This window comes from Enoplosus armatus, chromosome 12, assembly GCF_043641665.1.
Source record: "Enoplosus armatus isolate fEnoArm2 chromosome 12, fEnoArm2.hap1, whole genome shotgun sequence".
Taxonomy (NCBI): domain Eukaryota; kingdom Metazoa; phylum Chordata; class Actinopteri; order Centrarchiformes; family Enoplosidae; genus Enoplosus; species Enoplosus armatus.
Genome location: NC_092191.1, coordinates 5,258,938 through 5,312,160, shown reverse-complemented (window position 1 = coordinate 5,312,160; position 53,223 = coordinate 5,258,938). Strand labels below are relative to the sequence as shown.

General features: G+C 41.6%; 4 protein-coding genes across 6 annotated transcripts; 3 read left to right on the top strand and 1 right to left on the bottom strand.

Moving 5' to 3' along the window:
• Positions 1–2,339: 2,339 nt before the first annotated feature.
• Positions 2,340–5,710, top strand: cnrip1b (cannabinoid receptor interacting protein 1b). Its single transcript, XM_070916429.1, has 3 exons — positions 2,340–2,518; positions 3,921–4,065; positions 5,546–5,710. Exons 1-3 carry the CDS (start codon positions 2,340–2,342, stop codon positions 5,708–5,710), a joined length of 489 nt encoding a protein of 162 aa, XP_070772530.1.
• A 3,054-nt stretch (positions 5,711–8,764) lies between these two features.
• On the top strand, positions 8,765–33,850 carry ppp3r1a (protein phosphatase 3, regulatory subunit B, alpha a). Of its 2 annotated transcripts, XM_070916215.1 has the most exons (6): positions 8,765–8,948; positions 18,769–18,808; positions 29,009–29,185; positions 30,530–30,589; positions 31,259–31,443; positions 33,508–33,850. In XM_070916215.1, exons 1-6 carry the CDS (start codon positions 8,946–8,948, stop codon positions 33,553–33,555), a joined length of 513 nt encoding a protein of 170 aa, XP_070772316.1. In that variant the 5' UTR covers positions 8,765–8,945; the 3' UTR covers positions 33,556–33,850. The 2 variants fall into 2 exon arrangements, with proteins under 2 accessions (XP_070772316.1, XP_070772315.1); XM_070916214.1 differs by lacking the exons at positions 8,765–8,948; positions 18,769–18,808 and adding an exon at positions 28,218–28,281.
• A 2,080-nt stretch (positions 33,851–35,930) lies between these two features.
• Positions 35,931–42,160, bottom strand: pno1 (partner of NOB1 homolog). 2 transcript variants are annotated; one of them, XM_070915699.1, is made up of 8 exons: positions 42,143–42,160; positions 38,998–39,135; positions 38,129–38,275; positions 37,921–38,004; positions 37,338–37,398; positions 37,077–37,194; positions 36,405–36,475; positions 35,931–36,264 (listed from the first exon to the last, which is right to left on the bottom strand). In XM_070915699.1, exons 1-8 carry the CDS (start codon positions 42,158–42,160, stop codon positions 36,197–36,199), a joined length of 705 nt encoding a protein of 234 aa, XP_070771800.1. In that variant the 3' UTR covers positions 35,931–36,196. The 2 variants fall into 2 exon arrangements, with proteins under 2 accessions (XP_070771800.1, XP_070771799.1); XM_070915698.1 differs by lacking the exon at positions 42,143–42,160 and having other exon boundaries at positions 38,998–39,269.
• Positions 39,606–44,286, top strand: dnaaf10 (dynein axonemal assembly factor 10). The gene is made up of 8 exons (XM_070915697.1): positions 39,606–39,791; positions 40,589–40,689; positions 40,931–41,061; positions 41,152–41,253; positions 41,584–41,699; positions 42,341–42,475; positions 43,259–43,356; positions 43,481–44,286. Exons 1-8 carry the CDS (start codon positions 39,606–39,608, stop codon positions 43,686–43,688), a joined length of 1,077 nt encoding a protein of 358 aa, XP_070771798.1. The 3' UTR covers positions 43,689–44,286.
• The last annotated feature ends 8,937 nt before the right edge of the window (positions 44,287–53,223 follow it).

Genomic DNA, 53,223 nt, shown 5'->3' with positions numbered 1-53,223 from the left:
CATAACATGTAGGATTGTAAGGCTAGTCTATCCAGGTAACACGGTTAATTATTGTATTTTATCAGTTATTATGATTGTATATGATTCTTACAAATTATGCTTTAAATAATAATAATGATAATGGGCTATAGTTTAGAGCATATTTGTATATGAAATAAATGGCTCCTTGCACATTTGTGTACAATCTGCAATGCTGCATCCATTTGCAGCCTATTGTATGTCATTCTTAAACTATATTATAACGTTTGCTAATATAAACAAGGCAACAGTGCCACCAAGTGATGACATTAGAGAACAGCAACACATATTGGATTAAGATTTAAAACAATAAGAAATAAAGAAACTTAGAAAAGAGAGAGAAATAACAGAAGAAAATAGATAGGATACATACATTAACTGATGAATTTAAATAGGCGGGTTGGTAAATCTAGATAAATATGTGATAAGTATTATACATTTCAACTCCACTGACAGCTTTTTTGTTTAAGGAGGGTGAGATAGTGGCTATAACATGTTCAATTTACTTAAAAAAAAAATACAGCAAACAAAGTTTTTTGTTAGTACATTTAAATTTGTGAAAGTGAAGCGTTTCCATTACAAACTGGGTCTAGTTTGGCCTCTACTAAAAGAGGACAAACGCGACTTCCGGTAATTCCAGATTGGTTTTATTTACATGTTGTGTGTTAGCTTGCTTGCTAACGTTAAGCCACGGCTACGCATACTTTCAGGAGTCACAGTAAATTCCTCTAAATTGTAGGGCTGCCTGCTTTTAAACCCACGTCTGGTTTTCTGTTTCAACGCGTGTTAAATACAACACATGTGCCGTGTGGATGTGCAGCCGTTGTTTAAAGGCACTTTGACAGATCTGGGTTGAGTAAGTAGCTAGCTTAAAGTAATGTAACACGTTACTTTTGCTGCCGAAGGTAACTGATTACATTTTAAGGAATTTGCCCAACAGAACCAATCAAACTGGTTGACAATGGCACACCATAAACAGTAACTTTAATATTTGAATGTCAAAATAATACATTTTACAAGCTACAGACACGTTTGACGCATTTGAAAGAGGAACATACTCACTTTGCTACATGAATGTTAGCACGCTAACATTAAGCAACAAGCGTTAGCTAGCTAATTTAAGCTAACGTTAATGGCTTGGCTAATTTAGCAACTCAGACAAACCAGACAATAGCCTTTTTAAACATTTATTTTTTTTATGACTATTAACGCTAGCTAACTTTACCTCAATATTAATAGCACTAGTCTCCACTTCTGACCTTATATCAACTCAACACAGAGTTGGTTAGTTTCGTAAAGTACCAGTTGCATCTCCTTCACATTAGTTAGCTAGCTAGCTAGCTCAGGAGAAAAGTCTATTAAACAAGAGTTACCCAGGCTAAATGTATGTTTTATGTTCTCTGTAAACCACATCAGCTAACGTGACAATTCTAGTTTTTTTTATGATAGTCTTCCTTTAATCTATTTATTTCGAGTTTTTTTGTTATTTTTGAAATTGTCCATCGGCTAATTTATAAATCCACCATCAGTCAGTTACTAGCCAACCACACAGCCTACGTTTGCTTTATTTTATGCCATCACTCACCAACAAAAAACTCAAATACTAAAAGAACCACTAAATAAAGAGATAACTGGTGATGGTTCTTTGAAGAACATCCTTTTAAAGAACCATTGTTTTTCTGTGAGTAGAGATGTATCTCACCTTTGGTGGACCCTGAATTGAATCCTGCATGTTTACACATAATCATCTGTAACATTTCAACATTTTTGCTTTATTTTTACCCTGTTGTCTGCTGTTTGTTGTAATTATGAGTTGTGCCTTTTTATTATGATAGTGATCGTTTTTCATGTTCAGTCAGCCTGTTTCCTATTCCTATCCCAGCTGGTGCTTGATGCATATCCCAGTCCTTCAAGGATCAATTAAAGTAATCCACAGAGCCTTAATTGGCAGTGTTTCAGCACCGCGGACAGCGACAGCCATGTTTTACAAAGGACTGAAATTAAACGAGAGAGCCGACACTTAATTAGGAATTAGAAAGGGGAATAAATAGGAGGAGAGGGAGGGAGAGTTGGAAAGAGGTTGGTGTGAGGAAGTGAGAGATTTTCAGAGAGAGAGAGAGAGAGAGCATTGGTTGGGATTAGGCCTGTGCTGCAGGTTGGATGGGATTACGCAGCGCGGCGCAGTCCCCAGTGCTGTGCACTCTGTTATGGACTTCTCCGCACGTCATTTCTCCGTCTGCCTGAAGTGATCGACGCCTGCGACCTACAACCCACACCCCGCAATCCCACTGATCCTGCTGATATTCTAGCTATATGGAAACATGGCCGACGTCCCTCAACTCGTCAAAATTGGGATTTCCTTGAAGATGCTTCCCAACAACACCGCGGTGTACTTCAAATCCGACGGCGCCAGGTTCGGACAGACCAGGACCATCAAGCTGCTGACCGGGTCCAAGTACAAAATTGAGGTGGTCATTAAACCAGGAGCGGTCGAGGCCACGTAGGTAGCTCGTCGATTTTTGTTTCAGGCGTGGATTATCGTGACCTGGTCATAACCCGAGCTGCTGTGTTAAACTGCCACAAAGATCACTTAATTCACTAGTGAGCGCCACACGCACGTTGTCAATGAGGGGGACGTTGCTGGAAGATGGAGATTTTACATATGGGAAGGCTAAAGGATGTATGGAGCTTTCCAAATAATGGAGATTGTGTTGTCTGGATGTGGCATCGCTGATAGACAACCGCTAGGCTACTTATGTCCCCCTTTTTTATATTTCTCTCGCTAGAGTGTGGGACTATAGCGACGTTATTGTACTGGTAGCCTATTTTTAATTGGAAAATTTTAATCTTCCCTTTTATCCTGGAGTTTCTTTTGCTGTTTCGGTAAAATGTCTTTCCTGTACAAAGTGAAATACACTGTACAATGGAGTCTTTGTCTGCTTAAAGACTCAAAAACTAAATTCGTCCGTCTTCTTTCTTGACGGTTAATTAAAGGATGGTGGTCATTCATGGCTTGCTCTGATAGTGGAGACCTAATGAGGTTTTCTGAGGAGAAGGCAAATGCAGATTTCAATGTTGCATTCAAGGACAGTAGGATATATATTGCCGTTACGAGCCTACTGCCCATGAAGTGGAAGAAAAGAGATTTCCAAGCTGCAGACAAAACACAACATTACTCACAAATGCCTCTTACACATTTTTTCTTATTTGCTTCGCACTAAAATATCGTTGCACTGCTTTGTGTGTTATTATTTCTGACAAAAAGTCCTGTACTTGAGCGCTCAACAAGTCCTATTTCCAAGTGTAGCGCTGGGAAGCAGGATTTTTCGAGGAGCACATGAAGGCAGCATAAACCCGCCGCATGTCAAATCCACCACAGATTAGGACTCAACGTTTGGGCTTTGTGTCACCGCCCTCTTGTGATTTGCCTACAGTTCATGATTATGTAATGAATGTTGTTGTAGTTCCATGTCCAAATATGGATTAGTGTTGGATGTGTAAACATGAGGCTGTGAAAAATGCCTGAACAAGCACTCCGGTATAAAAATAGGTCACGCACGGGATGATGCATAGGAGATGTTGTATTGAATTTGGGGCATGCTCATGAAACACAGCTGTAGACCTATTTCACTGAATCCTGGCTGGAACAAAAATGCATGCAAATGTGAGTATGACTCTCACAGTTTATTTATAGCACGATGCATGTTTTTTTTTAGCACTTTATTGGCCTCTATCCCAGATAAAACTATTGGGTTTATAATCTATTGATTAATGTTTTTAAATTGGAGGTGTAATTTTTAATGCATCCAATCCATTCTGCGCTCTCACGTTCACATGACTCACATATGAACCTTTACTTTCAAGAATGTTTATTGATGAATGCGTTGTGTACCTGTCTGCAGGTCGATGAGTGTGGGTGGGGTGACCTTTCCCCTGGAGCAGCAGTCTAAAGATCCGCAGTCGGTGGTCTACACTGGCCAATACGACACAGAGGGTGTGGCACACACCAAGAGTGGAGAAAGGCAGCCAGTTCAAATCAACATACAGGTATGGATATACTGCACACAGGGCAGGACAGTAACTTTAATGTGGAAGCAGAGGCAGGAGAAGTCCAAAATTCAAGTTATTTTATAACCAGGCGTGTTCAGGAGAGTCTGTTTGGATACCTGTCTGTTTGGTAGAGAAGACAAACTGCAGGCAACAACGAAGACCTTGTTTGTTGATGCAGGAGGTTGTAAAGTTAAGTGTGTGGACTCCCTTTGCCACAGAGCTCCATTGTTGTCCAAAAACTATTAAAAACACATCAATGAGCAACACCGTTGCACTGGGTGACTTGGCTGAAAGTAATCCCAAACAAATACACAATTTACTCTTGTTTCAGTAGCTTTTGCTAAACGTGTCCAGCTGTTGATGGAAATGTTTTAACCTTCAGTGGGAATAAATTGGTGGGGTCATCAGAGGGTTTTGAGAGACGGCCTTTTCATGGGATTTGTTGACAATAACAAAAATATAGAATATCTCCAGTCTTATCCTTAAATCACAGAGTGATCACTTTAATCTCCAAGTGCATCCCAGATGAGTGTATGTTGCTATGGTTACGGTTCTGCTGAAGTAGATGCCAGTCCCAAGAGTTTCCATGGTTACAGTTGTTTCTTCAGTGTATTCTGATAGATAGCTACAGGCGTTTCCTGGGTTACAGTTTAGCTAGAGTAACCATGGGTGATGATAGCTACAGGGGTGTATTCATGAATGGAGTAGGTGATGGATTTCTCAGGTGTCGAAGCATGTAATTAATGTGATATAATTAAGGCTGCAACTAAGGATTATTTTCATTATCGATAAATCTACTGATTGTTTTCTCGATTAATTGATTGGTCTATAAAATCACATTTCCCTAGAGCCCATGGTGATGTCTTCAAATGTCTTGTTTTATTTGACCAACTGTCCAAAACCCTAGATATTTACAATCATAGCAACAGAATTTTGTTCGGCTTAAAAATTCTAGTTAAAGGATTAATCGATTATCAAAATTGTTACTTACACCTATGCAGCACAAACACACGCCACTGTCAAACCCCAAAACATGAGACGTCCATTGTCTTTTGGTTCAAACATCAACCACAAAATAAATTTTTGGCTTCTTTTTTTAATCTTATAAGTAGAAAGAGAGTCTAATAAGTTCAAACACAATGTTCTCCAAATATAATTTCATCTGGGTTGACATGACTCTGTCTGTGTGTATCTTACCCATCTGTCCAGTTCACACCCCGGGGGCCACTGGGATGATATGGTGTGTGTTTGCATGTTTGTGTGTGTATATATCCATCTGTCCAGTCAGTATGCTTCCTCTTCATTTCACCTTCACATGATTTTACACATGATGTTATAGTGTGAGTCTATGTGAGTGTGTGTGTGTGTGTGTGTGTGTGTGTGTGTGTTCTCATTATCACTTCATCAAATCAGGCCACTCAAAGATGCTGAAAACGGTGTGTGTACGTACTCGTCTGTACACGTGTTTCTCCTTCAGTTCACAGAGGCGGGAATGTTTGAAACGGTGTGGCAGGTGAAGTACTACAACTACAACAAGAGGGACCACTGCCAGTGGGGAAACAGCTTCAACAGCATCGAGTACGAATGCAAACCCAACGACACGCGCACACTCATGTGGGTCAACAAGGAGATGTTTGTCTGAGTGTGTACGTTTGTAATCGTCAGTACATCATGATGAAATTAAGACATTTTTCCTTTTTGCTGTCTCTATTGTCCATCCACTCCACTTTGTTTTCTGGCTTTATTGTAATCTGTCTCTCTTTCCATCATCTACCGATATCAGAAAATCTAAAGGGGTTTGTGCTGTAAAGAAATGCATCAGATTTACGGCCAGATCGGATCCCATGGCAGAACATAAAATGCAGTGATGTTGCCAGTGTTTTTTTTTGTATGTACAGTACTGTATGTGTGTGAGTGCGTGTGTGCTTAGTGACTGTGTATGTGTGTGTGTTTTACAAACGGTGCTTGTACAGATGTGTTTGTGTACTTTAAAGCTATGTCTACATGTGAAGAGTTTCATTCTAAAATGACAGTCCAACATTTCAGCAAATTAATGTCATGTCAATTGTTACCAAAACCAAAATGTTATTACCTTGTAGAACCTCGTAGGTCAGGGCCAGCGTCCTTGCGTTAGTGACATGTTGATTTCATCGGCCCCAAGCAGAATCTTTCCCATCTGTCCTCGTATGGGAACATGCCATGACATCTGCAGCTTCTCATGTCAAAAATGTGCAGTATATTTATTATTTAAGTGTGTAACAGAGCAGGGCAATGTGGACAAAGAAAATCTCTCACACAGAAAATGATTTGAATTGGTTTTTAAGTATCAGCTGCTTTTAAGAAGCCCAGTAACTTGTACAAGGACAACAAAACTCTGCTTCCTTCAGCCTATTTTTTCAGCCTATTGTGAGAGACTTTCGGCTTAAAGGCAGTCCTCACAAAATCAAACCACATCCGTATCACTGGGGAGATACCACTTCTTATCTGGACAGTCCTGTTGGTGTTGTTGCTGCCACCCCCCAGAACCATTTTAAGTCTCTCTTGACTGATTCAAGACTTGCTGTGCTGCCACCCAGTCATTACTCTAGACAGCTAGCTAGCTAGCTAGCTAGCTAGGCAGATGGAGTAGGGCATGGTTTGTCTGAAAGAGTTACAAGATAATGCAGTTGCCCACTTCATAACAAAAAACATTGATTCTGTAATTTAACTGTAACTTTTATGACATTTAATTAATCAAATTATGCACTTCATCCAGGTAACTTGATGCAATCTTTCACAGGCTCTTGAAAGTGTACAGGTCAGCGCCTCTGTCAGTCTCTATGAGCTACTGTTACCCAGACAGAGATAGAGAGAATATGTCCGTCTTCTCAAAAGCACGTTTCTGCCCACATCCTTTTACAATGACCCTGCAGCGCACCTCTTCTGCGTCAGCACCTCTAAACCATGAAATTACCCAAAGTCTTATTGTCACGCTGAAGTGAACTTGTGCCACTGCCTACACCTGGATTGATTAAAAAAGGGCCCATAATGTTTTGGATTGAACTCTCAGTGTAGTTGTGTGTATGTGTGTTATTTTGTGGTACCATTTTGTGTACAGTACAATGCAATATTGGAAGTAGGAATTTTGTATTTGGGTGAAGTTGTGCCCCTTTACAGCGTGTTTGTCTTCTCTACCTCTTCTGAAGGACTTAGCCATGAATATTTGTGTTTATTAAAGAGAAATATTTGGAATATTCAGAACGTAAACTGTTAATGACACATCTTAAAATATGTTTTCTATTTCTTGTGGTAAATTGTAATATTAAAAAAGAAATAGTATTTTTGTACAGTGAACCATTTGAAATATTTTCTCTATTATTGCGTGTATTTTGGTAGAAATATTGAATTGACCTATGCAAGAAGTCAGAGCAACAAAATAACAGTGAAATAGTGCAATGTAGTGAAATGTACATATCATTCTGACCTTTTTGTGAAAGTGTTGTTTGTTTATAATGTTATTAATAGTAAAATGGAAAATCTTTTTTTGTGGCATATGTATTTATTTAACTAATATATTCTAAACCTATTGTAAACTATTAACTATATTAGCTTTATTGTATTGACAACTCAAGCAACTACCACTGTAAATGACTATTACAAAGTAAGCTACATAAGTGACTCATGTCAAGTTCCTGGACTGCTGGTGCATCACAAACACTGCAGAAATATGTGACGTGGTAAAAGGGAAAAGTCTCAAAAACCATAATGTTACAACTAGACATTCACCACACTGACAAAACACTAAACAGGACATTTTCTGAACAACACTCTGACCTTCTGTTGACAAAAATTAGCATTTGAGTTGACAGTCCTAACAGAAATGGGACATGATGGTATTATCTGGTCAACTCCTGCAGAAAGCATGATAAAGTTTTATATCCTGCAAAATCTGATACAAAGAAAAAGTGAAGGACTCTTTGATGCAAGTGTCAACCAGCCTGCAAAGATATTAAAATCATAGAAAAAGGGTTTCTATACTATTTCTATATAATTGTTTTTTAATAGAGGGTGGGATTCTTGCTCCACTATCCAGAATCATTTGAAAGGTCAGCATACTGCTTCTATATGTACTGACAGGGTTTTCTTTTCATTCCAGCTCTACTGTGCCAGGGTGTGCTCGAAACTCAGACTATTATGGTCTAATTATAATAATTGTTCTTTTAAAAAAATAATTCTAACCCCCCCCCCCTCCCCTCATGCACAGCCTGCCTAAAGCCACTTCAAATCTCACTGAGGTTTACAACGCTCAGCACGGTCTGTAGCGACTATTGATGAACCGATTTAGGGATTACATACACTGAAGTCCATCTGCCAGCTGTGTTCATTGAGCTTCAGGGTCCACAGCCCCTGCATATGTGAAACGGGCCGAGTGGCGACTTCCTGCAGTACAGACATGCCGCCAGCGGGGGGTGCACAAGCACAGACCTACTCAGGAGGTAAAAATATAAATAAATAAATAAATAAATATAACCTGTTGTTCCCGGATGTACAGTAGTGCTGCACCTCCCCCCGTCGCCTCTTCTCTCCTCCCCTCCGCCACCGCCTGCTTGTCAAACCGAGCCTCCTCCTCCGCTTACTGTCCCCTCCCAGCGGGTCTCCCTCCCTTTGCCACTGCAGTGAAATCCTCGGTAAAGGAGAGAGAGAGAGAGAGAGAGACGGAGAAGAGAGCCTGGAGCTGGGTATAAAGCCAGGAGGAGACCCCAGAGAGCAACAAACATATATATATTTTTTTGTATTTCTCGCCACAGCTCGGCGGCCTACCGACTCCCCCCCCCCCCCTCCCTGTTTATAACTCTTTTCCGTTCACATCGCCTGGATTTCATCATCCGACCTGCAAGATGGTAAGCAGCAAAGCTCCTAATTTCACTGGTAAACACACCAGTGGGCAGGCCTGCGCTGTAGTGTGTCGAACAAAGTGTTGTTTTGACAGGTTGTTGTTTCGCGGTGAGCGCTTTGCTTTGAGTTAACAGTCGCCAGCGCGGCGTTAGAGAGCTCCGGTGAGAAGGAAACGCGTTTCTCACCCACTTCTGGCTCCCTGTCGCGCTCTCTGTGCAATAACCCCGGGGCTGACAGTAGCCTAAAGCCTGTGGCCCAGATATATCTTATCCCTTCTCGGCATAGCCTACACTCTTATTAGCAACGAGGCCTGTGCAAATTAGTTTTTGGTGACAAAAATACGCGCTTATTAGGCCCAGGCTGGCGACTAATTGTGGCACATTTTACACATCAGGGAGGGAAATGTAACGTCTGCTCAAGTTACGTCTTTGCACTCACACACACACACACACACACACACACACACACACACACACACACACACACACACACATGCTGTATTAAAGGACGTGTGTCTCAAGTGTGTTTTCCAGGTAGGGCTGCGCTGTGTTGACAGTCACAACAGTGTTTCAAATGAGCTCGTCCGCTTTAATGAATTGTTCGAGGCTACATTTGTATCTGGGGGGTACTGGACTGGCTCGTGTTGTCCTAATTAATGAGTCAGTCGACTATATATATTTATATATGTATATGTATGTATGTGAGGGTGAGTTGCTTAGTAACGATCAGGCGTCTATGTAGTGACCAATAAGCGTGGACCTGGCCGGGCCGTCCATACTCAACTTGACTGAGGATCAAAACTGACTTGTTGTCACTTCCAAGGGCGTAGCTGCAAGTTGTGGGTCGTAATGCACAGCAGCCCCTCGTCCCTCACTCCACTGTCTCACACCCAGGAGTCCTTTCCATACATTGATACATCGAACACACCTCCACAGATCGATTTGTCTCATCAGTTGTTGATGTCCTGATGGCACAACACTGGCCGTGGCAGCCATTGGTTCACATCCATGTTTAGAATCTGTCCAGGGAGGACTGGTTTACTGTTTTGTTGTTGTTGTTTGTACCAGTTTGTTTGAGGTGAAACCACAGTTGCTTTATCACGTCTGGAGAAAGCTTTATTCATTTTGGGTGTAATAGATTTTGGTTGCTCAGACTTGTCACTTACTAGTACAAATGTCTGTAAATATTGACACGAGGAAATGATCTGTCATTTAGTGTACAAACTAGAGCGGGCAGATGTATAGGCTCATATTGGCTTGTTGCAGATATGTCTGTATCAGTGTATGTATCAGCTGATAGGTAACCAGAAATGTTTAAGGTAATTTAGAAGCAGTGTCACCATTAAGTAGTCTGTCCACCATTGAACAGTGTTAAGTTTGTATTTCATCAGGGCGGCATGGCGGTGCGGGCTGGGGGTTCGATCCCCGGCTCCCCCTGTCATGTCGAAGTGTCTTTGGGACCGTGAAGGTTGAGCGCTATGTAAGCGAGATGTAAAACGTTCTGCTTAGTACGTATCTTTGTCACAATTCTTTAGAACCAAAATGAAGAGATCTTTATTGGATCTTTTTTTTTTATCCTCTCAAACATTGATAAAGGTAATTTAAAGTGCTTGTGTAAGCACAAAAGTTATATTTCCAGAAAAATCTCTTTAAAAGAGCTGGGGTTTTTTTACATTCACATCTCAGCCCTCAAAGTGTGAACTCACAGGTGTGCTGGGCCATCTGGACACATTTGCTGAGTAAAACCTCAAATCTGGAGCTTTGACTGATGTAAAAAGATCAGTCCTGCAGAACCAGATAACTTAGAAAACCGGCTTCTTGGAACTGCTACATAGCTATCAGGAGCTCGTGCATTGTGATTCAAGATTACTGACCCTGAGGTTATATTCTGCATATTAAGGTGCATAAAATATGCGTCTGCGAAGGAACACATGAACCACACACGATGGCCAAGAATTAAGAGCAGCATCTTCTGTCTACGACTTTAATATAATAAATACATTAACCAGAGCCAGGTCAGTTATAAATGCACCTTGTGACATTTGCCACGCAGCAGTCTCCACTCTCTGCCAGAGGGTAGAGACTCAGGGCATGCATGTTGTACAGATAGTGCGTCAACTTATGGCCTGTCATAGTGTATTCTCCTCAGCTGCAGTAGGAGGTTGGGGGCAGGGACACTCAGTTGCTTAAGCATGTAGTGGAATGATCTGATGCTAAGGGGACCATATGCTGCCTAGCAATCAAGCGCCACCCACATAAGGATCGAGCCGTAGCTAATGTAAAAGAGATAAAAGCCACGGCGAACCACCAGCAGAAGTGATGATCAACACTACGTGATCCACACTGCACTTCCAACCAGCCCACTCAATCTGGATTTATTCTCCTCACTGGCCATCGCATCGCTGCAGTGCTTGGCTTGCACCGGAGCCAGCAGCAGCCACTGGTACGGTCCAAACTCTTGTCAGTAAACATCTATATGTCTGGCATGTCAGCCTCTGTGCCCAGTGGATAGAAACGTTTTAAAGTAACGTTCAAATGGCGTGTGTCGAGGCTAGCTTACTTCTGTAATTACTGGTTGGAACAGGAAGTTAAGGGGATGTAATGCATGAGAGACTGTTCAATGGTGCTCAAAAGTCGAAAAGGTCAAATTTTAGATGTATACATGCATTAAATTCTAGCCACTGATGCTGATGTAGGAGGAAGCTGGTTGGAGTTTTTATTTTTTTTGGTACACCTACTAGGTTGAATATATCACCTGTTGATCAATTGAAATCACCAAAATGAGTGTCAATCAGCATTCAAGGCATCAAATGTGCTGCATGGACTTAACCTCTAAAATTTTGCACACTATCAGTGGTAGCAATGGAACCAACAACATGGGGCTTCATTCACTGATAGCCTTTGCCTGCAGTATCTTACGCAGCGATCCATAATATTGGAGTGTGTAGCGTTAATGTAATTGGCTATTGCTGGTTGAAGGGCGGCTGTGGCCAGTAGCAAAAAAGTTTGTCAAAACCGATCAAGTATCTGCCAGATATTCACCCATTTCCACAAAGTAAAAGTAATGACGTGACAATGTAACAGTTGGAAATAGTTTAGTGTTGTTATACTGGTGCATGTAGTGACTGTAGTAGAGGAGCATTGATCTTACGCTGTTATTGAGGCTGCTGTTTCAACACATTCACCTACAGCTGCGACCGTTTGCATGAAGGCACATAGCAAACATAATGTTGTGTTGGTTTCTGTAGAAATATAGTGCTGAAATGATAAGTCAGTCAATTAGTTGATAGAAATTACATTTTTCTTTTTTAATGGGCTGATCATTTAAGTTATTCATCCAGTAACAATCCTAAACATATATAAGGATTTGTTGCTTTTATTTGTAAGTTGAATCATGTCAAACTGACAAAATTAGCACCTTGAAGACATCATTTTGTTGTAATGTTTTGCTGCTTTAATACAATACAATACAATAAAAAGCCAGTTGCAGCCTTAAATCATGTATAGAATCACTGATTGTTGTTTGAGAATTGAATTTTCTCACTTGGTAAATACAGTATAGCTTTATCACCACTAGGTTCATGCATAAGAAGATTTAGGCATCGTTAGTTTAAATAGCGTTATGAGGCCTGCAAAACCCCTTTATAGGTAAGCTCAAGTCAGGGATAGGAATGGCTGAGAGGATTAGCCCTGCTGGAGTTCCTTCAGGCAGCTAAGATTTTGGTAATTAATTTCATATTTGCACTTGACTCCTAAATCCGGCAGATCCTTGACACACACACACACATCCACACAGAAATGCACACGCATCAACAGAGAAGCAACACACACCTACCCAGGCAATATTAGAAAACAATAATTACAGGAGAGATGCTTTGAAGAGTAACTGAATGTCTGTGCAGAGAGACAGATGACTGTAAACTTGTTGCAGCTCATTTTAATTCTTGCACATATCTTCCCCGGCTTCTTGAATATGTAATAGAGCAGTAGGTTATTAGTGATATTGCGTCAGCTGGTTATTGGCCTGGGGTTTTTGCCTGCTGTACGAAGTTGGGCTGAAAAATGGCGGGGCAAACTCTATTTAAAGACCAATCTGGAAGCACAGCTCAGCTCAGCTCTCCGCTGTGCCTCTGGAGGGTTGAGTATGTTTATCATAAAGCTCGGCTATATGCCAAGCTTGATACTTGCAGACACATTTGTGTGGAGGAGGGGAGGGTTGTGATCCCTGTACTAATCAAGCAAGCGAGCAAAGCAGCGAGAAAGCGCACAGCAAATAAACTGGCTTGAATGCACGCACAACACTCTTTTTCACCTCCAGAAATAATGTGTCAATAACGTGCATTGTGTGGAAAAGTTGCTTAAACATGTCAAGCTAGACACACAGATGTGTTTTAATTGATTCACCATGTGCATACACACACCAGAGATTTGTAGAGCTTGTAGTTTATGGTGAACACTCATTTTTGCCTCTCACAAGTTCCCAGAGTCCTGGAAGACACCATCGATTTGCAAGGTTTTATCCGATCAACAGTCCAGTACTCAAAGTATTTAATTTACAATGACATAAAAAGGAGAAAAGCAGCAAACCGTCACATTGGAGAAGCTGGACAAACAAAAAATGTATTATATATTCAGTATTTTTCCTTTAAAAATGACTACTTGAGTACGCTCAGCCCTACTGTACATACTCTCTGAGCTTTCCTGTAGTAATTGCTGAGATTTTGATCACAGATTCCTGCTGCTGCAACCGTGTGACTGTTACTCTGGATACTGAATGGCCAAATGAAAGACTGCTGCAGCATCCAGCAGCTTTTTGAACATTATCTGCCCACCTTGCTCAATACTGCGAGCAGCTGAATGAAGCATTTTGTCTGAAGAGGCCAATAATGTGCTTTCTGTTTAAAGTTAGGCAAGAATTGCTTTGAGAGATATTGACTGTACAATCATAAGACAACAAGCGTTGCCTCTTGACACCCATGGCCATGTTTGCTCGGCAGATTTTGTATTGAATACACAGATTCTTTTTTTAATAGTCAAGTATGATAAATATACAGATTTGACTTGAAAACATATAGTACATTTCAATATGCGTAGTACAGTGACGACAGGATCTGGGGTACCGTGCACGATGAAACCATAAATACACACATACACATTCAGGTCTGATGCAGATTTCTGAGGCTGATACTGAAGTTTGTCCTCATGATAAAGTCAAGTTAGGGAACATGGATCAGTCCAGTGTGTCCGTCAGTCCATCCGTTGTGGTGTCTTGCACAATATCTCAGTCACCACAGATGGGATTCAGGGAATGATGCGTGCCTCGGCTGAGTTCTTGCATTTTATACACTATGGCAATTGGCCTAGTGCAGACACAGCAGTGTTTATTCATTTTTAGGATTTATGGAAGTCATCTCTCCATTCCAGCATGTTCTTGGTTGCACTGACTGCACTCAGAGGGCACCACAGTGATTAAATGCCTACATAATGTCATTATGCGCAATATCTTGAGTGCCATAAGTCAGATTGTGACGCAGTTTCTTTTGGTCTCAACCACAGAGGGAAATATCCGGACTTTTTTTTTTGTTGCCATTACTTCATTCTGATATTTATCTGTAAAATGAGTGAGTGAAGTGTGCAAATGTGCAGCGGCCTAAAAATAAGCAAGCTTGTTATTAAGAGGCTTGTCCGATCAACACATTTGGACAGGAAAGTGAAAGAGTAGCGCTTGCCGCTGCCTCATACCGCTGCTGTGCCCTTGAGCAAAAACAATAAACCCCCCCAAACGGCAGATAAGGCAGCCTCCAGGTGTATATGTGTGTGTAACTGTGTGAGAGCTGAAAAAGAGCATTTGTGCTCAGCAAACCTGCCCTGGATGATTGAAGGTTAAATGAGAAATTTCAGGTTTTACAGACAGTTTTTAGTTGTATTTATGGAGTTAAGGTGGAACCTCCATCACACCAGTAATGAGATCGGTGTACTTGATGAACATGTTTACTGCCTTTTTTGATTAACTTGAGCAGGAAATGGAAAGAGGTGAGGATTTAAACGTTTTACTCGAGTGTAGAGAGGAAGTTGTGACGAAAGGATCAAATATTAATTTGTTATCATTTGATTTTGCTTACTTTAGAGTGAGAGCAGAACACGTTCTCATGTCCTGCCAAAGATGTCTCAGAAAAGCCCCATGTACTCCCCAGCCTTTCATGTTATGATGGGTTCTGCGGGTCTATAATTAGCTGGGTTTTTGGGTTTGGCCGTTGCTACTGAAGCAGCGACGACGCCAGACTCTTCATTATGCAAAATGTGTTTTGTGTGCTAAGGCCTAATTGATTCTGAATGAAGCATGCATTATTGATGAGCCAACACGAGTCTCCCTCTTTCTCTTTCTGCCTCTTTTCCTTTCCGTGTGTGCAAGATGTCTTTTCACTTTGTTCACCTCCTTTTTTTTCCTGTATTTTTCATTCCATCTAATATGTTCCATTAGCAACTACGTAAAGGGGCAGCTGCATGAAGTGGGTTGTTACAGAAGACATGACGAGAGTTACTCTGGACCCCACGTTAGCCACACCGGTGACCTAAAGCAGGCCTTAGTTAGTAAACCTGTAATCCTCAACACCAAATCTGCTTTGCTGTAAGTCTCTTTATCTCCAGGGACCCTACAGCTAGCACTTAAACGACAGTGAACGACTGGGATATAATTGAGAATATGCACACCCAACACTGATTTACCCACCATTTTGTTTAGGTATTTTTTTTAGTCACCTTTTATAAGCTATTCTTCAAAGAGGAACTGCCGTCAATACGGAAAACAAACATTTTAAAGTGTTTGTTTGCTACTTTTACTTCTGTGTCCTCTATGTGTTATTACTGTTGTTTCTTAACTTGGTTGTTCTGTTTTGCCTCAAAGGCTTACCCAACATTCACAATTTACACAAAGAGGTTATCTCTTAATCACTGTTGGCGCATTGGGCTTTAAAAGAAAACATTTCCCTGGATTGTGTGATAATGGCTGCGTTGTTTCTGTGGACCTCCTTTAAAAGAAATTACCTGTTCCTTTGAGAGAATACATTTTCCTGAGTTACAACACTCAGTTCTTTCTTTGTCTGTCATAGTTGTTAGTTACTGTGATTGGTTTATTAGAGCCCTATTTGACTCATCGCATCATGAGCTTATGTTGAGTTTTTCCAATGGTGACAAATGGATTTGTCCTTCAGACCACCCACTCAACTGAAGAAAAATGCACTTGCAGTTGAGCACTACCTGGTGATGTCCACTCTGCAGTAGCATCCTCTAGTCTTACAATAGATGCATTTATTGCCATACAGTGGTAATGAAACCTGGCAGTGTGTGACATATTTTATATAAGCCAAGATAAATAAAAGTCTAGTGCAATGAAGTGTGAAACCCGTGTAGCACCGATGACACCTGTGTATTTCATGTTTATAACTCTTAGTTCTTTTGCAAAAAGTCACTATGAACCCTAAATGGACTAGAGCTAACAGGCAAGAATGAACCAAAATAAAGGTGTGAACAACAACCTCAGTCTCAGGTAGCAAGGAGAGGGTGCATTGAGCGCCTGTCCTTCAACTTAAGGACGCTGTTTCAAGGCCTTGAATCCAAAATCCTGGTGAAGTGTCCTTTAGCATGTCACTGTATCTCTACCGCTCTTGCAATGCTGCTGTGTGGCAGGACGAGCTCTGTGTAGGCGAGCAAACAAAAGGGACTTTTCCCCACAGGGATCAATAAAGTATCACATTGTCACTATTACCCTCTGAGCCACACAGGCAATGGGACACTCTACCCCAGTAATGGTGAAGTCATGCGCTACACACTGAGCTACTCTGGAATTCAATCCCTTGAACTGGCAGTGCCCAGCCACAGTCAGCTTGTTGTTTCATAGAGGAAAACCATGTAGATGTCAACCTGTGATCACCGCACTAGCGGCTGACTCCGCTCTCCTGACAGGGTGTCAAATGCTAAGTCGCTCTCCGGGCTAATCCTGTGTCACCTCTTTCTCCTCGCTGCTCTTAAAATACCACAACTTCTCTGAGGTAAGTCTGCTGTTGTAAGGCAGCACAGCGATAAGCCAGCAGATGACATAACTGGCGCTTCAGGGCCACGTCCAGTTTAGTATGTATAGTATTTTTTCATTATTATTAGCCACTACCAAGGTAGCAACTAAGTAAACATTACATCATAATTTAAAACAATTATGTAATTTAAAAAATCCAGGGCAAAAGGCAACAAAAAAACAACAAACAAAAAGCAATGAATCAACAACAAGAAGACCTCATCTATCTACAAAGAGCAGCAGTACTTGTCATAATGGTCATATTCTCTCGGTGCGATTACTTCTGTCGTTTTCTTGTTGCATTTAAACTGGCAAACAGGCAAGCCAGTCAAAAGTCAACAAACATTTTCGATACCTTCTCTGGCTCTTATATATACGGATTTGTAAAGAAAGATTGTAACATGAGAATCATTTCAGGCTGCAGCAAAAATCTCCTACCCATAAAATCAAACATTTTACAGTTTGCAATCTCAAATTCAAATGCAGTGGTTTTTAACTTCAAAAGTTGGATTAAGCAGCTCCAGGCGTTTCTGGGATGAATGCATCCTTAGTTCAGACTTTTGTGGTTGTGGACTTCTGACTGAAGATCCTTACTTCTGTGTTTTCTTTAAAGCCCCTCTGTGTACGATTTGTGTAGCATTGCTTTTACTAATTTGAAAGGCATGATTTTCCCATAAAAGGTCTTTAATCCAACGTCCCTGACCAGCAGCTGCAGTCAGTAGGACTACACACAGTATCTTGGTTGCTGTAAGTAGTCCCATCTCCTGGCTACTGGATGCTTAAACTGAGCTGCCAGTTTGCATGTCCAGTTTGCCAAGCACAGTCTCAGTTTGGTAGCCCTCGATGGAGCTGCAGGACAATTCTGGTAGATTGCTTGCTGGCCCGGGTCATCTCTCTCAGCTCTAACCCCCCCACCCCTCTGCAACAGGGACTCTTCACTGGCTCCTGTGTGAGTGTTCAGCCCCATTCTGCCAGAAATCAGACTCAGGATCAGTGGACACTGCAGTGTTGGATGGGATACGGATGTGACTGCTGAACATGAGCCAATAACACACACACACACACACACACACACACACACACACACACACACACACACACACACACACACACACACACCACTATGCAGTGCCTCTGGATGGTATGGTTCATTTAAAGAGCCTTTGCATCATGCTGGCAGACTTGATGCCATGCATTGCATGATGCATGATTTGAAAGAGGCTGCACATACAAATAGGAAGCAGCCTCAAGGGGTTTGAGTGAAACATTATTTTGAAATGTTCACAGAAACTAACAAATACAAGTGCGACCTCCTCCCCCACACAAAGTTTTCACCCAACCTCAGTAAACATCAGTATAGGATTTATCATCCCTCAACTAAAATACATGTGGAGTAACATGAGTAAGAATCACACAGACTGATTAATCTGTACCTGTAACTTTAATGCTATATTCTTACTACTAGAACCCAATTTTAACTGCTACTACATTGTGAAATAAAATGGACTTTCATGAGAATATGAGTTGTGTTGTTTGTGGGTTATTCATACTGACAAAGCCAGCACGCTATCGCCGGATGCTGTTTAGGATAGTGTGATAAACCCAGCTATAGTTTACATTTTGTTTCCGAGAGGGTTTTTAATCACTGACAGCTTATTTTAGACAAACTTAACCGATGTAATGAATGAATATGTTGCACATCATTTGCGGTTGTTCCTGTACTACTGCGATGACACCTCCACTTCTCTCTTTCTTCAGGGAAATGAAGCCAGTTACCCCCTGGAGATGTGTTCGCATTGTAAGTATTTTGAATCTTTGCTTGCTCCAGTTGTGCAGCGCTCATTTCTGTTCAGAGAATGAGATCCTCTAAATTTTTATCTGGTGTGCTGTAGTTCATCATTTGCAGGGTTTCCCCCAGAAAACTGACACACTCAGAGAATACATGGCATCGCATGCTGTTTGAAATAGATAAACATTTTCTCAATTTCCAGATAATGCACTACTATTTCACAACAGATGTGGCTATCAAGACATAAAATATGATAAAAAAATGTATATGTAACACCCACCCCTGTCCGGGTTTATTGTATCTGCTTACATTCATTCTATGTTATTCTGTGTTTTATTTTTTACGTATAAGTGATGTGTTTCTGAAATTGTTGCGATATCATCTTGACATGAAACTTATTACGTTCATTATGTCTCATGTTTACAAGATGTCTGCCTAGTAGACATCTTTGAGCTCTCAGGTGGAGGAGGAGAGCCGAGGATGTGACTCACATTTCTTCTTTGTCCGCCTCCTTCACCTTCCCTACCTAATGATACATCAACACAATATCTCAGCCTCGTGTTTGTTGAAAAGTCCTCAGAGATGCAGATTTCTCCCCGCTCGCTTTGGTGCAAATGGCACGATGTACACCGTGAGGTTGTTAAGAAAAGGAGTCCACTGCAGCTCGTGTTTAACGAGCACTGAGACGGCGACGGGTCCCTCTGTAGTGTAAGGTGTACTTCAGGGACCATGTCACTGTTTTTGACTGACCTCATCATGTCTCAGAGTCACACGTGAATAATTGTTTTGACGTTAGGGCTTCGAAGACTGTTGCTGAGACTTTTGGTGCGGCAGGTAAAAAGGTGTGCAGTAAAATATCTTTATTCTCCGAAACCATTATGAGCTATAATCACACAGGGCAGCAGATAAAGTGAGACAGAGTAGCAGGAGGGACACAAGTTCTACCAGGATTTAAACTTTCACCAGTTAACGTCGAAATTTGTTTCTTGTCATTTTGAAGAAACAGAAGAAGAAACACTACAGACGAATTGCTCTAAAAACGTGCTCTGACAAATGGAGACGTGCTTTTTTTGGTCAATCATTGATACACATTGTAGCTTTGAGTGAGGACTTGCTTGTTACATCATTTTTCAGATCACCTGTGTCCTTGTGTTGCAAAGTAGCCCAACCAAGACACATGTTCATATTCAAAATGACACTTGTTAGAGTGGGCAGAGCTGTGTGGACACACTGTGGCTTGTCCAGACTTAGATTGCAGAACTGTAACATCATGGGGGGACAGGACCTTGGCCTGACAGGCCTTCCAGGCATTCCTCCCCCAGGATTATGCCACCATGGTGAGGGGAGGTGGATTTGGATGATTCATGACCCTGAACTGAACCCATCAAGGACCTCTACATTCAGTCTGGGTTATTTACAGCGTCTCTCCATTTCTCTGCCCGTCTGTCTCTCTCTCTCTCTAGCTGCCTCTCCTTATTTACCACCGCCTGTCTGCCTGTCTGTCTTCTCTTTGACTGTCCTCTGTCCTGCTACTTTTTATTTCTAGAGGTGCTATATAGGCTTGAAATGTTAGTTAGTAAGTAACATTTTATTTATAAAGCACCTTTCAAAACCTAGGTTACAAAGTGATTTACAAAAGGATAAAAACATTACAACTGGAGACATAGCACAACAAATACAAAAACACTGAGAGGCATCACAAAGTCAGTCACTAAATCAATAGAAAAGGTTAAAGTGACGAACCTAAAGGTGTAACAGGTACACATTGAAGGCACACATATTAGCATACTTAACTGTAAGGAGGCCTTTTTCCTCCTAGATTACAGTTTTTTTTCAATTTGGGAAATTGTTCATAGTTGCTTCAATGCTTGCCTCTATCAAACATTCTCTTTTTGTCCTCGTCTGTCTCCTAGTTCTCTGTCTTTGGTTTTTTCTCTCTCTCTCTGGCTTTCTCCCTCTGTTTCTGTCACCCTCCACCGACGGAGCAGCTGTTCGGCTCATCAAGTGCTTGGACAGGCAACCATTGGCTGTGAAGAAATTAGCTCTGGCCTGCAGGTCAGACAGATTCACTGTGCTGCACCTCAACCTCAGTGCCCTCAATGAGACGTGAACAATCCAAGTCTAACACCCACTCACCTGTGCCTGCCAACAGGTCATCAACAGGAGGAGTCTGATAAGATGGATTTTGGAGTAAGGGCCTTATTCTGTGCTGGAGGATGAAGGCCTGGTGTCCTCTTGTCAATGCAGTGTCTCCCCCCTGCTGGTTTAGCCGAGCTTAGATCAAGCAAAATTTAATGGCCTACTTGTGGGAGTGTGCATAATTAGACACACAAACCACACAGACACACACCTCCACACACACCCATATACACTTTGCTAAAGTGCATGCACACGCCCACTCTGTTCAGCCACTCTCTTCACCCCACTCACACACACACATACACACACACACACACACACACAAACACAGCCCCCTCAATGCATCATGCTCTCACAGAGAAACACAGCAGCGAGCCTGAAACCATCGCAGGCCTGTCTGCTGCCACCCAAAATAAACGGCGGGCGACTCGCTGGAGTTCCTTGTTGCTAGGGGTTTCCCTGAGGGCGGGAGCCAGAGCCTCTGTTGGTGGGGTGAGTTGGGGGGTTTTCTGATGACGGCACGGCTATAAATATACACACCATCAGTGCGCTGCCCTGCTTTGTCCTCAGTTTGGTCTATGCGGGCAAGCTGTGCATTATCAGAGCAGCCAGAGCAATCAGACTAATGCACTGAGTGCTGGAGCTCTCCTCTGTAGTACACACACTCGGCTGTATGGCCTCCCCTTACCAGACTGAGGGAGTGAGAGAGAAGGATCTTTTATTAGTCCCTGAAATTACCTGATGTCCAGATTCACAGGTGAACCGGAGTCTGTTCTGTGCCCACCTGATGAAAACAGTGGAAAGACTGAGCCGCCTTCAGCTGGCTGCTCTGCTTCAATTTTAATACCAAGCTTAATTTTAGCTAATTATTTTTGTCCAATGTGTAGAATAGTGCAGCCTTTTCTTAACTAGGAAAACAACAGTTACAAACGTATGAGTTTGGGCGTTTAGTGTTGTAACAATCCTGCTAATTTCCCTAAAATTAAATAAAGATCTGTAAAATAACATTTGTTGTCAGATTATTTTTAGGATGGGGGGGGGGGGAATACAATTATTCTGCATTATCAAGTTGAATTGCACAAGGAGGTCAAATGTTAAGGCTTGTGCTTTCATACTTGTGATAAAGTTACAAAACCATGAGGTTGTTTAGATATAGTTACTTGTCTATCATGAAATGTAAGAGAATACATGAATATGCCATTTTTAAGAAACCAGCTGATGAAGAGAAATTTCATATTGCACTTCCATAATGTTGAGGGGCTTGTGAGAGACAGATTTTAACCAAGTTTTGGTCCATATGGAAGTCAAACAATGGAAAAATGTTGGATCCTACACTTCCCATAATGCAACTCAATAGCATCTCTGCATTAGACCCTCCATGTTAAGCGAGGCCGAGATCACTTTAATGACATCTCCTCCAGAGCCACAGAAGATGTTATTCAACAGTTTTCTCACTCAGCAGCATTCCTCATGACTACGAAACTGATCTGTGAGTGCCTCTTCTGCTTTTTTATCATGTTGTATCCATCTGTAGCACGCTGTTGTCTTCTGATTCGTTCCCTAGACGACACTCCTCCCTCATTGGCTCAGTACAAGCCCATTATGCTAATTGGCACAGTATCATGTGTCAAACTCGTGTAATTACTGAGTAGTTCATGTAACCTTCTCATGTTTACCCACCCTCGCACCTTATCTCGTGTGTTTGGGGAGTTACATACAGCCGAGGTCTAGGCTGTAATTATCAGTAACATGCCAACTGAGTTTTGCTCTGTATACCCCCCCCCGCCCCTCGCTCGTCTCAGTTCAGGTTCGCTGTGTTAATGCAGTCACATGTCTCCATTACTGTGCAGGGTGAACCGTTCGAGGGCTGAGCATGCTTAAGAGGACAAATTCATTAATGACATTTTGGGAACATTGTGTTTTATAATTAAACAAAAAATGAGGCGGAAAAGCCAGTTGCACTTAGCAGATTTTCTGTTCACACAGCTGTGCTGCTGTTTAATGGTTAGCCCGAGCTAGCTGACAGTTAACTGTGGTGCCAGTAATGTTGCAAGCAGAACATTGAGTGCACGGTCAGAGATGCTGCCCCACATTTCTGAACGAGCTTGTTGACAGCTTGTACCAATTACAAAAACACTGGTATTGATATTGGCATTAAACTTGCTGATACTTGGTCTAAAATTTAGCCTTTCTTGCTTTAGTTCAGCCAGTCATGACATTGTTTTACTAAACACATATTGAACTTACATTTCTAGATGGCTTGCAATATGAACTTAAGTTCTTGGGCTGAATCTCGTGTGTGTGTGTGTGTGTGTGTGTGTGTGTGTGTGTGTGTGTGTGTGTGTGTGTGTGTGTGTGTGTGTGTGATATAGTGTGAGCCTCCTGTGTGCACTCGAAAGCTGATGACATCTACATATGCATGTGTTTTCATGCGCACACCTTATTATGAACAATAGTTTCAGTGTTCCTCCTGCTTTCTTGTGTGTGTGTGTGTGTGTGTGTGGGCTACTTTGGGGGGCTAACGGGTTCCAGTTGCCTAGTAACACAGTTGAGGGTGCATACAGCGCTTATGAAAGTGTGCGTGCACGTGTGTGTGTGTGTGTTGTGCTCCGCGGTGGAGTATACGAGATTATCATAATCATCTCACAGTTACATTGGGTCTTCCTCATTAGCATAGCAGTGTGAGGAGCCTCTGTGACTGTGCAGCTCTCTCACTGTCTTTCACATAGGAACATTTCTGCAGAGTTTTTCCTTGAAAGTTTGATTAAATGAAAAATGCATCCCTGAGTGTATTATTCCGCTGTATTATTGTTTTGTAACAAATAAAAGTAATGAAAAGCTCAGAGTTCTGTATTATTATATCAGAATCCATCCTTTTCTCTTCCTGTAAAGTGTAAAAATTGTTTTTGCTGAATCATCTTGCACTCAAGGGCATGCTGTGTATAAAAAACAAAATCTACCGTACAAAATGCGATGATAGTCGATGGTTTTAGGGTGATGTAGCCGACTCTGCAGCTCTGCTGTAACATGGGACAGAGGTGTGCATTTGACTGTCAGTTTGCAACATCGCCCACATCATCGCGGCTGTCTCTGCCGCCAAAGGCTCAAACATAGAGACTATGGCCTGACGCTGGGGTCGAAGACGCGTCTGTCTCCTCCTCCTCTGCAAGCGGAGGTCATTGAGGCTTAGCGATCGGCAAGAACAGCGTTCATTTTGCAGGTTTTATCTCACTTATTTTACAGCTTTCATGTCAAATCCCTCCTCAACATCCTGTTGTGTTTACTGTAGAAACAAGGAAGATGTGCAGAAACACGCCAAACCAGGCAGGACATTTACGATGTTAAATATTTCATGTGATCTCAATCACTTTTTCTGCAGCAGTCATTTTCCCTCCTGTCTGTAATTGCGTGTACAATAAGAGCACCTCGTACCTTTCCTCCCTGACTTTCATATTTGTGCCCAGCACTTTTCATCAAACATGATCATTTCAGGAACACAGCCGTCATCTCAATACAGTGACACTTTGTTCCAGTTTTTGATTTGATTGAGTTTCTTGTAAGCAAACCAAGGCTCACTAGTAGCTTATTTGTTGGACAGCTTTCAGTACCTGTCATCGCACCACATTTTGAGATTTTGGCAGCTGTAAAGGACGATGGCAGCCACAGCTTGTAAAGCTGGTGATCTAGGAATATAAGCTTATTGTGCTGCACTGCAAAGAGTTTGCATAAGAGCATGAGATAGTTTAATCAGAGAATCTCATTAGTTTATTGGGTATTTTCTATGGAGTCATAAACCTCCAGCTGTGAGACGATTTGGGAATCTGCCTCTTGACCAGAACAGTTTTCAGAAAGAGCCATATGTTGGATAAGTCAGTTAACCTAACTGCTCTAATTAAAGTCTTAATCATGACTTTTATTTGGCTCAGCTGGGAGCCACGTCTGTCTGTGATGTTGGCAGACGTGGGACTTGTTGGTTCGAGACCGGGAAGGGTACTCGGGACTGTGAGAAAGCTGTTTTTCCTTGCTAGCATGAATAATACATGTACCTACTCGCTTGGCAGCTCCAGACAGAAAGAAGGGATCTGGGCACAGTGTTCAGATGTTCCTGGTTCAGCAATTGCATCAAAGTTTTGTTATGTGCTGTAAATGTCATCCTACTGACCTGACTGTGTAGCAACTAAAGGAAGTTAAACTGTGACAGGGAGCCTCTCAAAAAAAGCACTATTTCGCCCAAGGGAAGTCATCAAATGTCTTGTTTAGTCCAAAACCCAAAGGTGTTAAGTTTACTATTAGAGACGACTACAAAAAAACAGCAAATATTTACATTTGAGTAGATAAAAAGCTGGTAAAGTTTGGCATTTTTCCTTTAAGAAAATGGCTTAAGTGATGAGTTGATTATCAGTGCTACATATTTGGCATGGTTTGGAGCACAGAGTGGGAATAAAAAAACAATAATCCTGGTAGTGTTGGTGCTTTTTCCATCTCTTCTACCACACATGGAATGTAATCTATACAGGAATCTAAACCATGTTAGTCTTTTTCCGTTTTCAACCTTCTGAGCCGTACAGACAACATCTCCATATTCAAGTACCCGAGTTATCCCCTCTCTCTTCATTAAGCAGCCCTTAAAATGACTTTCTATTATTTTTGGACAAGTCATTTTTAATTATAAAATTATTGGCAAAGCTAAAGGGAAAGCTGCTCCTCCAGTTGTTCTGTGCCGCCCACTTGCAGAATGTGGTGTGTGTGTGTGATATCTACAGGAAGTGTGTCAGAAAGAAGCTGAAGTATAAATCAAAATACATTTTTAACCATACTTCAACCACACAAAAAGAACCTACCTTAATAAATGTGGCTTTGATTGAAAAGGGGGCTCTAAACCCTGCATGGTGATTATCTGTAGCATTGATGTCACTCGCACAGGCTGAAGAGCTACGAGCCAAGCCGGTGTCAAGTGCTGTGAACAGGAAACGGGAGGCTGCTGATAAGGAAGTGTTTTGTGTCAGAGGACAGCCGTTTGCTCGGCTCTGATAACTCGCACCTAGTGGACACAGAAACCCTGTGGCATATATCAGATTTTGTGCGTGCTTGTGTGCAGATTCATCATTTGTCAGGTGTTGTCAGTAACATAAAAACAAAGCAGTAATCCAGCGACCCGATCTACCTTACATGCGCAAAGATCATGGAAATGAGAGTATAACAAACATCCATTGTGTACTGAAGGGCTGTTTCCTACTGATGCACAGGGCAAAAAACTGCTTATTAATCAACAGGCTGCAGGCTTTTGCATCACAAATTCAAATGACCAGGTGCTTGCACAGCACAGAGACACAATTCACAAGTGGCTGATGTTAATGTTGGGATGAATAAAAGCATTATCCATCCAGGAACAACAGGACATGAATGAATTCAAGTTCTTACTCAAATCATCTGTGTGCTGCAGTCGTAAGGCGGAAAAATTACATCTTCATTTAGTAGTCCCTTTTTTAAAGTTTTTTTAAGTCAAGTTATTCTGAATTACTCCTTAATATAACTAACTAACAATCATTTTCATTATTGATTAATCTGCCGATTATTTTCACAATGAATCAATGAATAGTCATCACAGTTTCCAATAGCTGGTGACGTCTTCAAATGTCTTGTTTGAGTTTGAACAGACGTCCGCGAATCAAATATATTCAATTCACCATCGTAGAAGACTGAGACTGCTCAAAAAAATACTTTAACAATTAATCGATTAACACAATTATTGCTGATTGATTCTGCCGATGGACTAATTGATTAATCAGCTAACTGTTTTGGCTTTATATTATACCATATGACATGTACACCATATTGTTGTGGGACTGTCTTTGTTGTATGTAGTTGTGAATATATGTATTATATTTCCCAGGCCAGGTGGGCCGACGCCTCTTCTCCACCTTCATTGTTATGAAGCCGAACCTGAAGTTTAAGCGTATAATATAATTCGTTAAACGATTTAAGGCAAAACCTTTTTGAGCAAATACAGCTCACTTTGTTATCGAGTGACTTCCTGTCAGCTTTACTATTAGACACTGAAAGAACAAAAGAGCAATAAAACCCACAGTAGAGGAACATTACATCATAACTGTTTTATATGCCGAGACAATAAATGTTCAGAAACGTTGGTGTAGACACATGTTGACTGAACGCAGCGTACACTGATAATATGCATGTTGCAGGGACAGGAACTCATGTACAGCTCAGTTGTACGGTGGACTTCAGCAGATTGTACAGGTTGTACTCCTCTTTACTTACAACACAAGAGTCTGCCACTGTGGTCTGTGTTCATCCCAACTTTCTCTTTCTCAATCTGTCTTTCCTGCTCTCTCTCCTTCCTCTCCTGCTCCTCCACCACACACACACACACACACACACACACACACACACACACACACACACACACACACACACTCTGGTTGGTCATCGAGCTGATGTCGCACAGCATGTCCGAATGTTGAAACCCAAAACGCAACTCCCACACTGTCCCCTGATTTGACAAATTAAAAAAAACGTCTAAAAAGTCTCTGAACTCAGCTTGAGGGATGAACACAATTCTTCCCAAAGATATTCCCTCATTTGGTGTTTTAATGATGATGATGATGATGATTTTCAACTGGCTTGAGATCTGGTGACTGTGAAGGCCACTGCATATGATTCACATCATTTTCATACAAACCATTCAGCGACCCTCGTACCTGGAGGCATATATATATTTGTTATGTTTATTTGGGGGTTTTCCTTTCATTCACCTGTGACTGAATTCAGTTCCTATATGTCCTCCTGTACTGTAATTACCACCAGGAGGCTGAAGTGAAAATTTCTTCAGCTCACTATCTTGACTTAACCTCAAACTGAGTTTTTCCACTCTGGGCTGTCGTGCCATTATAGCTTACATCATAAATCCACCTTTCAGTCTTATCTTGTCTCCTGTGGTTTACCTGAACCGGCTGTCCTCATGGAGGTCAGCAAACCTGATCAGAACTGGAGTGAACTGAACTCTCGGTCTCATAAATCGGTCACACCTCTCCCTTCACCCCTTCCCTCTGTTAGCCATGTGTTAAGATTAATAGATAGCCCATGTCCTTTAGGATTCCAGATTAAAGCAGGCGAAGTAGTAGTTTGCAGTTGGCCAGTGGGATCACGTGACTGTGTGTGAGTGAGCTTATATAGTAATTAACAACTGGCTTTGTTATTGCTTGTGGATTACTCCTTGCCATTGTTCAGTACACCAGCCAGGGAGTTAGGGCTGTTCCTGATGGCAGGGGAACGAAAGATCCAGACCCCCTCTGATAAAAAAGCACCAGTAGACAACAAAGGCTGTAAGTTTGCAAAAGTTCTATCCAAGTGTTTGTTTTTCTGTCTTTCTGCTAATTCCTCTTTTACTCCTCCTCCTCCACCCTTCCTCTTCAGCTCTCATTTCTCTTACCCCCCCCCCCCCCCCCCCCCTTTTCCTATTTGAGGTTCACAGCAGTATTTTCAGAGCAGTACCAGGGTCGGCTTCATGTAATGTTGGCAGTCTAGCAGTTGGAGCTTTTTCAATATGTTGCACCCGTTTCAGGTCTCTGTAGAAGAGCAGGACAAAATGTGCTGTGGTTACTGTGGGTTTGCAGCTCGGAGCAGTTAGCTCAGTCCTGTGCAGGCCGGAAGTGGTGTCCTTGACCTAGTTGCACGTGGTGGCTACTAAAATTTATGACTACTGTTCATGCAGGTGTTAGCAAGGATATTTATATTTAGCATAAATACGCACTGTCTTAGTGTATGTGATTCTTTATCCATCTTGGGAGACTGAACAGTGCAGCGTGCCTCATTTTTCGCTGTCACTTTTAACTCTCTCCTATTTTCTTCTTGTGTGTTACTACGGCTGCTCTGAGTTTAGGGGGGCTGTTAGGGCACCATGCATCTGACCCCTGCACACTTAACCATTTGTTTTCTTACAGTTTCAATGATCTAGGAGATCGATAAGAGCATCAGCTGTGTATCTCCAAAGAAAATGTAAATGTCTCATCCGGATCTTCTCCCTCTCTCTCTCTTATTGTCTTTGTCCAGTCGATGCTGATGAGATTAAGAGGCTAGGGAAGAGGTTTAAGAAACTCGACCTAGATAACTCTGGCTCGCTCAGCGTGGAGGAGTTCATGTCGCTGCCGGAGCTGCAACAGAACCCGCTGGTGCAGAGGGTTATCGACATATTCGACACAGATGGGAACGGAGAGGTGGACTTTAAAGGTATGCAATAAACCCTGCCGCTGTGGGGAACTACCACTTCTTGATTTTACTGCTTTATTCTGGTCTCAGATACCACGACACTGCTGATATGGTGTTGGTAAAAGTTGACTGCTATCCCAAATTGAATCACAGCTTTATCATATTGCAGAACGGGCCTTTCAAAATTGCTTTACTTAACATTCAGTGTTTGAATTTTGGAGTGCCTCTTTCACAGTTAACATGTTGTTGTGACTTTAGCAGAGCACCAACTTCACTCAGGAAGTTCACCTGTGTTTTATTTGACTAAAATAAGGCCTCAGTAACTTTGGGTTGATCAGTTTGATCTTTTTAGGCCTTCATTTTTACCCTTAATTTGAAATTCAGCCAGCTAACTCATGTAATTTACTAATACGTGAATACAGAGTTTAGTGAGTTTATATTTGGCGTCTAGGCTCTAATATAGGCTCTAATATACATCAAGTACTTCCCTAAAACAACAGAACGGTTGCATCGGACACAGGCCACCATCGATATGAGCTTAGAATTGACTGTGAGTGCAGCTTATCTGTAAAACAGGCGCTCAGGAAACCCGTTAAGTATTCTTAATGCTGAGCTGAATATGAAGTGTGAGGAGGAAATGTGATTGTGACTGTCTATCATGTGTTTGACAGATGTCATGCAGAGTATTCCACCCCTAGTACCAATAAACAGGAATTACCTTCTACTGGAGACCTGGTTTGCCATGAGTCAATAGAAAAATCTGCAAAAACTAGGAGGAAATATGTCACAAAACCTGTTTTGTAACTATGTAAATCAACAGCATGAAAGCATCCTAACATGTGCTAAATAACCACCAAAACAGATCTGGGGATGGCCAGTACAACAACTTAATCCACCATTAATACCACTGCAAATACTGCACATACTGTAGGTAAATGGTGGCAGCATAAGGGTTGATGTTAATACTGTATTCATGTCTATGCTGTTCTCGTATGTACTGCAGGGGCTTATGTCTTTTCATCCAACAATATAGCAGCTGCATCTACAGCTATATTTTGCTGTGATAAAGCTGATTTAATAACAGGGAATACAGAGCATTTGAGTGTCACAACATTAGATAAAAACTGTAAAAGTTTGTAGAAAGAGTTCTAATACACTGATATATTCTTCCATCGTTGCTGATGGACTTTCAGTGTATCTTTTGTGTTGTTTGTTGATTTGAATGATCAGCTCTTCGGGAGATATATTGGTATTGCCCAGCCACTATCAATATGTATCCCAAAGAACACATTCACACCCTGCCATAATGTTAACACCTGATAAGCTGTAAAACCCGCAGCACTGATTGTTGTTCTGCTCTCCCAGAGTTCATCGAGGGAGTCTCGCAGTTCAGCGTCAAGGGGGACAAGGAACAGAAGCTTCGATGTAAGTAAAGCATCTTCATTAAAACCACATGTGGCGAGAGGTAGCGCCGCTGGTTTAAGTAGTCTCTTATCTGCTTGTTCTGCTGCTTTGGGACTAAAACCAGCCGGGGCTTTGTCCCCTGTGTCTCGCCTGTTCTGTTTTTCTCACCTTGCCTTACTGCTACAACAAACGGTAAATGTTGAGCAGTGTACAAAGTACCTTTTGGTTCACCTGCTAAGCTAAAATCAGAAAAGATTCTTTTATTTCTCGGGTTAATTTATGTGGAAATGTCACCCTACCGGTTTCCAGCACTCTTCTGTTTCAAGAATCAAGCGTAAAGCTGGTCAGCCTCTCTCAGAACAAAGAGACTGGGAGAAAGTTGAGATTCTGATGCTTTTAGTGGAGCCAGAAGACAAACAAGAGCATGTTTGATACGGGCTTATTGTTTTGGTTTACTGCGGTCAACAGGGACAAAGAACAGGTGAAGGCGAAAGACAAACGTTACTGTCAGTCTGGTTGGTGACCGTCAGAGATGAATTTATCAAAGACACTCTGAAAACATGTGGCGCTCTGTGGTTGTTGCTGTGTGACTGATTGACACCCCTGTCCCCCCTTGCCCTGCCCCCCCCCCCCCCCCCCCCCTTCTCCCCCCCTTCTCCCCCCTCCCTCATGCCACACCCTGCACCACAGTCGCTTTCAGGATCTACGACATGGACAAGGACGGCTACATCTCCAACGGCGAGCTCTTCCAGGTGCTAAAGATGATGGTGGGCAACAACCTGAAGGACACGCAGCTCCAGCAGATCGTGGACAAAACCATTATCAACGCAGACAAGGACGGAGACGGCAGGATATCCTTTGAAGAGTTCTGTGCAGTAAGTGGAAGCCCTCCTGGGGTATTTTAGGGGGCGGTGACATTTCTGCTGATGCAGCCTGTTATGGTGAAGGCAAATGTCAAAGGAGCAGAAAACTCAAAACAAAACAGCTTTTTGCTTTGGTTGGACAGCACTGGGTTTCAGTTTCATGCCTCCTGTTGAAATACGGTGTCAAAGGCTGTAAACAGGCTGCTGAGTGTTTGCTACGTATGATGAGGCACTAAAAATACTGAGTTACAGTATACAAGCAACAAATAAAAGTCTACATTAATTCTACATCGAGGCCATTCAGCTGAAGCTTATCTAACAATATTTACAGTGAAATAAGCTTATATTTATAGTGAGAAAGTACATTATTCTAACAAACCTGGGATAAACATGTGAGAGGGGCGAGTGCTAATATAAAAGGTGAGAAATTGGTTATAAAAACACAAGAAGTTTGCTTCTTTGAAACAAGAGGACATGTCAAAGTGACAAGGGGTGGTGTTAGGGTCATGACTTTCTTTAAAAAAGACGAGCTTCAGCCTGCAAACAGGGAGGTATTCCTATTGTAAAGACTCTATATTCAGGCCTTAATTAAGTAAAGCTAACATTGTTTATAAATTGCTTCAACCACCAAACAGTTTCACAGAGAAATACTCCTAAATCATCTACATGAGGATTAAACGTTTCTAAAATAGCAGAAATATCGTGGATAGTAAAGGCCTGATCACAGTCAGACTAAGGTCAAAGAAGATTTGACTGATGTACAGCTGACAAGGGAGGCGGTCAGAGGATGGGAGGGGTGGAGTGATACAGCTGGTGGAGTCACAGAAGTATGATGCCGCTCAAATTAAGACATGGCTACATAGAGTTCATCCTGGAGACTGAATTTCGACTGGGTTTCTCTGTGAATCTGCTCTTTGAAGCCATTGTCACAGTCAAAGAAAACACACAATGAAGACAGAGAACCAACATTTTTGTCATGCTGATTTAAGATAGAGTACATGGCCTCAATTATCTAATTTAAGATCAAAGAGGCAAGCAAAGTCTCCTCCAACACAATTAGTGTTCTCTTGAAAAGTATCATCCACATAACTCGTGTCTCGTCGGACCCCAGTGGAAGCTGCTTCGCTCGGAGACATTTTCTGACATGAAAGGCACCCGTTGTAACTGACAGACATGAGGCCCACATTTGGTGGCTGTATCTCCGGAGCCTTGAACTAAAAAGGCTCTCGCCCTTGCGGGAGTGTATTTCCAGGAGAATATTAGACCCTGTTTTTTTAACAAAGCAGCGCTGCTCAAACACTTGAAGAGACTGTGTGATATGATTTCAGTCTGGCTGATAGTAGTTGTGATCTGAGCACTGCAGGGTGAAAGAAGCCGCAACAAAGAGGGTGTAAAAATAAGACGAGGGATATAAAAATAGATTTAGTAAAAAGGTCGGTAGTAGTAGTAAAAGGAAGCAGTGTTTATTCCCCCTGTGCTGCTGCAAGGTTTCAGCAGTAGAACAACACATTTGGGTCTTCTCTTCCTCTGCTGCTTAGATTTTGATTCTTATTTAAAATGTCTCTCGTGAGTCCTCCAACTTTATGACAGGGTAATACTAAACTGCTGGACTACCCCCTTTAATAGACAGTCTTGACAAATAATAGACAATTTTGATAATAAGTTAGTTATCCAGGGAAAAGGACTGAAAATTTAAAAACTGAATACTATTATATTGGTAGCGGTGGTTGTCTTTTTCTTTTTTCAGAGCAGACATTTTGACTTTGTCATAGTAGGAAACTCACAGGTGTAATCAGTAACAGTAATAACAACTCTGTGCCATTTCCATGAGCAGGTCCAGGGTCCTGCTATTGTGCATGCTGGCTCACTGTCGGGGCTTACTGGGACACTTAATGTAACTGAGCCATCGTCAATGTTATTAGTGACACCTGTGCTTTTCCTGCTATGAGAAGTCAAAATGTCTGCTGTGAAAAAAAAGGGGGGTCTGTTCTCACTAACTGGAGACCACACATCTCATCTTTTATATTTAACATCACCGGCCTGATGAAGGTATTTTCTTCTGCCTCCCTCTTCCAGGTGGTCGGCGGTCTCGATATACACAAAAAGATGGTCGTGGACGTGTGAGCGCTCCTCCGCTTGCTTACCCCCCGCCCCCTTCCTCCTCGACACTCGCTTTCTCCACCATCTCTGAAGATCTGCTCAAGACGTCCGGCAAAAAAACGCTCTGTGTAACTCAATGGAAGTATTCTCTCTCTTTCTCTTTACCTCTTTCTCTCTTTCTCTCTCTGTGAAGCCACTTTTTCTTTCAAAAACCGCAGGCCTCATGAAGCCAACTTTGAAGTGTTATTGAACTGTAAATCCTCTCAATAACCCGGTCGTAGCACTTTAAGAGACTGAAGGACATCTATTGTGTCATTTGCAAGAGCACCTCCGATTTTGGATGAAGGGGGAGAAAGGGGGGGGGGGGCAAAGTGGGCGCAGTGAAGAGGCTGGTTGGCTTGTTCATATTTCATCCTTTCTTTTTTTTTTTTTTTTTTTTTTTAATTGTTATTTTTGATATTTATTTTTTGTTCTTGTCTTTTATAAAGAAGAAAAAATACAAGTATATCTTTGGTTGTCTCATGAGGGGAAGTGTATAGTATTTTAACACTTGACTTACAGTACAACTAGAAAAGTAGGGTATGAAGTGCCAACCAGAACATATCCAGAAACCAGTCCAAGTTATTACCTATCATCACCGCCGTCACTCGTGCTGGACAGACTGGCTCGTGACACTTCCGACTGCGAGTCGTATTAGATGCAAAACTAAAATTCAGTCCTCAGTTCTAGCAGTTTGGATTAGACCAGTAAAGCTTCCAGTCACTCTTAGCACAGCAATTCATGTTTTTCTTTTTTCTTTTTGTGATAAGATTGCTAGTTTTATTCATACTTAAGACTGTGTTTATATTGTTGGAGATTATTCTTGTTTCCTGTCATGAAATTATAGGTAGTAATTATTATAATGCCAAGAAAACATCTTTCCAAAGTAATTTGTGGCTGCAAACTGATACATGGTTTACTCTTGATGAAGAGTTTTTAAACAGTGTGCATCCATAAGACAATCTCCAATGCAAAGAATAGCTCTGCGCTCACACTGACGAATGAACTATAGTGAATTCATTAGAATTTCAACACGGAGGCTGGACGGACTTGGCTAAGAACTGAGAGGAATAGCTTGAGAGTGAATAATGGTGAGATTTTTTTCGAGTATATAGCAATTTGAGACTTATCTGCAGGCAGCGTTTTTTTTAACCAATATGTGTATATAAGGTAATCAATGTGCGCTCATGTTCTTTAGCAGCAAGAGGAGATGCTTTTGCCTCTGCTTTACATGAGCCCTTCTGAACACTTTCTCAGTACAGTGCAGGACGGGTCAGTTTCCTTTAACACAACACGAACACTTCAAATCTTAACAAGTTGGCATGATCAGTGTGCAATGGGACAGACTGTATATTGCAGTTTTTCAAAAGTTGGCTTCTTCTCTGACCTCTTTTTTCTTTCTGTCAGTCACCTCCTTTTCTCCCCCTCCCACCCACTAATATGAACAGGGAGAAAAACCAAATTAAACCAAAATTAAATTCTAAGGGAAAAACGTTTCCTCCTATAAACGGCATCGGGATAGCTCTTTGCTTTGGAGGCCGACTGCTGGTTTGAACAGTCAGAGATGTGAATCTGGAGTGCTCTGTTGTCCCTTATCCCAAAGCTCTGCACGGCTTGGGCCTCCCTGTGCTTGCATGACATGGAAACATTTTTTTTTTTTTTCATTGTGCATGTAGATCAATTTTTTTGAAATAATCCTCTTGTTTACACATGGATGGTGATGTTAATATATTTAAGAATTTAATGGTATACAATATGGATGTTGCCAAACTTTGGTAAATGTACACATATTATGAGAGGTAATCCAAATGAACTGAACTACATATAACTTTTTGTATTTTACCCGGGTCAGCCAGATGCTTCTATTCCAGTAAAAGTTGCATATCTGATCCTGTCTCAAACTGCCACACACTGTACTCAGCTTAAAGGGGAAAATTTGATGTTTTTTTTCTCTCTTTTGTATATAAGTATTTGTTAAATGCAGTTCTGGCTCTCTGTTCTGTAAGTGCTATTTTTTCTCAGAGGGACTTGGGTTCTTTTTAGTTTGTGTGGGGTTCACTGAAAAGATTTTAAGTTTGAGAACTTTTTTTTTTCTTTTTCTGCATGCTGCATCTTATGCTGTGGGACTGTTGGAAACTTGATACTGTATGAAAATACATACATTTAAATAAACTTTGAAATGTTGAAAGTAATGGATTTCCTGTCACTTTTTTTGAAACCTCATTTCCCTTCAGGATTTTATTGATCGGATAGTTAACATCAAACTCGGTTTCTCAGGGTGCAGCATACAGTCATCTTTAAGTATTAATGAATTCGTTCCTGGTCCAAAACCTCACATCTTATACACTTCAGTGACAAAATTAAACTCATTTATTAGTGGGGACTGAAATTATTTATTTACACAAACTCATGCTTACAGATAATTGCACCATCTTTGCATGTATCATGACTTGTCTCGTGTTTTGGGTCAACTGATACAAAACTGTATTACCATGAAACCAGATGACAGCTTAAAACATGAGGCTATAACAGGACCTGGAACCTGGAACCTGAGGTGTCAGTCCAGTGGGAATCCCACCAGCCAATGGGGGAAGAGGATAAATACACACAAGCAGCCAATAGGACTTCAGAATCTCTCCGCAGTCCGGCTGGCCACCACCCTGATGTTGCCGTAGACCTTTGAAGGTGGACTTCCTGTTGGGGCAAAAGCGGTTTAAAGGTCACTTCTCAGCACTAAAGGTAGATTCAAAGAGTTCTGTTCGCAATATGACATCAACCATCTGATAAACGTGTGTTGCACTGTATTAATCAAATATAAAAATGATCTTTCTTACCTAGGATTAAGTTACATATCGCTGTCCGGGCCATCTTGATATTCTGGAAAGACCCTAATATGTGAACTTTTCTGTTAAGAGACAGATGGAGGAGTGTTACATGCTTCATATAAAGAGAAACATGAATGAGACATTCTGGTTTTACAACTTGTACACCAACACTTCGGCATGGGTTCAAGAGAAAATCAATATTCCTCTGAGGAAAGAATTCACAATTTCCAGGAAGTCTATATCACAATAGTATGTTTCTTTAACAACAAAACACAAAAGTTGGAAAGGAGACGTGTTGGACTGAAAGGTTTTGCACTGTATAAGTAGAAAAAAAAGATTATGAATCAGCACGGTTTGAGGAGTGAATCCATCTCCTGTGTTGATGTGAAAACACTGTTGGCTCATAAAAACTAGATCTTTTTCAGACTTTGTCATCTGGAGATCATTTGATTTTACAGCAGTAAACAAAACCTTTTAGTTTCTATGGAACACTTGTCTTAGGGCTTTAACAGTGCATGACAAGAAGGCAAAACTGTCGTTAGTTTACTGTAATAGAACTGAGAAACTAGAAAATACAATACGTCCAACTGCAAAAGTAAAACAAAAACTAAAATAGTGATTAATGATCATGATTATCGTTTTACAGTAATGGTGCAGGAATAGTGTATTGCAGAAACTCACGTGTCTGCAAGCACAATGCGAGTCTTTGTGACGTTTTCAATGGTGAATTTGGTTTTTCCTCCCTTCCCGGCTATTCTTCCGATTGCTCTGGATAAGTGGTCTCCCTTCAGGGGTTTCACTGCCAAGACAGACAACATGAGTAAACAATCCAATAAGCACCAAGAGATTGGACATTGAGCTGGACATTTTGCAGCAGGGAATGAAAAGTGTTTAAAAAAAAGTTTCAGAGCAGACAGAAGTGCCATGTCAGTGTCATCTTACCGTCTGTGACATCAAAGGTTTCTAGGAAAAGCTCATCTAATCTGATGAGAGCAAGGGCGTCCTGGGAAGAGAAAGTGCGTGTGTTAAATCAAACAAGGTTCAAGGGACATTCACAAAACAGCAAGAATCAAATATTGTGACAGCTATTATAAAGATAAGAGCTTAAATTTTCTGCCAATCCAAAGTAAAACATAACCATAACCACCTATAAAAGACAAGACAATCTTGTCCTTGCTTAAACAATGGGCTTTTAAATTAAGGAATACTTTCCAAAAATATTCTCAACATTTGGTAAATAAAATAAAAACAACTACAGAAAATCACTGCAGGTTTTACAGACTGTTTTCTTGTGGCTTCATCTTATTGGCAGTAGATGATATCAAATATTTGAAAAAGGTTCAATATCAACACACTAATAATAAGATCTAATCCTAAATCTCTATCACTGGCCCCAAACTTGACGATGGTTCAACAAATACACATTTTGTACAAAAACAGACTGAGAAATCTGATAAAAAGAGCCCGGCCCCAGCCAAAATGAAAACATGCATAGCTCACAAAAACCTTCCATTGGTGTACTCACTTCAACTTGGAATCCTAGAACAAACGCTCTCACAAAATCTGTTGCTTTTGTGAGCGAGCCAATGTCCTGTGTGTCTTTGCATGTCTGAAAGAAGGAAGGCATATTACACACACTGCAGACACATCACTGCGTACCAGAGATGTACATTACATTATTTTAAAAAGGCTCACTCAGGTCAAAATTGCTTAAATGTGCTGGGGAAACTTACCTTGATTTCAACATTCCTAGTTTTGAGGTTGAATCTAACTTGAAGATGTAGGTTCTCTACAATGGGGGTGAAAATCTTCAGCCAGTTGTCCTTCAGCGGGGTGTATCTATGAGCTGGGACAGGGACTTTGCGCATCTCATCTGGTCCCTGAAACACACACACACACACACAAAACAATTATTTTACTGTGTAACAACATCTACAAACTGTTTGAATACCACTTTAGTTATTTATTGTTACAAAATGCAACAGTGCCTTCATGGAAAACACACAATTAATAGTTAAAGTCGTGCAGCCAACATTCCCAAAGGAATGGGTGGAAGTATTAGCAGCACCATTTACTTAAAAAACATTAAAGTAAAGCACACTTGTCATTGTGACTGATTGTTCTTTTCAGAGTTTAATTACTGATGCATTAATCTGCAGTGTTAATTTTAAAGTTGTGGGTGGTCTCACTAATCCTTACACTGCTGGGTAGATATTAGCTATGAATATTTCATGAGCTTATCCAATGTTTTGCATTTAAAAACTTATTCTGCCACGTAGCTAGTGGGCAGCTATTACATAAGCGTATTGTGTAGTGAAATGCAGTGATATAACGAATCAAAAAGTCTCAAGGAGAGTGCTAGAAGAACCACAAGACTGTACACAATAATACTTATTTGTGTTTTGCCTCCCCCCCGCGCCACTCGCATAACATACAGTAGCTTTATTTAGAGTCATAAGGCTATACTGCGCAAGCGCAAAAGTTAGTCTTAACCAAAGCTACTTTTAACGAAGACAAATAACATTAAATAAACGCTTATTGGTATTTATATCGGATACCATTGAGCCAACACACAGAGCGCATGTACATATATCGTCGTTACCTTTAATTTGTCGGCTGAAATTGGTGGAAACTGCGGCCGCTTGCTCGCCACGGGCTCGTCTGTGTCCATGCCCACTCCATCTTGTTCACGTTTTCGTTTCTGAGTCTTTTTAGACTTTACCTTTGTGAAAGAATCTGTGTCATCTTTACCCTCCACGGCAGCGCTAGCGGCTGGGGTTGTACTTTTATCGGTGTCCATCCCGGATCTAGTTTTATATCAGATTAAGCAGTCAAAACTGAGGTAGAAGACAGGCACAGAGGCATGAGGGTGTCCTCGTGCAACGGAAAGGACCCAAATAGCCACATCGCCGATGCCTGTAGGATGTAAATAACGACTTCTCGTGTCAGAATTGACAAAGACTCCTCATTGGGCTACTAGAAGTGAGTTTTAAATCATAAAATATCTGGATAAAATTTCTGTGTATGTCAAAATCGTAAAATATTTACTTGAAATGTAAACATTTTGCCAGGCATCTCCTTAGGCAGCCGCACGCTCAGCTGTAGGAGAGTCGTAAACGTTGTTTTGGCAGCGACCCGCATTGAACGGTTTTCTTAGTGGTTTTCAAGAAAAATTCAGCCGTTTTACATATTATCACCCAAACAGCAAATATGTCATCGCCTTTATCAAAGCCTCAGATTATTGCGCATATTCAGAAGAGTTTGAACTACACAGTTTTTGACAGTAAATGGATTCCCTGCAGCGCGAAGTTTGTCTGCCTGGGGAACTTTCCTAGAGGAACCGGAGTAATGCAAATATATGAAGTGCAGCACGGAGAGGCTCAGCTTATCAAGGAGGTAGATAACACGTAAACATTTTGCTCTTGTTTGCTCTTGTCCCTTTTCCCCCCCTCAGAAATACATCATGCAAACGGCTTATATTTGGGTTTGCTATCTTATCTAGCTTAGAAAAGTCTTGCTAGGTTTGTCTCCATAGCAACAGGAAACATGAAGACAGCCAATGACCTGTACCAGCTAGTCAAAAGTTTTATATATATATATATATATATATACTTATATTTAAGTTATTACAGGTGATACTAGAACTGTTGTTAACATACAGTATACAGATTAAACGCATTGACCTGCCTAGTGCACCTGTCCATAATAAAGCACTAATGAACTGCTAGGACCTCAGAGGTTGTTAACAGTTAACAGGTCCTTCAATGGGCCTATGGTGGAACTGACCAAGACATTTAACTGCCACCGCTGGAGGCAAATGGTTCCTCACTACAGAAAAAAGGCAGTGTTGTACGACTCTAATATATGTAAAAAAGCTTAACGTGTCTTTGAGGACTGTATCATACAGGCAACAAAGTCAACATAGAAAATGCTCACTTCAAGAGTGTAGAGAAGGCGTTGGAAAGCAGGAGTAACCCTGGTCTGGACTAATCATTTTGGTTAGTGGGTCAATGTTAGATAAGTATGACAGAAATGTTTGTGACAGTTTGTTAAATTTAAATGACCCAGATACAATCAATGCTTATACTTAAGTAGGGTGTTCCTTCTTTACTCCTTCTTTACTGCTATTTCACTGCCTGTTGCATTGTCCCATCCTTGGAGCTAAACAAAACCTTGCCTCTCATATGTTTCAGGTAGAGAAACCTAAACCCATAAAGTGTGGGACGTTTGGGGCCACCTCGCTTCAACAAAGACACATAGCAACTGGGGATTTTGACGGAAATCTCACTATATGGTATTTTATCCACATCCACTGATGTCACGCCATCTTTGTCTCGCCAGTAATGGAATGAAATGGGGAAAGATTTTGATTAAAATTTGAATCACCAACCATGTTCTAAGTGTAGAGCCTATATTGAAAGCTGTTTTAATTCCAAAATCTCAGTTGGACAATTAGAATTGGCCTCTTAATGGAAAAGTTATTAAATATTTTTAATTGATTAATTGCCATCTGACTGTGCTTCTGTTGTCCACAGGAATCTGGAGATGCCTGAAGTGCCAGTGTACACTGTGAAGGCCCACAAAGAGATAGTGAATGGTATCGATGGCGTTGGCGGCCTGGGGATTGGCGATGGCGCACCTGAAATAGTTACTGGAAGCAGAGACGGTAAGAGCATTATGAATAAAACAACAACATGAAGTAAATTAAGTAAAGAAAGATGTTAGCTAATACGTCAAATTCCCTTGGGTGTTACAGGGACAGTAAAGGTGTGGGATCCCAGACAGAAGGATTCACCTGTAGCCAACATGGAGCCCATGGAAGGAGAAGCTAAGAGGGACTGCTGGACTGTTGCATTTGGTGTGTAGAATAAAAAAGTACCTACATCCACAACTTTTAGATAACCATGGCTGTTATAGAAATGCGACTGGTCCAATTTCAGACACCTGCTTTCGAAGTACACATGGATTCAACCTCATAGTATAAGTCCAGGTTTATCCATGCTCTCTATACACAGAGGAAATACAGTTATCCTCCCACGCTCATGCTATGCCCTGTGCAAGGAAGTCAGTTAGTATATATACTTACCTGGTGTTTTCATTTCTTCAGAAATCCAAACCAGCTTTGAAAGTGTCCTTTACCGTCATGAATGAAAACAGTGTTCATTTTCCTTCAACACTCTCACTACAGGTCATGCCTTCAATGACCAGGACCGCTGCGTGTGTGCTGGCTATGACAATGGCGACATCAAACTCTTTGACCTGCGGAATATGTCTCTTCGGTGGGAAACCAACATTAAAAATGGGGTGAGGTGAACACTTTTATTGAAATGGTGAAACATAAAAATAAGTGGTGCCAATAAGTGGTGTGACCGCCCCTGTGGCATGTGAATTTTGTGAAGTTGTTGATGTTAAATATTTTAGGGGAACTTTTTTCCTTTTGACTTCCTGTCATGTAGCCAGTGTGGCACCACAGCAAGAACATTGCAAACATTTCTACAGAAAATGGGAACATAGTCAACTCTACTCTGAAACGTAGAAAGAAGAAAGAAAGAGTAGTCTTCATATTTAGAACTGATGTTTTTATTAGGATAAACTGTCCCAACGTACCTTATTTCTTCTGCACTGCGACCTGCACTTGAATACTTCGTAACGTAGACAGAAACAGAGACAGAACTGAAAATGACTTCCCAGCATCATTTAGACTGTAGCCTACATGAAACCACAGGGGAAGTCTGAGGTGAATGCATGTTCCCTTCACACGCCATATACAAAGCACTGCACTGATTTTCTCTTAGTCATCACCTCATGAACGTAGGTGAACCAGCCAGGGGTCATTATGTCCATTTCAACACATTCTGTTGTATGGAAAATAGTTTGTGGTGGAGCCATGCCATGTGATAAATGTCCAGGGAGTGACTGTTATTTTTTCCTTACATCATGACCAGGTATGCTGTGTGGAGTTTGACAGGAAAGACATCAACATGAACAAGCTGGTGGCCACCTCACTGGAGGGGAAATTCCACGTCTTTGACATGAGGACCCAGCACCTCACCAAGGGCTTCGCCTCTGTTTCCGAAAAGGTAATTGACCTGGGTGGAGAGAGCCAGACGGATGTTTGGCTCCTCCGTATGGGAAAAATGTCAAAAGGTTATTATCATTATTATTGTTTTTACATTCATATGGTACAGAGGGAAATAGGGGCACACGTCGTTTTGACCGTTTTCACAGCTGGAAGTGTTTGGGGTTGTGTTTGTCTAACATTCTCTGTGGCTTTGTGACACTGGCCAAAAATGACACCGGGCCGGTGAGGAGAGAGAAGTGTGGCTTTTTGTGGGAAAATGCTAGAAAAACACACTTAAATCGGCATTAGTGCGCGGGCCAGCTCACCAAGTGTTTGCTAGGTCTGAGAGATCAGAGGCCTCAGCTTTCTAAATATTTGTCCAGTTCTTCTGAGACATCAACAGTTGGCACATCAATGTCTGCAACCATGAATCATAAGGTTCCACCAGATATTTTGGTCTAAAATAAGACATCAAGGAAGGTCTACAAACAAGTTGTTTTAATTATATTGTTTTATATGTTATGATAAACATCTCAAAACTGTAGATGAAAATTTGCAGTCACATTCAGGTTAGTGGATTCTGAAGGCACCGTTTTCTGTTTGTTAGAGTTTCTTAAGGAGGATCTAGTTTCTTTTTAACTGTCTTTTCCATGTCAACAAGGAAAGGTGGAAGGCAGGGGAAAGAGGCCTGGCAGTAAAGATCACATCAGTGAAATCTAAGTTAATACCAAAGGAAGAGTCAAAACTTAAATTAGTAATTGAATTGCTTTTGGAAGCAAATGATCCCTCTTCTTTATTTTAGGCTCATAAGTCGACCATCTGGCAGGTGAAGCACTTGCCTCAAAACAGAGACATCTTCATGACTGCAGGGGGAGCAGGCAACTTACATCTATGGAAATAGTAAGTAATCCATCTTTAACCTTTAAGTTCTCATCATGATGGTTGTTTTATTAAAATCAATGTTCCTCCTTTACTCTAAACTAATCTATAAAATATTTGTTTTGTGTTTTGATGTCATTGCCAGTGAGTATCCCGCTCAGAGAAGCAAGAAGGACTCAGATGGCGTGGATGTGGGCGTAGCTGGCTCCGTCAACCTCTTACAGAACGTCACTCTGTCCACTCAGCCAATCGCCAGCCTGGACTGGAGCCCCGACAAGCAGGGCCTGTGTGTGTGTTCGGGCTTTGACCAGTCTGTCCGCGTGCTTATTGTCACCAAACTCAACGTGGTGTGACCACAACAAAGCCTGATGATGAAGATATGTGCAGCCTGATATGAGCTGAGACACGAACTGAACTGCAGAGATTCACCAGTGGAGTGTAAATCACTGCCCTTTTGTGAGGCTGAATTGTCTTTTATTAAAGGACAGCAATTTCCTACTGCGGGTCTTGGCTGCTGTCTATCTAGATTTTGTACAATTGATACTCATCTTTAGGCTTGCCAGAAAACCATTTAACTCAAATGAAGTGGGGAATGCTTTGTTGGGGTGATGTTGTTTTGTCTCTGTTAAATTATATCCTTGAAAAATGTGTAGAGCTTGGCTGAGCTCTGCAGGAGATGTTATCCTGTAGTGCAGAGAAATACTCCTGAAACACAATGATCCATTTACCCTGTTACCCAAAAGCCGGGTAGAAGAAATTAGTCATATAGCCTGTGGCCTGGAATAACACTTTGGGGATCAAGATTTAATTTCTACTTCCATTTTTGTGGGATGCGCACTGAAACTCCTTTTGTTGCACTATCAGTGAACGTTGTTGTGTTCCACTTTTGATATGTAATTTTTATTGAGAACTCTGTGTTTTCAAATTAAACGTGCCTTTGGAGAAAAAGCACTTTCTCAGTGTCGCCTGGCTTATCTATAACATCAGGTGTAAGTAAAGTCAAGAGGATTACTGTATCTATGAACACTGATGACAACTCAAGACAATATGTGTCTTTTTAAGCAAACTGTGACTCACTTATGGATTTAAAAAGATAAATACAGGTATCAGTGAAAGGCGGTTGAAAAGCATTATCATATCCAGCATTTGAGCTTGAAGAACTCCTGTAGGTCCTGATCGTCCTCCCGTCTGTCATGGATCCCCGCGTAGACACTCTTCAGCAGCTTGGTCATGGACTTTCCATCCAAGATGTCGATGTATTTGTCTATGCAACCTGCAAACACAGCCACAAATTACTACATCAAAATGGCTGCAGTCTCATTGACACAAAAGCTGCTGAACATGTGAAGAGTTTCAATTCAAACTTCCACCCAAAATGTTTAGATATCATTTGTTAAATATAGTCCACGTGACTACTATGAAAATTGTGGTTTGCAAATAAATAGTAAGTGTACTGTTTGTTATTCAAGTTGGGTAGAGTTTGTCATACACCACTTTATTTTTTACAAAAGAATATGAAAGTCAGTTCCTATTTGTCTGTGGTTAACAGTCTTAATGTGAAATCTGCAAATCCTGCAGTATTTGACCAGATTCTTCTGCTTAAACATTAAGACCAAGACTTCCAAGACTAATATTACTATGTCTATAGTATTTATAATAATAGTAACAGTAATCACTTAGGCCCATGACTTTGCCGTGTGCTACGAGGCTGGGGCCCAGCTGCGGGTGGTCGTACTGCTCCAGCGTCATCAGCGTGCGGACGATCTCTCCTGTGATGAAGGCATCATCGAAGCTTTGCTCGGCCACAGGCTTCAGAGGGAATCTGCAGTACACCCCCACTGCAGCCTGAGGGTCTGATGGCTCCAGCAGCTGCACAAGCTCAATGTAGGCATCGTGGACCTACACAGTCAGTTAAGTCATTAACCACATTTTATCTGGATTACATCAGCTGAGGGAAAACAACTGCCAACTGCTTGGAAATCTCTATAAAAAACTGCTTTAGTAGTTGAGATGTAAAATGCTGAGATCATGAATGTAGGGATAGAAAGGAGACATTCCCTTAGAAATGTAATTATCAGCTACATGTGGGCCATCATAGACCTGCTTGATAAGAGATAAGAGAACCTGTCAGTTGATAAACTAGTCACATTTAATCTGTGCTATATTACTTCTTTCCCATATGTTTTAAATTCCCCAACTTATAGGGTTTCTAGCCATGAGACATAATTCATTTTAGAAGTTCAACCATTCAGGAACTAAGAACAACTGCTTCCTTGTCTTGATCACCACATATTCTACCATTTACACAGTAGGTTTTGAAAATATTTTATATAACCAAATGTTGTGTAATTTTCTAATCCAACACAGGGGCATCTGATCATTCCACTGGAATTACTCACTAACACTGGAGCAGTTGGGTGGGTGTGAAATGACGATGTTATCTTATTTTATAGCCATTATAAGGTGCATTGTAAAAGCACTGAGGAAATGCCGGAAACCTGAATGTAACCGATAACAACTGACCCCTGGTGCCATGGAGATGACCTCTTGGTAGAGCTGCTTTGCCAGGTCCTGGGTGTCTGCAGAGCGGGAGAGGGCACGGGCCAGACCCAGCCGTGAGATATGAGACCTGCGGTTCACCGGACTGGACACGCTCTCTCTGTCTGCCGCAGCAGGCTCTGGAACAACAATGAATGCACTCATAAAGTATAATCACCTCCTTTGACAAACCCAGGAAGAACAAGATGTTAAAAGATATCACTGATGTTATTTCATGCCATGTCAGAGATGAGACTTCACAATGACACAGTTGTGGTTTAAAGAGACACTGGAACATTGTGAGATGGGATTATGCAATTTGACATTACATCGCCTGAATATATTTTTAGGGTGAATTTTAAGTTGGGACATGCAATATAAAGTAAAAGGATAATTTAAAGAAACAAAAAAACATGTTTCAGCCATCATTAGGGTGTGTTATGTGACATCAAAACCATACAAAAATCATTCTCACCTCATGTACAACTGAAAAACAGCATAATATTCACTTCAAAAATAAGATTTGTTAACCCTAAATCATGACAAACTAAGACTTTGGGGAAGAAAGGACTGCCTGCGTACCCCTTACCCTCTGCTGTCTCAACAGTATCGGGGCAACAGTCCTGTCTAGACTTGCTGGCGGGGAGCTGGGGTTTAGTATCGCTGTTGGGAGGTTTAGCTGATCTGTCTGGTTTGCCTGCTGCTCCAGCTCTCCCCCTACAGGAGAGAAGATACAATACAAAATCGGAAATGGATAACAAAATTAGAGACATAAATCTGTTTATGTTGTTTTACAATAAGTGCAATTTGTGCTCATACAAAAAATATGGCACATGCATCCCATTTCTTTCAGTTTGTATACACAAACTTTCTGTTTGTATACACATATACAACAGCACTACTAAATGGACATATGGTCAGGACGTTTTACATATTTTTCCTTAATTCAAATAATTCCCTTTTCATACAGCTTATACAAGGACACAAACTGAAACAGTAAAGGACTGTGTTTGTACTTGACATGAATATGAAGCAGCCTGGAACTGAGAAAAGTAAGCATCCACAGGAAATCATCCATGAATAAATGAATAAATGCCAACAAATATCCACAGACAACCACATAACAGGTCGGCCAAGCGCTTCACTCAGGCTGCCAATGTGACTCACCTGGCTGCAGGGGTTTTGGCTGGAGGCCGGGCAGCTTTCCCTCCTCTGATGGGGGCTAGGGGGTTTGGAGCAGGAGCTTTGGTTACAGCTGCTGCCACCCACCCTTGACCAGGCCCTCCCCTGCCCCGCTTAGCTCCTCTCTTGGCCACACTGGTGTGAGAAGGCCCCTTCACTCCCGCTGGTTGGGTGATGGACGGTTTGGCAGCTTTCTGGTTTTCAGCCTCCTGCCGGTCCTGCCACCACTTTTGTTCTGAGCAAACGGGGGGGTGGTTAATGTGGGAGTGGAGTTAGTTTCCAAAAGGCTCTCATAATTGTTTAATGTAAAGTGTTTGCTGAACAACAGGGGCACTTTTATCATTTGGGAATTGTGCAGGTTACCATATCATATATAGCCTGATTTGTCATCAAACCAATGTCCTGTATATTATTCTTTATGTAAATGTAATATCAGGCCCATCTCTATGTAATTCTCTGCTAGCCAGCTGCGATTCTGAGTGAGATCAAAGACAGTAAGTGCACTATACAGACTCACTGCTAAGCTGTTCAGGTGGCCCTCCACTCTGAGTCTTGTGTTCCAGCTCAATGCTGGCCTGGAAGCTGAGGCGGGCTTCAGTTATGGCTTCCTTTGACCTGTCTGAATTTGGGTTGTTGTCATATTGAGCCAGCTGTGCCAGACCCAAGAGACACAGGGCGTGGCTGTCCCGCGGTGTGGTCACCACTGCTAGCTGGCATGCCTGTACACAGCAGAGGGGGAGGCGGGCAGGAGATACACGTCTGATTTCTCCGTCACACCAGGCACTTAAGGACATAACAGTCAATATATGGACTAGCTATAGCGCTTCAGTGTACAGCAACCCAAAACACTGGCAGAGTTCTGTGGTACTGTCAACTTTGCAAAACAGAAACATAAGAACAAACCAAAACAGACTGTTCAGATATAAATAAAATATGTATTCTGTATATTTTCTTGCCCAACTGAACACTCTTACCCTCTCCTGCATGTCCAGTAGCTCCTGACAGGGGGCGATAGAGGTGAGGCGTATGAGAGCTGTGAGGGCCTGGCATCTCTTTGCCACCAGGGACTGCCTCTTGACGCCAGGCTTGGTCTGGCACTCACCCTCCTGGATCAGCCTCTGCAGCAGGGCGAACTGAGCATCCAGGAGCACCCACTCCAGCTGCCCGCTCGCCTCGCCACGACATACACACTGACTCACACTCTGGGCAGTCAACACTGCTAGACTGAAGCATTCCAGCACAGAGACAAGCAGATACCGGGTTTTTATGCAGTGCTTAAACACTTATTAAACTGGGTCATACTGGTGTGAATGTTGAGACTTTTCTTTGAATCACACATTCACAATGGAGTGAGACGGCTAATTGGAGCTGAGATCCAGTAAAGATCACAAATAAAAAATCAGTCAAATCTTCATACAACATACGTGTGATAGACCTGTTCCGCACTCATGGCCTTCTCAGACAGTGTGTTTCTCTGCTGCAGCTGGCCCAGAGTGAGAAGACCTCGCAGGAACTGAGTGCTGAGGCTGGACAGAAGGTCTGATGGATCCTGCCCCACCCAGCTGGACAAAATCATGAAATAGAGTGGGGACACAGAAAAACTCTGATGACCACGATGAATTTACTTATAAGCAACGGACAAATCCAAGAAACAGCAGGGGCTCCTTGATTATAAATCACAGAGACCGACCAACCCCAAACTTCATCCAGCTATTTTTTCAACTAGTAAAAATTTTTTGTGTTTTGCCCATATTTGGATGTTTTGGCTCCAGTAACTGACAGAGATGTTGGTTAGTGGAAAACCCAAATCTAGACCTTGAAATGTCTTAGAAGAACCTTTGTATGGACACAGCAGATGGTATGTCAATGTTTTTCTGCAGACTATGTTTTCCACTATTCTGTTCTCACTCCCGCAAGCTTAAACAGAACATCCTGGTACATGACTGATACTGTCATGCCCTCACACTCTCGCTGAAAGCATCCACCTCCACCACACACACACACACACACACACACACTCACACAGACCTCTTGTTGCAGCGCTGGCTGATAAAGTGCTCCAGTCCCTGCTGTAAGAACAGAGCAGCCTCCTTCTCGGTGTCCTCGGAGGCCTTCTGCTCCTGCTGCAGCAGAGCCAGTCCTGTGAAGAATCTAAGAAGATGAAGGCAACACAGGAGACATGTTGAAGACAAAACTAGCTCTCACTCTGGAGTTTTACATGTTAATCTAGACCCCATTTACCCCGTTGAACTGCCAGACCTCGTCTAACATGTGTCACTACTCTTGTTTTTTTGTCATAACCCGTATATGATCATATGATACATACAGGTGTTAAAGGGGAGAGAACATTTGAAGAGCAGGTTGAGAGGTTGGTCAGCGCTGCTCTAATGTTACAACACAACAAGTTTGAACAAAAGGTTGCTTTTAGCTGAAATACATGATCGCATACTGCTATTTTATTTCTTCATTTGCTGCCTGAGAGTTTCAGGATCAATTCCAAGATTGATCTGATACTGTTCTCTTTGGTTCTCTATCTCAGATGCTTTTTATCTCTTATCTTTAGCTCTGCCAGAGCACAGTGAGATCTCAAGTAAAAACCTTCTAGCTCTGTGGATACATTTTGACTAATTATGGTCATTATTATTACTATTACAGCTACTGGCACAATACAATATCTGCTCCTACTACCAAATATACTTCTATGGCCTGACCTGAGGGCAGGATGAAGGGGGCGCAGGGCCAGGCCACTCTGGAGGTGCTGCAGGGCTTCCCTGCTCCTCCCCCGCAGCAGCAGCAGCCTTCCTCCATGGAGGTTGTATTCCCAGCTGTCAGGACTCAGGGACCAGGCATCCAGGTACTTCATCAGGGCCCGGTGGACACAGCTCTCTTCATCCCGCACGGCTGCACTGCTACCCTGCAACAAGAGAGGGAGGGAGTTCAATTGTCAATGTCTCTCTGATAATTCACTTCACATTACATTTACTCAAAACCCGAGAGAAAAGTCAAGAAAGCAAAACATTTGATTATATTAAGTCTTTCTTTGACATTTACTTTTTAGGTATTTCACTGGTGGTCCTAATTAGAGCAAGTAAAGTTAACTTTATTGTTCAGCAACATTAGAAGCAACTTATTATACCGTTACCTTGTCAGTTTTCTTGGAGAGCCAGATGTAGAGTGTCTGAACATAGTCTGCTTTGCTGGACCGTCCCTGCTCTTTAAGCTGCTGATACTCTTTGTCCAAGGCCTGCAGCTGGTTGTGCACTGTGGGCGTGCCGAGGAAACCATGGAGTTTGCACACAGCCAGGATGTCCTCCTGACGTGCTGTTGATTTGGCATCGCTTATTTCATCTCTGTCTCTGCCAGCCTGGAGATGGAGTGAGAAGGTGAGAGGCTGGGTTTATTTCAGATGCTCAATTCACAGTTTTCATTTCATTTTTCACCATAGAATGTTAAACTGTTTCAATGAAAAGGCCCACACATTCTGTATTTGCAAAGAAATACTATTCAAATATTTTCTCAAAGCTTTGTCAGACTTTATAAATCCCAAGCTCTCCACATGCTTCACATGACTGACGTTTCAATTTAAATTGCAGCAGTAAAATGAATTTCTTTCACGATATTTCAGGTGTGATATGGAGAAGAGTAGCAGGGAAAGCTTTTGACATTACCACAAAGTTTTTCAGTCAGGATCCTTTTTTTTGTACTGAGTAACTGCCAGGTCTGAACAGTGTCAGTGCTTAAAATAATTTTAATAAAAATGTCCTTTAATAAAAACATTTGAAGAAGCCATTTAATCATTAAGCATGTTTTGCGTTCCGCAGAACACTTGCTGACACTACCTTCCTCTGGAGGCCGTACATCTCTGTGGCGTAGTGCTGCTCTTCCAGAACCACACCCAGGAGGAAGTGGAGTCTGGCATCTCTGGACCTGAGTCTGATAGCTGACGCATAGCGGACAGCCGCCTGCTCCAGGCTATGCAGGGGAGACTGGCCTTCCTCATACTGCAACATGTCCCCTGTGGAAGTGTGAAAAATAAACACTATGATATATATATATATATATATATATATATATATATATATATATATATCTACTATGATATATGGTATGCACACACCAGGCTGCAAGATCAGAGAGTATTTGCATATATATGGGAAAGAATTTGCATCAATACAGAACTGGAAAACAACATTGCAGTACTATAGGCAACACCAGGTTTATCTTTAGTTTTACTGTAAATAATAAAACCCTTTATATAGTCAGTGGACCAATGATGACCTTAAATCATGGGTTAAATTAAACTGACATAAAAAAATAAGAGCCCATTCTGACACTAGAGATGAGTTAGTTAAGAGCAGGAACAGCTAGTGAAAATGTTGTATATGAGAATGCAAACTAGTGTAACAGTTACACTACTTTGTTATATGCTTTAAAACATGTTTAGGATCACCAGAAAATATCAGTCAGTATTTCAAAACACAGCATAATGTGATCCTCTACATGTACTTTTAGTTCAGACTGCAGTGACCATCAGAACAGACAAACAGCCACTTCAATAACTTGGTTGCTTTCCTGTGTTGAGCTCTCGTGAAGAAGTTTACTGTTGAAGTCTCACTCTGAAATGAAACTCTCCCACTACAGTTTGAAACAGTGTTTCTGTTTCATTCAAGCGCAAACACTTACACAGTACACTGCATAATGAGGAGGATCTCCCATTTGGCCGCCTTCTCTCTTTCACGTACGAATGATTGCATGCGTCCTTTGCATGAAATATTCAGAGAGTGTAGCTTCCCTTGGCAAGAGGGCCCTTTATCTGTCTGACTGCACTGATGTCACAGCTTTTATATTACAGAGAATATTACCAAACATACCCAACAAACCCATTTTGCAGCAGCTGCTTTATCAAAATTCACTTTTGCCAATCATTTAACTAATATATACTAGATAAAAAAAAGTCCTCTCAGCTAATGAAAATGTTCTGTGGGCTATCATATACATATGCACCTAATGTTAATACATTATATGCAGTGTGTAGTCTCTTAATATTGAAATCTAAATAAGTTTCAACATTTTATATTGAGGCCAAGTTCCCCGGCCTTCAAAATACCGACACATGTGACACAACGTGATCTTTGTGTTTTGCAGCAACACAACACAACACAGGAGGTCAGAGAGAACAACACTTGTCATTCATCATCCATCATGCAGCTTGATCTGGTACAACAGAAAAACCTGTCTCTATCGTCCCCTATCTCATACCGACTCTCCCTCTCTCTCTCTTTCTGGTGTCACTTCTCGGTTTGGTTCCAATGACTTTCATTCATTCTGGGATCAGTCTCAAATGTCACTTTGCAGATCTTCATCGAACAATTAGCAAGGCACAAGTAGCTGAGAAAAGATGAGCAGTAACTTGAGTGCCTGGCAAGTTAGATAGAGGCTGAAGCTCCGGGGGCAACCGCTAACTAGCACATTTTCATGTATTTTTTAATGGCTGAAGCTGAGCTGCTGTGCCAAGGCAGGGCAAGTAAAATGACTCTTCTGTCCACTGGCCATGGGTGCATTTAAATACTCACCAGACTGTCTTGTTATTTAACTAGCTAACACTACTAGCATGATTAACACTTTAATGCAGATATGGTGATACCGAGCAGTCTTTTTTTGGACCAAACCCCCTGAACATTCTTCTTCCCAAGAAGAAAACAAATAACAGAGCATCTCTACTATTATAGTTGCATTATGCACAAGATAAAATAAGATAATCCTTTATTAATAATCCCTCAGCGGGGAAATTTGCATTGTTATAGCAGCATACAGGATAGTGCAATAGAAGAGACATAAGGAGGAAAACTCAAGATAGTGATTCATAGTGATTTATCAAAAGTGCAAAAATGTAGGAAGTGAGAAGGTTATTGGAGTCATCAGATTTTAGAGGGAGGAAATAAGTTCTGTCACTGTTGACAATAAACTTTGACAGGTTGATAGACTTCCCTTTAATTTCTGATCCTACACTCTTGGTTTGGGAACTGCTACATACCTGGTTTTGGTAGGTGTTGCCGGTAGAGTTTCAGGTGATCCAGGGCCAAGGCACACAGTTTGTCCACATTGTCTTCTCCAGCTGTCATTTGTAGTCTTTTCTCCCAGTTACGCAGCTGTAAGAAGCACATGAAG

Excerpts from the sequence above, each read along its gene's own strand:
- cnrip1b (XM_070916429.1), top strand. The coding sequence starts at position 2,340 with ATGGCCGACGTCCCTCAACTCGTCAAAATTGGGATTTCCTTGAAGATG. Across the intron at positions 2,519-3,920 it reads CCAGGAGCGGTCGAGGCCAC|GTCGATGAGTGTGGGTGGGG; the intron begins GTAGGTAGCTCG and ends ACCTGTCTGCAG. Across the intron at positions 4,066-5,545 it reads CAGTTCAAATCAACATACAG|TTCACAGAGGCGGGAATGTT; the intron begins GTATGGATATAC and ends TTTCTCCTTCAG.
- ppp3r1a (XM_070916214.1), top strand. The coding sequence starts at position 28,218 with ATGGCAGGGGAACGAAAGATCCAGACCCCCTCTGATAAAAAAGCACCA. Across the intron at positions 30,590-31,258 it reads CAAGGAACAGAAGCTTCGAT|TCGCTTTCAGGATCTACGAC; the intron begins GTAAGTAAAGCA and ends CCTGCACCACAG. Across the intron at positions 31,444-33,507 it reads CCTTTGAAGAGTTCTGTGCA|GTGGTCGGCGGTCTCGATAT; the intron begins GTAAGTGGAAGC and ends TCCCTCTTCCAG.
- pno1 (XM_070915698.1), bottom strand. The coding sequence starts at position 39,195 with ATGGACACCGATAAAAGTACAACCCCAGCCGCTAGCGCTGCCGTGGAG. Across the intron at positions 38,005-38,128 it reads CTAGGAATGTTGAAATCAAG|ACATGCAAAGACACACAGGA; the intron begins GTAAGTTTCCCC and ends TCCTTCTTTCAG. Across the intron at positions 37,195-37,337 it reads AACCTTTGATGTCACAGACG|TGAAACCCCTGAAGGGAGAC; the intron begins GTAAGATGACAC and ends CTGTCTTGGCAG.
- dnaaf10 (XM_070915697.1), top strand. The coding sequence starts at position 39,606 with ATGTCATCGCCTTTATCAAAGCCTCAGATTATTGCGCATATTCAGAAG. Across the intron at positions 39,792-40,588 it reads AGGCTCAGCTTATCAAGGAG|GTAGAGAAACCTAAACCCAT; the intron begins GTAGATAACACG and ends CATATGTTTCAG. Across the intron at positions 41,254-41,583 it reads CTGCTGGACTGTTGCATTTG|GTCATGCCTTCAATGACCAG; the intron begins GTGTGTAGAATA and ends CTCTCACTACAG.